Source organism: Saimiri boliviensis (genome assembly GCF_048565385.1).
Source record: "Saimiri boliviensis isolate mSaiBol1 chromosome 9 unlocalized genomic scaffold, mSaiBol1.pri SUPER_9_unloc_1, whole genome shotgun sequence".
Classification (NCBI taxonomy): Eukaryota; Metazoa; Chordata; class Mammalia; order Primates; family Cebidae; genus Saimiri; species Saimiri boliviensis.
In genome coordinates, this window is record NW_027412495.1 from 1 (window position 1) to 72,089 (window position 72,089).

The 72,089-nt window shown below is 47.0% G+C and overlaps 1 long non-coding RNA gene and 1 other non-coding gene across 2 annotated transcripts; both read right to left on the reverse strand.

Annotated features, from left to right (window-relative positions):
- Positions 1-3,685: 3,685 nt before the first annotated feature.
- LOC141583132 (uncharacterized) lies at positions 3,686-14,244 on the reverse strand. The gene is made up of 5 exons (XR_012515871.1): positions 14,137-14,244; positions 13,523-13,662; positions 8,588-8,698; positions 5,558-6,305; positions 3,686-3,906 (listed from the first exon to the last, which is right to left on the reverse strand). It is a non-coding gene; the product is annotated as an uncharacterized LOC141583132 (long non-coding RNA).
- A 16,578-nt stretch (positions 14,245-30,822) lies between these two features.
- Positions 30,823-30,896, reverse strand: TRNAN-GUU (transfer RNA asparagine (anticodon GUU)). Its single transcript has one exon. It is a non-coding gene; the product is annotated as a tRNA-Asn (tRNA).
- Between the last annotated feature and the right edge of the window lie 41,193 nt (positions 30,897-72,089).

Below are 72,089 nucleotides of genomic sequence, written 5' to 3' on the forward strand. Positions count from 1 at the left end.
TAACAACTTTTACTGAAAAAATCTGTGGAGCAAGTGAAGCGGCTCACGCCTGGAATCCCGGCACTTTAGGAGGCCCAAGCAGGCAGATCACTTGACCTCGGGATTCAAGACCAGCCTGGCCAACATGGTGGAACTCCACCTCTACTAAATATACAAAAATTAGCCATTTGCAGTGGTGCTCCCCAGGGATCACAGCTAATCGGGAGGCTGAGGCACCGGTACCAGGCTACTCCCTGCTCTTGATGGCGCCACATGCACATACCACAGCTTCTATTATGAGCAGGGTCCCCTTCGAGCACTCACAGTGGGTACTGTGTGCTATCACTGTGTTTCCCCCGTGTCCCCAGAACACAGCTTTGCCTACTGGACCTCAGCAGAAACCAGAACCTAATGGAAGTTCAGTAGCCTCAGACATTTAGACCAACAGACTGGATGCTACTTGACTGCAGGATCTTATACGGTACAGAGAGGATTCCTGGAAACATGGATTTAGCCTTTTGATGAGAAAAACAGGTGGTTGTGTGCCTGTGTCAGAAATCAATAGGTGGGATTGTAACCCCAGTCCCACCCCCACCTTACTGCAGACATGGAACAGTTGCTAAATACTTCGTCCTCTGTCTTCCATCTTTAACTAAATGTTAAAGTACCCATTTCTATTTTCTACAAGTATGGGAAGGATACAATTAATTTTGATGTACAGAGTGGTCAGTTTCTCGAGACAAGACAGGACATCATTCATCAGTTTCATGGTGGTGAACCTGTAGAACTTACTGGATGTCTGCAGCTGATAGTTCTGGAAGTAGGCCACCTGGCTCAGAAGAAGTCTATTTTTGCTGGCTCCGAAATTCAGTTTGGTCTCTTCCTGCTGGGAGTAGGAATTCTCGATGGTATCTGGAAAGTTCACCTCTGTGGTTTTCGTGGAACAAGTCCTGCCAGATGTCGCCATGCTGACATCCGGCAGGACTTGAACTCACCCCAGGTAGAGCCAGAAACTGGGGAGAAGAAAACCAAACACATGATGGGTTAAAAACTGGAAATCAAATAGGTTTCATCAGGACTGGGGGATGTCAAGAACTCAAATTCTTAACTTACCGTTGAGAAAACTTGATCCTCACAGCACTTTAGGGTCCTTAACTGCAAAAACAAGGTTCGCAATGCTTCAGCTGGGAGCTGAAGGTGCCACCTCTAGCTCAGACTCTGACAAGAGTGTGGGAGATAGTGGCCTGTGTACCAGGTAACCGTCTGCTGTTGCAATAACAGAATTAGAAGCTGGACGTGTCATGGAATCTTAGGAGCCCTTCATTCCAATTGCCCAGGGTTTGCTAAAACACAGGCCTCCTGGTCTCACCTGAGGTCACAACCGATGGGGACCGTTCCTCTATCAGTCACTCTCAGTATTTGTGTACCCTTGTTACAATGCCACAGTCCCACCTCATTCCCAATACATCTCAGCATGTGCCTCATTTTTTATCTCTTGTGTGTATAAAATTGTAAAGGCAGAAACAGTTTCCCAACATGTGATATTTTCTTAATGCTAGTCAGGAAGTCAGTCACGCCTCCTTCTCATATGTGAAAACAGAATTGAAGGCTTTTCCACAAGTTTAACACATCATCCTATTACACTGCTGTGATAGCCTCTGACTCTTCTGCAGTTTTTTCTGTATCCACTAGAAAGTGAATGAGGAATTCATTTTTTAAAAATGTTTTCTTTCCTGGCTCAATATTCTTCTTGCTGCATCCCATGGTTATGCTGATTTATATTTTCTTACTGGCAGATATCACTATACTGATATTTGTGGCAGAAGAGACTTTTCATCTCACTTAAGACCAGTTTGATGCTCCTATATCCAAAGCTTCCTCTATTTGGGATGATTTGTTTTTTAATGTGACTGAACACTACCTCTCATTCTTGTCACTTATGGATGTCAATTTAGTCCCAGAAGAGCTCTTTTCAAGGTGTCAAGTCATGAAAATCATTTTTATAGAGATGCCCTGAAGGCATATGTGACCATCTATCTTGGGAAGTCTGGTAAACCTGATATGATTTTGTTGTTTTCATTTCGTCTTTCCATATATTGAAAATAACAGGGCCATGAGCGGTCCTTATGGGACTGTTTGAGAGATGTTTTTCTGGGTTGGTCTAACGCCGTTGATGTGTGGTTGCATCCCACTAACCAAACACAGTAAGATCAAGGTGATGGTCAGGGGTGGTTGGTGGTCCTCCGGTTGCTGTGCAATAGAAGGTGGATTGGAGATGACAGGAATTAGTAGGGAAGAGTCATCCCCTGAACCACCTCCTCACTTTCTCAGCTCTCATTGCCACCCAGGTTTTGTGAGCCTGGGACTTGGGAGACTGTTCTGTAGCCCAGGTCTCCTGTGTCTGGCTGCTTCCTGGGCTTGCCTGAGTTCAGGGTGCAATGGGTGTGACCCTGGGCTGCCCGACATTCATGTGGAAGTGAAGCAAGGAGGACTGGATCAATCATTGGAAAGCGTGCTTCTCTACAGCCCCCATCATCCTCCAGCAACACTGTCAGCATACTGCTTTCAGATACATCAAAGCCTTTATGTATATACATGTTCTGGTGTCTCAGAAGCCTGACATTCTGTGGCAGAAGGAAAATGTCAGGTTTATTATAAAAATGATGAAACTGCAGGTTCACCAAGTTATGTGGCTTACTTCAGGTCACACAGGGATGAGTTTCGAGCACTGCCAATAAAAGCAATCACTAGGATCCATGTCATTCAGTAAATATTCATACAATTATTCAGTAATTACTTGTTGATCAATTTGTACCAGGCATTTTGCTCAAAACTGTGCACATATTTGGACAGCATATCTTCATCAGAATCCTCCACGTAACGCTGTTATCCTAAGAATCACGTAAGAAACCTGAACAAGAGGGATAGCAAATCATGAATTTGGCCATATTTCCATTTTTTGGTTTCTGTGATGCTGGACAAATGACCAGAATGAGTCACAGGAAGAGTATTGATTCCTGCATCATCTTCCAGGACAGAGGTGTGCCCTCCTAGCATATTGAGACCAAAATTCAGAAGTGTCTGCAACCTTGCTTTAGCAGCATGGAAAATCACCTCTATTTTCCATGGAATTAGACCTGGAATTTCCCTGGACCTTTGGAATATACAAGAGAAGTATGAGACTTGGGTCTTCCCTTGACTGTATTTAATTCTCCCTTCTATGGAATGCCAATGATTCTAAGACTTTTGCTTTTCTTTCTTTCTTTCTTTTTTATTTTGAGACAGAGTCTTGCTGTCACCAGGATGAAATGCAGTGATGCAATCTCGGTTCACTGCAACCTCTGTCTCTCGGGTTCAAGCGATTCTCCTGTCTCATCTCCCAAGTAGCGGGGACTACAGGCATGTGCCACCACGCTCGGCTAATTTTTGTGTTTTTAGTAGAGATAGGGTTTCATCATGTTGGCCAGGATGGTCTCGATATCATGATCTCGTGATCCGCACACCTCGGCCTCCCAAAGTGCTGGGACTACAGGCGTGAGCCACCATACCCGGCCGACTTTTACCTTCTTATATGCACAATACATGTTTTATGAAGAAAATTTTACTAATAGCTCTATTTAGAAAGAATAAATATGAGCTATAGTTTAGGGTTTATGCCTGGGACTTACTATTTTTATGATTTCTGTTTTGAGATTAAATTCAGGTAAATAGAAAAATACTTATTGCTTATGAAAGCAAACTAGTTACTGGTTTGAGTTTTTGACACAGAAGCACACACTTTTGACTTCATCTTTGTCTCTCCCCATCAGTGCCGCTCACCGTCTCCCAATAGGACCTGGCCACGCCCCTGCACTTACCCTCGTCCTGCTCAACCATCTCCATGCACTGTCCAATTCCATCTGTGATTCAGGCTCCTCCCAAGGCTCCCTGAAATAGGTACAGGTCTTGGGACATCAGACACACTCCAGGCACAAAAGCAGCCCATACTGTAAAGCAGGCAGCTGTGTTCCTGCTTCCCTGAAGTTGGCAGTGATGTCCTAGGACAGGAAGAAACACTTTCCCTTGTTAGGAGGTCTCTTCTTCGTGTCTCAGGGCCTCTGATCTAGTGAACACAACTGTCCTGAATGTGAACAAACTTGCTAAATTCCTGGTTTCTTGCTAGGTGGCTAGAACACATTTATAAGACTTCCTTACATACTCATGTTTGCTGAAGTCTGAATTCTTACCAGTATAATTCCTTTTCTTGTAAGGGGCAGCTTAGGGAAGATTAGCCCTATTGCCATGCAAAGAGAGATAAAGTGAATTTCTACTCAAAGCAATCTTGAATTTGAAACTAGGTCTTCCACTGTTTCAAAGCTGACCTGTAGGTCCAACTGTGGACATATGTGGACATCACATCTTCATCAGAATCCTCAGGCATGTGTCTTCAAGGGCTTGTGTGTCTGCTGTACTCAGCATAAAGTTCTCATTATGATAAGTTATAATTAACTTACCAGAATATCATTCATTATCAAGATAAAGTTATTTCTCATTATGGTAAGTTATAATTAACTTACCAGGATATCATTCATTATCAAGATAAAGTTATTTATCATTATGGCAAGGACAAATTTAGAAGACTTATTAAATTTACTTCTTTATTTCCCCAGCTGGAAACAGTCTACAGCTCCTGATATCATCACTGTCCTCTGAATACCTTGGCTGCATTAACTGCTTTGACTCAACATGGAGCTGTGGTGTTGGTCTACTGTACCTCGAGATGCTGAAATATGGCTGAAGTCCAGGGTCACTGGCCCAGGACATCCACTGCAGTCATTTCATGAGGCATGGGCCACTCGTTCCAACAAACCCACCATCACTACACTTCTCATGAATCAGCAGTCACTAGATTGAGAATTCTGTGAAAGCTGGGATCCTATTTTACTCACCTCTGTGGTCATGGTCCTTAGCTAAGGGCCCAGCACAGATGGGCCTCTCAGCAGTGTTCATCTATGATTGAATAAAATGCATTACAAACCTCCAACCCTTTCACTACATCTCTGTCCCCAATGTCTTGTAAGGGATGCTCTTTCTCTCAGAGGCTGCAAATCCCCTTCCCTAGAGAGGCACATGCCTTACACCATCCCTGCCCCAGAATCCTCTCCTGTGGGAGCTTCAAGGAAGACTAGTCTGTTCTCAAAATGTTCTCTTATGCTTCCCCATCATTAGCAGCAATGTCCTTTGACATCCTCTCCCATCCTCTGAGTTCCCACAACACCTCAGTTGGGTAGAACTACCGTATCTTGTTCAAATGACCTGTTTGTGTTCTTCCACTCACTGGCTTGAGTTTCTTTAGAGAGACATTAAACACCTGAATCCCAAGTGCTTAGCACACTATAAAGAAAATTACATGCTCAATAAATATTTATGAGAAACTTCTCTCAACTGAACGTGCAGAGGAATATTATTAGTATCATTGCTTCATAATCAAGCAAGGGACACTTACTCTGGCACCTGACCTAGGGCAGAGCAGTTTAATGTGAGAACGGACATCTCCAACCCTTCTCCAACGTGGTCATTCCCTCTAACCCACACTGACCTGAAGAGCATCCACTGCTACGGCAGCAGCGACGCTGAGGCTCCTGGGTCTGGGGAGTGTTCATCCAGGACTGAATAAAACTGACTACAAACCTCCGACCCTTTCTTGGAGTTGAAGCTGCCCCTCACTATAAACCAGCTCTGATCTAACCTGTGGCTCTCCCTGGCCAGAGGCAGGAGACTCCTGTCGAGTCAGTTTCTCTCAGTCCCCACTGCTCAGCTCGCGCTGCTCCTTGAGGGTTTAAATGATCATAGCATTGCCATTTCCCCTGAGGCTTCTGTCCTGGTTTGTCCTTATTCTCCCTTCTTTGGTTCTCATTTACCAATGGCTTGTCCTTTGTGGATTATTCTCATCCCCTAAACCTGCTGACTTTCTTTCTTCCACCTGTTCCCACAGCTCTGGGATTCCAGTGTGTAGACTCAGCTCAGGCTCCTGCAGGAGACACACAGAGTCAGGTCTCAGATGAGGGTCCCAGGCAGTATTGAAAAGCATCTCAATTCCTCAGAGGCTCAGAGAAAACAGAGTGGGAAGGGAACTCAGAGAGGTACGACGAGCCTCTATCTTACTGATGAGGAAACACTGAAGCCCAGAAAGACTGAGACTCTCCCAGGCTCCCTCCTCACCACTTGGTGGCAGCAGATCCCACACAAGCCTTGGCCTCAGCCTCCCTGTGCAGAGCAGGTAACTCGCCCTCCCAAAGCTCGCTGCTGCCGTTCAGAAAACTTTAGATGAAAAATAGCAGTTTCCACTGTGAAAACAAAAACGGTAAAAGGTCCTATCCTTGGACAAACCCTTTATACCAGTTCCATAGTCCTGGCATTTATACTTGGTCAGCTGTCATTCACTGGCTGCTATATTGGGGCAGGGATCATACAGGATTAAATAGTGTTTCACACAACCCTGCTTTCCCGGCCTGGGCTCTCAGCTCCTCCATTCTTCTTCAGAAACTTTCTTCTGCTGTAACTGCTGGAGAGTCCAGGCCCTCATGTGGGTCATTTCTCCAAGAAGATCCCCGTTATTTTCTTCCTCTCTTGGAGATAGACAGGGCAGAGATTGGTTCTGGGACTCCATAGTCTTAGGTTTTCTCCTAAGCCAGCCAGGGCAGCTGAAAGCAATCATGACTGCCAGAGGTCAGCTCAGTGAAGAGGAGCACAGACTCACAAGGACAGCCCCTCATAGAGACGGTCAGGACTGTGACACAGGCAATATCTGACCAATTCTGCTGGGATGATGCAACAAGGATTAAGTGCAGGATGCTGCCACGAGGAGAAAAGGAAAGAACCAAAAGAGTATGGGAAGAAGGAAAATAAAATGTTTTCAATAATGATGGGAAAAAAATGCAGAGCCTGGAGCCAAAGCTCCCTGTCACAGAGGGTTAGTTCCAGGCTGTGGAGCCTAATCAGGAATGAACAAGAATCACTAGCAGTGTTATTCTGTGACTGTCCCACCACTGCACACTGAAGACAGATAAGCTGTTTGTTCAGTTTCACGGGTCAACAGGAGTAAGGGAATTATATCAATGATCTGTACTTGGGCCGGGCTTGGTGGCTCATGCCTGAAATCCTAGCACCTTGGGAGGCTGAGGGAGATAACCCCTGAGGTCAGGAGTTTCAGACTAGCGGGGCCAACAGGGCAAAACCGCATCTCTACTAAAAACACAAAAAAAATTAGCTGAATGCAGTGGTGCATGTCTGTATTCCCAGCTACTCAAGAGGCTGAGTCAGGAGAATCGCTTGAACCCAGGAGGCAGAAGTCGCAAAAAGCCAAGATCGCACCAATGCACTCCAGCATGGGTGACAGACCAAGACTCACTCTCAAATAAAGAGAATCTGTACTGAACGGACACCCTCAGAAGCCTCACACTTGGTGTACATAATTTAAATGAGATTTTAAACTTTTGGTCAGATTAAAGCTACATAATATTTTTCACTTTGCACTAATGCATAATGACAGGAAACTTGGAAACCTTAGGTGAGAGGGTGAATGCCTTTTGCATCTGTGAGGGACGTGAATGTCTGGGTCCCAGAAGTTGAACTGTGATAGGTGGAATTTCTAAAATGGTCTCCCTTATCTCTGGAACCTGTTAAGCTGATGAGACATTCCTGTGATTACGTTGTTACAGGGCAGTCATATGATTTTAGAGTGATATGGTTTGGCTCTGTGTCCCCACCCAAATCTCATGTTGAATTATAATCCTGAGTGTTAGAGGTGGGGCCTGGCAGGAGGTTATTGGATCATGGGGATGGTTTCTCATAGCTTAGAACCACCCCCCAAGTGCTGTCGCATGATAGAGTTTCCATGAGATCTGCCTCTTTACAACCATACAGCACTTCCCCTTTCTCTCTCTCTCTTTCTGTCTCTCTCGCTCTCTCTTTCTCCCTCCCTCCCTCTCTCCATCCATCCCTCCCCTGCCAGCCCACAGAGCCATGACCTAATTAAATTTCTTTTCTTTATAAATCACCCAGCCTCAGGTCATTATAACATTGCAAGAACAGACTAATTCAAAGGCTAAGATTTCCTGAGTGGGCCGGATCTAATTACATCACTCCCTAAGTGTCACAGATTTCTCTAGTGGGTAGGAGATGAGAGTTGGAGAAGAATTCCATGAGCTGTTGTTGGTTGGAAGATGGGGAAAGTGAGAAAGAATGCAGATGGCCTCTGGAGTCGGGTGTCTCCTGGCTGAGAGCCAGGAGGACTGCAAAAGGATGTCAGTCTTCCGCCCACAAGAAGATGGATTCTGCCAATACATCTGTAGTGAACTTGGAAGAGTATCCTGAGCTCTAGATGAAAAACATAGGCAGCACATAACTGGATTTCAGCCTCCTAAGACCCTGATCAGAGAACCCAATCACTCCTGATTTCTGTGGTTTCAAACCACTAACTTGTTATAATGTGTTAAGAGGTAGCAACAGAAAACTAGTTACAGGTGCCTATCTGTACTCTTTATATTTTCACATACATGTATGCTAATCCCTATAAGCACAAAAAAGAAAAAAAAAGGGAAGAACTACAGTAAAATGTTATACTTACCTTTATGGGAGGACTGCAAGGGCTGTTCCAGAGCCCATGCAACTTGAAGAAGATAACGTAGGGCATTTCATGCAGGTGAAAAGTGTCTCCTCAGTGTTACCAACTCAAATTCTGAAAGAAAAAAGATGGTAAAATACTTAACTCCCAGCCAGGTGTGGTGGCTCACGCATGTAACCCAAGCACTTTAGGAGGCTAAGGTGGATGATTACCTGAGGTTGGGAGTTCAAGACCAGCCTGAGCAACATGGAGAAACCCCGTCTCTACTAAAAGTACAAAACTACCTTAGCGTGGTGGTGCATGCCTGTAATCCCAGCTACTCAGGAGGCTGAGCCAGGAGAACTGCTTGAACACAGGAGGCAGAGGTTGCAGTGAGCCAAGTTTGTGCCATTGCACTCCAGCCTGAGCAACAAGAGCAAAACTCCAGCTCAAAAAAAAAAAAAAAAAAAAAAAAAAAAAAAAAAAAAAAACCTCAGCATAACATTATCTGAAAATTCATCTTCTGCATTTCTAATAGAAGATTTTCTTTTAGGTCTTTCACTCATGCTCACCAGACAAGGTTTGATAGCAACTGTCTGGCACCGGCACAGATGAACCAATTCAAGGAGAGCAATAAACGGGACTACTACTAAGTTCCCCCAGAGAAAGTCCTTAGAATAAAATATCTCCTCTAGTTGCCACAAGAGTAAGACAACGGTCCATTGTATAAAATTCCAATCTAATAAAAGCTGAAATGTAATGTTGTCTGTTTTCCAAAAGTTTATTTTGTTCAGGCTCCGTCGTGGTGACCAGGGATTGGAAAATGACTGTAAAGAGGCTCTGGGGAATCTGGGGAGGGAAGAAATGTATTCTAAGAGGGGACTGAGGTGATGGCCGCAAAATTCTGTATATCTACTGAAATTACTCAATTGTACATTTGCAATTAGTGACTTTTATTACAAGTAACTTGTTAAATGAAATTCCTGGTTTCTACTCCAACTTGTAAGGGGCTAGGAGGTCACCACTTGTCCTCACAACAAGAAGAAAGGTGAACAAACTGAAAATTATCAACCCTGTTATCAGAGGGACTAGAGGAGAGGTCACAGGGCAAATTGCCGTGCTGAAAACAAGACACACAGGCAAATACAGGGAACAGAAGCTGCTGAAGCCAGCAACTGGGAGGAGCGCTTCAATGGTCCTCACAGATTACTAGAAGCTGAGGGTGGCCTGGCTTGAGCATTCAAAACTCCTTGGGTCTCAGATTTAGTGGGGATCTCACACTCTTCTAAGTGTTACCACCAGGAGCCCAACCAGGTTCTCATTGTAAAGATCAGAAAAATCCCCAGAGAACTGACACTGCCCACTTCAGTACTAATTATAGAGCTACAGTAACCAAACAATGTGGAAATTGGTGAAGAAAGAAAAAACAGACAAATAGGTCACTAGAAAAGCATACAGAGCTCAGGAATACACCTACACAAATACTCGACAGATCTTTGAGAAAGGCACAAAGGCAATTTAACAGGGAAAGGACAGTCTTTTCAACAAATCGTGCTAGAATGACTAGATATCCACGTGTGGAAAATGAATAAATCTAGGCAAAGATTTTACACCTTTCACAAAATGGATCTTACACCTGAATGTGAGATGCAAAACTGTAAGACTCCTGGATTATCACATAGAGGAAAATCTGGGTGACTTGGGATTGGTGATGACTTCTCAGATACAATGCCAAAAGCATAATTCAGGAAAGAAAAAATGGAGAAGTTGAACTTCATAAAAATTAAAAACTTCTGCTCTGTCAAAGACATTGTTAAGAAAATGAATAACTAAGTGATAGACTGGGAAAAAAATTGGCAAAATACAGATCTGATGAAAGACTGGTGTCCAATATATATAAAGGACTTTTAAAACTCAATAATAAAAAAGCAAAAAAAACCAATTTAGAAATGGGCAGAAGACCTGGATACTTCACCAGAAAAGATATATGGATGGCAAATAAGCATATGAAAAAGATGCTCAAAACCATGGGTCACTAGGAAACTGCATATTAAACCAATGAGACGCCACTACACTATACTATACACCTAACAGGAAGGCTCAAATCCAAACAAGTGACAATACCACAGGCTGTCAAAGACGCAGAGCAATGGGGACTCTCACTCGCTGCTAGTGGAAATGCAAAACGCTAGTCACTTTGGAAAACAGTTTGGCAGGTACTTTTTAAAATAAAAATAAAAATAAAAAGCTAAACACAGCCTTGCCACATAATCCTGAAAATAGCAGTTTTAGATACTTACCAAAGTAATGTGAAAACATGTTCACTCAAAAACTTGCATCAAAGTATGTACAACAGTTTTACTCATACTTAACAAAAACTGAAAGTAACCAAAATGTCCCTCAGTAAGTGAGGGGCTGAACGAACTGTGGTATATCTGTACAAGAGAATAGGATTCAGTGATCAATGAAATGAGCTAGCAGACCACGAGAAGACATGGAGGCACTTTAAATACAGAATGCTAAGAAGAAACTAGTCTAAAGACTCTACACACTGTATGATTCCAACACTAGGACATTCCAGGACAGTCAAAATGGTAGAGATAGTGAAATGATCAGTGATTGCCAAGTGTGCAGGAGGGATGAATTGGTTGAACACAAGGAGGTTTTCAGCAGTAAAAATCTTCTGTGTGATACTGTACTGGGGATTCATGACATGGTAATTGTCAAGCCCCATAGAACTGTAAAACTCAAAGAATGCACCCTAACGCAAACTATAAAGTTTAGTTAATAGTAATGTATCAATATTGATTAATCAATTGTAAATATATATCCCAGCAGTGCATGATACTAATGATAGAGGAAACTCTGTGCTAGGAGATAAGAGAGAATAGGGGAATTCCCTGTACTATCAGCTCAATTTATCTGTAAACCTAGAATTCTTGTAAAAAATAATGTCCACTACATTTTATTAAAGTTAGGATGCAACACCCACAAATCAAAATTGTGGTGGCATCCTTTTATGTGTGGTTCATTCTGGGTGTTGAGGTGCACCAAGCTGGAGTCAGAACAGTCGGAGACATCAACACCTGTGCCTTCAACCACTGGCTCTGTGGGTGTCCCTGGAATCCAGAGGGCAGATCAGTGAGCCTGAGACAGACTCAGTGCTCCAGATAGTGCAGGCTTCTGGTAAGGACAGGGAGAAATCATCTCAGGGCAGTAATATGGCCGAAATATATGTTATTTTTGATGTGAGTGAATCTTGAAGTCTAAAAAGTATTTAACTTAGAAGACAGAAAATCTCTGCTCATTATGTTAAGAATAAATTTAGAGGCCGGGCGCGGTGGCTCAAGCCTGTCATCCCAGCACTTTGGGAGGCCGAGGCGGGTGGATCATGAGGTCAAGAGATCGAGACCATCCTGGTCAACATGGTGAAACCCCGTCTCTACTAAAAACACAAAAAATTAGCTGGGCATGGTGGCGCGTGCTTGTAATCTCAGCTATTCAGGAGGCTGAGGCAGGAGAATTGCCTGAACCCAGGAGGCGGAGGTTGCAGTGAGCCGAGATCGCCCCATTGCACTCCAGCCTGGTTAACAAGAGCGAAACTCCGTCTCAAAAAAAAAAAAAAAAAAAAAAAAAAAAAAAAAAAAAAAAAGAATAAATTTAGAATCATTGTTACACTTACATCTTTATTTCCCTAGCTGGCCAGGACCTCATCAGTAGCTACTGATGTCACTAGTGTCCTCTGATCACCTTGGCAGTCTTCACTGTTTTGACCCAACAGGAACTGAGGTGTTGCTTGTACCTAAGATGCTGACACCCGATAGAAGTCCAGGGTCACTATCCCAAAGCAAGTCATCCAGCTGTCGATAACAACCACAAGGGGGACCAGGCCATCCACTGAGGTCATCTCCATGCAGTATGAGCCACTTGCTCTAATGAAGTCACCATCATGACACTTCTCATAACTCGCTAGTCACTAGACTGAGAGTTCTGTGAAAGCCGAGATCGGAGTCTACTCATCTCTGTGTTCATGATTCCCAGCTTAGGGTCTGGCACTAAGGAAGTTCTCAGCAGTGTTCACCGAAGATAGAATAAAACTGACTACAGATATCCAATCCAATCACTGACATTCCTCTCCAAAATGTCCACCCAGGGATGTTATAATTTCTCCCAAGATGCAGCAAGTCCCCCTCCTACACCTGTAGACCCTGCTCTACACCAGTCATGCCCCAGGATCTTCTTCTGTGGGACACTGTGGGAAAAACAGGACTGCTCTGAAGAATCCCTCTTATGGTTCCCCTTGTCCTTAGGAGCAATGTCTTCACCTACACTCCCATCCTCTGGGCTGCCATGACACCTCACTTTCGGAGAACTACCCTATTTTCTTGAAATCATGTCTCTGTGTTCTTTCTCTCATGGGCTTCAGTTCCTTGGGGAAACTTCTATCTGAACCCCAAGTGCTTAACACAGTGTAGAGAAAATTAAACACCCAGTAAACACTCTTCACACAGAGACCTTCCTCAACTCAAAGTACAGAGGAATAGTGGAAGTATCACTGCCTCGTATACTGGCAAGAATCACTTACTCTGGCACCTGACCTAGGGCAGAGCTGTTTGATGTAAGAACGGACATCTCTAACCCTTCTCCAAGCACGGTGATTCCCTCTAATCCACGCTGACCTGAAGAGCATCCACTGCTACGGGAGCCCCGAGGTCGAGGCTCCAGGGTCTGGGGCGGGGGCCCACGGTCGCATCCTCTCCGTCTTGGAGTGGTGCTGCCCCTCACTATAAACCAGCTCTGATCCACCCTTTGGCTCTCCCTGGCCAGGCTCAGGAGACTCCTGTGGAGTAGGTTTCTCTCTCGGTCCCCCCTGCACAGCGTGCGCTGCTGCTTGCGTGGCTGAATGATCACAGGCCCGCTGCCCATTTCCCTGAGGCTCCTGGCCCCGTCTGTCCTCACTCTCCCCGGCTTCGGTCCCCCCTGTTCCAGCGCTGACTCGTCCTCTGCAGGTTCTTCTCTTCTCCAAACACCTGCTGACTTTCTTTCTTCCGTCTGTCCCCTCGGTTCTGGGCTTCCAGGGTGTGGACTCAGCTCAGGCTCTGCAGGAGACACACAGGGGCCAGTCAGGAGTCAGAGCCAAAGAGGTCAGTGCAGGTTACAGGTCCAGGCAGTGTTAAAAACCATCTTAGTCCCTCAAGGGCTCAGAGAAAACAGAGCAGGAAGGGACCTCAGAAAGGTACACTAAGCCCCTACTTTACTGATGAGAAAACTGAAGCCCAGAAAGACTAAGACTCTCCCAGGCTCCCTGACCACCTGGTGGCAGCAGATACACCTCGCAAGCCTTGGCCTCAGCCTCCCTGTGCCAAGCAGGGAGGAAACTCACTGCTGCCTTTCAGAAAACTTTGGATTAAATACAGCAATTTCACCTTGCAAACAGAGTAAAGGGGCCTTTCCTTGGACAATTCTTCATCATGGTTCTAAAGGCCTATTACTTATTCTCAGTCCATTGTCATTCACTGGCATGTAGATTGGGATAGGGAGCACATGAGAATTAAATAGTGCTCAACACAAACCTGCTTTCCCAGTCTGGGTGTTCAGCTCCTCCATGCTTCCTCAGGGAGTTTCCTCTGCTGTGACTGCTGGAGAGTCCAGGCCCTCACGTGGGTCATTTCTCCATGAAGATCCCTGTGATTTTCTTCCTCTCCTGGAGATAGAGAGGGCAGAGAATGGCTCTGGGTCTCCATAGTCTTAGGTTTTCTCCTAAGCCAGCCAGGGCAGCTGAAAGCAATCATGACTGAGGTCAGGACAGTGAAGACGGTCCCAGAGGAGCACGGGCTCACAAGGACAGCCCCTCGTGGACACGGTCAGGACTGTGACATGGGCAATATCTGACCAATTCTGCTGGGGATGACGGACCGAGGATTAAGCGGAGGATGCTGCCATGAGAAAAAAGAAGAAGCAAAGGAGTGGGGGAAAAATTAAGATAGATAATAATGGTTTCAAGAAATGCAGAGCAAAGATCCCAGAGGCAAAGTCCCACAGGATGGAGGGGCAGTCCCAGGCTGTGGATCCTACTTAAGAACCTCCTGCTGGATTTTGCCCAGCTCCATTTCCAAACGACTTTGGGTCGGTGACTTCTTTCTCCCTTCCATGGTCCTTCTTTTTGAACTAGAATCACCATAGTTGTCATTCTGTGTCTGTCCCGCCATTCCACATTAGGAGCAGATAAGCAGTTTGTTCAGTTTGACAGGTCGACGGAGGTAAGGACATTATGTCCAGGATCTGTATTTAATGGACACCCTCAGAGGCCTCATCCACACCTGGTGTGGATGCTTTAGATGAGATTTTAAACTTTGGATCTATGTGACATTTTTCATGTTGAACTAATGCTTTAATGTGAAATTTGGAAACTTTAGAGGAGAGGGTGAATGTATTTTGCAGATGGGGGAATGTGAGTGTCCAACTGTGGTAGACGGAATTTCCGAAATGGTCCCCAAACATGCCATACGCTTGTCTCTGAAGCCTCTTAAGGTGATGAGACAGCATTCCTGTGATTACATTGGTATATGACAGTTACATGACTTGAAGATGGTTAGGTTACCTGCATGAACTGGATCGAATCACATCACTCCACAGTGACAGAGCTTTCCACAGCTGGCTGGAGAAGATGAAGTCAGAGAAGGGAAGTCAGAACTTGTAAAGGACTCCATGAGTGGTTATTGGTTGAAAGATGGGAAAGACAGGTAAGGAGGAAAGCAGGTGGCCTCTGAAGTCAGAGTGACTCCTGGTTGACAGCCAGCACAGAAAAAGGGCCCTCAGTCCCCCACCAACAAGAATAGAAACTCCTTCAATACATGTAATGAACTCAGAAAAATAGCCTGAGCTCTAGAGAAAACCCATAGCCAGACCATTCCCAGATTGTAGCTTCACATGACCCTGATCAGAAAACCCAGCCGCTTCATTCCAGACTTCTGTGGCTTCAAACCACCGGTTTGTGGTAATGTGATCACAGGCAGCAGGAGGAAGCTAACACAGGTGCTGTCTCTCCTCTTGAATTCTATTTCCGATACACAGATGCTAACCCCTCTCAGAGCAAAAATCAATCAATCGATCAAAGAACTACAATAAAATCTTGCCCTCACCTTTATCTGGCTGTTCCAGAGTGCTTCCCACCTGAAGAGGACAATGTGGGGCATTTCAGGCACACGAGGAGTGTGGCGTTACTATTATCAACCGTATTTCTGAAAGAAGAAAGAGATGCTTCAGGCCTGGTGTGGTGACTCATGCCTGTAATCCTAGCACTTTACGAGGCCAGGGCAGGTGGATCACCTGAGGTCAAGAGTTAGAGACCAACCTGGCCAATATGGTAAAACCTTGTCTCTACTAAAAATACAAAAATTAGCTGGGTGTGGTGGTGGACACCTATAATCCCAGCTACTCAGGAGGCTGAGGCAGGAGAATCACTTGAACCCAGGAGGCGGAGGTTGCAGTGAGCTGAGATCGTGCCATTGCACTCAGCCTGGGCACAAAGCAAAAACTCTGTGGAAAAAAAAAAGGCGGGGGAAAAAGAATAAAGATGGTTTAATATTTAACTCCACATATTACTATGTAAAAATGTATCATCTCTGTTTTAATGGCCAATTTTTGAAGATTCCTTTCCTTGTGCTCACCAGACAAGGTTTTGTAGCAAGTACCACTCACCAGCACAGATGAACCAATTCAAGGAGAACCATAAACAGGACTACTATTATGTTTCCCCAAAAACATCCCTAGAATGCAACCTCTTCTCTATTTGTCAGAAAAGGAAGACGACAGTCCACTATATAAAGTCCCAAACACATGAAGATGTAAACATAATGAAGTCCGTTATCCAAATATTTATTCTATTCAGATCTAGGCATGGGGACTAGGGATTAGGAAAGGAAATGACTACAAAGAGGCTCAAGGGAGTTTGGGGAAGCGACAAAAATGCACTGAAATAGAACTCTGCTGATGGTGGCACAATTCTATAAATCCACCTAAAATCATCAAGCTGTACACTGACAATGGGTGACTTTTATTACAAGTAACTCTAAAATGAACTTTTGGGTTTCCACTCCAACACGGAAAGAGCTAGGGAGTCATCACTTATCCTCACAGCCACAGAAAAGCTGAACAAACTGAAAGTCAGCTCTTCTAGGCTGGACCAGAGAAGTGAGGTCACAGGGAAAACTGCCACCCTAAAACTGAGCGAGACAGGCTAACACACAAGGAGTCTCAGCTCACCAGGAAGAGAAGCTACTGGGCCAGCCACTGGGAGGAGCATTTCAATGATATTCACAGATTACTAGCAGCTGAGGGTGACCTGCCTTGAGCATTAAAAACCCCTTGAAGACCAAACTAAGGGGGAATCTCACACATTTCCAAGTTTGACTACAACAATCTCAATCAGGTTGTCATGATGAAGTTAAGAAATAAAACCCTAAAGTTGGTACTACCGACTTCAGGACTTACTAGAAAGCTACAGAAACCAAAACAGCTTGAAGTTGGTGAAAAGAGGAAAAACACACAAATAGGATCTATGGAAAAGAATACAGAGCCCAGAAACAGGCCTACATACAGTCCACTGATCTTTCATAAAGGTTCAAAGACAATTTAAAGCAGCAAGGATAGCCTTTCCAAATAATGGTGCTAGAACAGCTAGACAACCAAACACAAAATCAATCAATCAATCAATGAATCTAGGTGTGCATGTTATGCCCTTTAGCAAATGAATCTTACACCTAAAGGTAAGGTGCAAAACCATGAGAATCCCAGGAGATCACATAGGAACAGAGCTCGGGAACGTGGGTTCCATGATGACTTCTTAGATACACACCCAAAAGCGCAATCCATGAATGAAAAAAATAAAGTTGAGCCTCGTGAAAATGAAAAACTTCTGCTCTATGAAAGACACTTTGAAGATAATGAAAAAAGCAAGTCAAAGACTGGCAGAAAATATATACAAAATAATCTGATAAAACACTGCTCTCCCAAATACATGAAGAATTCTGAGAACTAAGCAACACAAGGCAAAAAAAATAATAACAATAGGTGAGAGATCTGAGCACATCACCAATAAAATATACAGATGGTGCATAAGCATATACAAAGTGCTCAAAATCGTTGGTCACTAGGGAACTGCACATTAAAACAATGAGCTATCACTGGAAACCTATTAGAATGGCTAAAATGCAAAAAGGTAAACACACCAAATGCTGTCAAAGATGAGGAGCAGCCAGAACTCTCCGTAGCTAGTGAAAATCACAATGGTACAATCACTTGGGAAAACTGAAGTTCACTCAAAATCCTGCACATAAGTACTTACAGCAATTTTATTCATCAGTGTCAAAACTTGGAAGAACCAAGATGTCTTTCACAACGTGAATGAATAAACAAACTGTGTTGTAGCCATACAATGAAATCTAATTCAGTGATTTTTAAAATGAGCCATCAAGCCACAAAAAGACATGGAGGAAGTTTAAGCCCATCACTTAAGCAAGAAGCCAGTTGGGAAACCTATCTACTTTATGATTCCAACTGAAGGACGTTCTTGAAAAGTCTAAAAGAGAGAAACAGTGAAATGACGAGTGGTTGTCAGGGGTGGAGGAGAGAAGGCAGGAAATGGTGAAGTGCAGGGAATCTTCAGCACTGAAACTATTTTATATGATGCTGTATTGGGGGTTTACAACATTATGTAATTGCCAAAACTCGATCTATGAAAACTGGAAGAATGAACACTACTGTCAACTATGAACTTTAGTTACTAATGATGTATCAATATTGGTTGATCAATTGTTAACAGATGGACCACACTAATACAACGCACTAATAGGAAAATTGTGTACTGGACGTCAGGGGAGCCTAGGAGAACTCTCTGTACTATCTACTCAATTTATCTGTAAACGTAGAACTGCTCTAAAAAATAAATTAGGAGGCAGCAGACCCAAATCAGGTTTTGGTGGCATCAGATTCTTGTGTGCTTAGTACTTGGCATGGAAGTGCACCAACCTAGAGTCAGAGCAGCTGGAGATTTCAATGCCTGTGCCTTTTGCCTCTATTGCTGGGGTGCCCTCAGAATACAGACAGCAGATCAGTTAGGGGGAAGCAGCTTCAGTGATCTAGACAGCGCAGGCTTCTGGTAGGGACAGGGGCAAATCATCCAGGTGGGCAGAACTTGATGAAGACTAGAAACCCCTGAGACTCAGCAGCTGCCCCAGGGGCACCCATAAATCAAAAGAGAAGGAGGCTGGGAGGAACTGAGGGGTACAGGATGACATTCCTGCCTGAAAGACAGAAGCAGCTCCAGAGATTTTGGTAAATAATGTGGGTTTCAGTACAGTGTGGTCTATTCAAAAAAGTTTAAAAGAAAGAAAGAAAGTGAGAGAGAGAGAGAGAAAGAAAAAGAAAAGAGAATGATGGAAGGCAGGGACGGAGGGAGGGAGGAAGGGAGGGAGGGAGGAAGGAAGGAAGAAAGGAGGGGAGGAAGGAAGAAGGGGAGGGAGGAAAGACAGGAGGGAGGGGGGAACAAATGAACTTACACAATGATGAGAAGATCCAGGGGAACTTACAAACCCAATATTTTCCATTAACAGGAACACGCTAACTAGTTATTAGAGAGAGACGCACTACTGTAAACCCATATTCTGTTTCCACGATGTACGGTTCCTTCCTCCGTTTCTGAAACATCCTGTCTCTGGCCTGCTGTTTCCAGAGACACCGAGTCCTCCCTTTGGACAAATTCTGGCACCCACAGGAATGAGATGGGACAGTGGACCCCAGAACACCAGGCCACGACCTTCCCTGCTGCTCCTTGTCCACTCCAGAAGCTGCCTGGCTGCAGGACGGTGTCTCAGCCCCTGGGTCTGACATCGTGCCTTTGCCTTGCTCACTGGGCTTCTCTCCTTGCACTGGCTCCCACTCCCCCAGGACCTGGCAGGTGACCACGTAAGAAGGACACAAACAGGCCACATCGCTTTCTTTCTCCCCCTCTCGATGCCCCTGCAGTGGTGGGTTCCATGGGGTAGTGACCTGATATTTACTCATTATGGTGCCCCTAGCCCAGAGCAGAGCCTGGCACCTAATAGCCACCCTGTGAATGCTCAGTGAAAGAAGGTGTCCACCACAAGGTCCTGAGGAACCAAGAATTCCACTGTGGCCCATCAGTTTTAAGTCCTACACGATTCTAGAATGGAAGCTGTGAAAGGCCTTCAAAAGTGGCCACTCTCTGAAACCATTATACTGGCAGCTGAGCCATGTTTCCCCATCCTGGACACATCTAGAGAGCACCGCCTAAATCCACACACATCTCCCCACCCAGCACAGTGCAGGGGCCTTAGCCTGGGAAATGCAGGTGGATGGGAGAACCATGAAAGCTGAAGAGGAGAAAGCAGGTGAAAGGGAACAGCAAGGTGGAAACAGACAGAGAAATGGGGATGGAGACTGGGGGTGAGAGGGGAAGAGAGAGGAGAGGGACGCACATCCAGCCACTGAGGAAAAGGCCCGAAGAGAACACTGTCCTCTCCTGAAGTCAAATAACTTCCACCTGACCACGCGCTGCAGGTCGTGGTGGCACACGCTGGTCATGCTGCGATGTTTAGGGTCCATGGCATCTTCCCTTCGCATCTGAGTCTAAATAGAGACAGGACTCCCTGACCTCAGGATTGTTACCTGTTAGATCTGGCAGCTCTTCATGTCAGCCCACACCGTGTGAGGCTGCTCTTGGTGCACCGAATGGGGAAGATTCTACATCAGTGCCTTGGAGAGTCCACTGGAAGCCCTGGACAGCGGGAGTCGGTGGTGCCCCAGCATGGAGGCCGAGAGCACACAGCACTGAAGCTCCAGACACCCTCAGGAGGACAGTAAAGGACAACGTGCCGGTGAGAGCCTGGGTCAGCAGGAACCTTGGCCTGGGTCTGAACATGATTTGCCTTCATATTGGCTGTGACATAAAAGAGAGAAATCAAGGTTAGCATCGAGATTCAGCGCTTGGGCAACTTGAAGGATGGAACTGCCACTTATTGAGACTGGGAAGACGGAGAAAGGAGCAGATTGAAAGGGGGGAACTAGAGTTGGTTGGTTTCTGTCACATGCAATCAACTCCTGACCAGCCTGGGCAACACAGCGAGACCCTGTCACAAGAAAAAAAATTTTTTTAAAGGAAAAAGAAACAATTTAATCAATGTAGTCCTGAAACTATTATGTAGAATACTATTGTCTACATCATATCACATCAGCCCTTTAAACGGCTTAACACTTATTTAGGTATAATCCCTAAAGTTTTCCTGGTAAATTAAGGACACTTAGAACAATTAAGTAGAAAATAGTTAGTGCCTTGACAGGAAGATTGTAAACATTTTAAAAAGACAAATAAATAAAAGTGTCAAAACTGTAGCTCTATAAGGACCAAATAACATCTAATTCAAGTCACAATGAACATCTAGCAATCATTCTGAACACCATATAATTCACTTAATACATTTTGCCTGAACGCCCAACAGATCTGACTTACCAACACCTGAATGTAGCCAAGAAATTGACAATCATTTATAAATTACACCTATGACTCCATCTGTTCTACCCACTTTTAAAAAATCATTTATTTTACTTTATTTTGTAGAGACGGGATCTCACTGTGTTGCCCAGATTGGTCCAGAAACAGACCCACAGTAATTTCATAAATCAGATGACCATATAGCCATCCAATTTATGGAAAAAAAGTGCCCAACAGTACAGAAGGGCAAGGACGGTCTTGTCAATACATGGTGCTGGATCAAGCAGTCACTCCGTGTAGTAAAAAGTGAATCATGGCCAGGTGGGGTGGCTCACACCTGTAATCTCAGCACTCTGGGAGGCTGAAACAGGCACACTATTTGAGCCCAAGAGTTTGAGACCAACCTGGGAAACATGTTGAATCCTCGTCTCCACAGAAAATACAAAAATTAGCCAGACAATGGTGGCACATGCCTGTAGTCACAGCTACTCAGTAGGCTGAGGTGAGAGGATCACTTGAGCCAGGAGGTGGAGGCTGCAGTGAGCTGAGATCATGCCACCACACTCCAGGCTGGGCAGTAGAGTGAGACCCTGTCTGAAAAATAAATGCATAAACTAAAATAAAATTGCTGTAAGTCTAACACAGAAAAATGTGTTTGTATTCTTAGGTTAGGCATTGATGTCTTAAACAGGACACAAAAAGCAGTCACCATAAAGGAAAAGATTGATCAAGTATAATTTTATTAAAATTAAGAAACTCAGCCTGGGTGCAGTGGCTCACGCCTATAATCCCAATACTTTGGGAAGCCAAGGCAGGTGTATCACTTAAGCTGAGGAATTCCAGACCAGCCTGTGCAACGTGGCAAAACCTCATCTCTACTAAAAACACGAAAAAAGAGTTGAGCATAATGGTGCTCCCCTGTAGATCCCAGCTACTTGGGGGCTCGGGCAGGAGGATCACCTGAGCCTTGGGAGGTCCAGGTTGCACTGAACTGTGATTCTGCCACTGCACTCAGCCTGGACAACAGAGTGAGATCCTGTCTCAAAAAGAAAAAAAAAATTAGAGAATCTCCATTCATGTAAAAACACCATTAAAAGAGTCAAAAGGCAAGCTACAGTTTGAAAAAAGAGAAACGCAATACATATATATTCTAGAAACCACACATACCCAGAATAAAGTATTACAAATCAACAGAAAAACAAGCATATCAATGAAAACAGGATACAAAGACTGAACAGACACTTCACAAAAGGGGACATATAAATGACAATAAAAAAATACTCAATCTCAATACCAGGAAAATGCAAATTGAAACCACGCTGATATACTGCTGCACCTCTACTCGAATGGCAAAATAATTTTGAACTGACAAGCATCAGCAACAATGTAGGGTAACCGGAATATTCCCTGCTAAATGGTCCAACCACTTTGGGAAAATGTTCAACAATATCTCATACTAAAGTTTTATCATTCATATACCTCTAAAAACAACAATGCCACCCCTACATATATACACCAATCTAGTAATGTTCTATTTCTCGGTCTGTGGTGGTTCACTTAGTAAAAATTCATTACCTGTACTTTTTTTTTTTTTTTTTTTTTCTAAGAGACAGGGTTTCACCATGTTGGCCAGGCTGTTCTCAAACTTCCGACCTCAGGTGATCCACCTGCCTGGGCCTCCCAAAATGCTGGGATTACAGGCATGAGCCACCATGCCCAGCCTCTGCCATCCAGGCCGGAGTGCAATGGCATGATCGCGGCTCACTGCAATCTCAACCTCTTGGGCTCTGGTGATCCTCCCACTCCAGCCTCCCGGGTAGCTAGGCCTACAGGCACACACCACCACACACAGTTAAGTTTTGTATTTTTAGTAGAGATGGGGTTTTGCCACATTGCCAGGCTGGTCTGGAACTGCTGGGCTCAAGTGGTCTGACCATCTTGACCTCCCGAAGTGCTGGGGTTACAGGTGTGATCCACTGCTCCCAGACCACCTACACTTTTACAATTGTGAACTTCTTGTGTATACTTCATAACTTTTCGAAGATTTCTTTGACACAAAGTTCTCAGATATCTTAAAGCTAGCATTTTAGAACACAAAATAAAAGAGCTTCAGGTTCACGGGTGAAATTTTACCAGTAAAATTTAAAAACAGAAAGAAAGCAACTAATGCTAACAGCTCAGATCAGAGATTTAAAAACTACCAGCAGATCACTTTAACTTCGTCAAGCCCTGGGAGTCATTCCTTCCGCAAGGAAAGGATGGACAGCACTGTAACCCCAAGAAAAGACAGCACCGCAGGAGAAGACTTCCTGTCGGAAGCCGCTTTACCAGCAAAAGACAGGAGGAAAGAGAGGAAACCATTCCAAATGTCCTGCTTAACTCTTGGGTGAGAGGATGCCAAATGAGATCATCTAAGAAGCCACACAGAGAGAGAGAGAGAGAGAGAGAGAGAGAGAGAGACAGACAGACAGACAGACAGACAGACAGACAGACAGACAGACACGGAAATCACAGCAAGTCTTTGGAGCGCACACAGCAGCACCACAATCCAACCTGCTGGAAACCCTGCGGTGAATCTGAGGCTTGCCCCGCTAGTCCTGAGGGGATTCAGTGACGGTGGCAAATGCTCCTCTCGTGCGTCCTGGACCTGGCACACCTGGCTTGCCCGCCACCAGCCTGGAGACAGCGCCAGGCGCCGAATCCCGGACGCCAAGAAAGATCCAACTTCGCACGTCAGGGACCAGAGCGCTCTCGCCCCGCAGGTCCCCAGAGGGAACCGATTTCCGGCCTGGAAGGTGGGGCGCAGGGCCCGCGTCCCCACAGGATTTACGAGGACCTGCCCCCGAGGCTGCTCCGTCCCTGCACCCCCTGGGAGGCCACGGGAAGACACCCCGCGAGTTTCTTGCCCCGCGCCCACGAGAGGGCGGCGGGCGCCAGCGGCGGGCGAGAAATGGAGCGCAGGGAAGGGGCCCCGGCGCCCGCCCCGCTCGCGCAGCAACACTTGCTGGGCCCCCGGACGCGCCGCGACCCTGCGGTGCCCCCACGCGGCCCGGACTCACCGGGGTCCGGCTTGGCGCCCTCAGCTGGAACCACCGGAGACGTCAACTTCCCGTGGAGACGGCCGCCGCCCGGCCGCGCCCCCGCTCCTGGCTCTGCAGGTCGCGCTTCTGGCGTTTACAAATGCCTGGCGCTCACTCAGAAGCTCCAGCGCCTGGGGACCGTGACCTCCGACTCGCGGCACCGGCGTCTCAACCGCCGCCCAGCCCCGCCGGCAGCCCGCGGGCTCCTCCAGGACGCGCTGCCGGGAGTGCACAGCGCAGGCGCTGGCCTTAAAGGGCCCTCGGCCTCCAGGGCGCAACCTCGTTAGGGCCGGCGGGGGATGGACCAGTGAGGCAAGAACCGGGAAATCCCTGTCTCCCCTCCGCCTCTCTTTCAAAGCACCAGCCCGGAATCCTGAAAAACGCTGATTTCCTGGCAACTGGAACCGCCCCTAGCAGGTTAAAGAGGCAGGAAACACACCCCCAAGGAGCCCGGGCGAACCCGCTCTTAGGACTGCAGGTGTTGCGCTGCCCCCAGGCAGGGCACCCAGTGCAGACGCGCAGGCTTCGCGAGACAGTCCCCAGATCCCCCGAGGCGGCCTTAGGTCACTCTCAAAAACAATAATGAGGATGTCGAGGACACGTAGTTATTTTCTAATTTAAATTTAGAACAGATTTTGCAGATGGACTTCCACAGAAATAAGCCTCTCAGAGGAGAAAAACTTTTCTTTAACAACATTAAGAGATACCAAGAGATAGGAAGTCAAGCCATGCTGTCCACCCAGCTAAAAACTTTAAAATCTTGACATTTTATCTAAGGCAAATGTTTGCATAACTTTAGGTCGTGCCATTATTTAAAGTCAATTTCAATTAACAATGTCATTGCAATTGAATCCATCTTGTATAAGAAAACTAAGATATAGCCCTAATAATCTACCTCTCCCCTCCTGTATTCCATCCATCAGCAAATCCTACTGGTTTTCACCTTGCAAATTTTTCTTGAGTCTGTCCTCCTCTATCTCCTCCATCACCACACTAGTCTAGCCAAACGCGCTAACCCATTGCGCCACAGAGACCGTGACTACCGATTCTACAGGATGCTGTAGGCAGGGCGCACTCACCGAACTGCCCCCAGCCCTTCTGTCCTCAAGATGACTGAGGAGGCCTTGGAAAACCGGAGACATTAGAGACCGGCGAGTCGCTCTGGTCACGTTGAACACCGGCGAGTTGGGAGATTCTGAGGCCAGGACAGTCGAATGGCCTTCACCCACCCTACCCCTGGCCTGCTTCAGAAGTCCCCGGAAACGCCCCCATCCGAAACCTGCCCGAGCCGCCTGGTGGCCCAGGCCAAGCTGAACGCGCGGCGGGCTCCCGGGATGGCTCTTCCCGTTCTTTGCTCCGCCTTCACCTAGTGAGGGAGCCTGTGCCCAGGCTGCTCAGTGGCTTTCGGGGCGCTGCGGAGCTGCCGCTGCTGTCTTCGGATCCTGTGCCCCGATCGCGGGCTCCACCAGGGCAGGGATGGGGTGAGGGTCGCTGGTGGGTCTTCTCGGGAGGAGCAGGATCTGGCACTCACCAGGGCCCACGGCGAGGACTTATCGAATGAATCCGTCGTCGCCTTTTGCTTTCAGCCCTTTGAAGAACCCTGAAAATAGAAATCACGCACTGTTTTTCCACGGGGAAGTTTTATTTTGTTTTGTTTGTTGACAGATCTCACTCGGTCGCCCAGGCTGGAGTGCAGTGGTGCAAACTCGGCTCACTGCAGCCTCCACCAGCCTCCGCTTCCCGGGGCCAAGCGATCTCCTTGCCTCAGCCCCCAGATAGCTGGGACAACAGGCGTGCCACCATGCCGGCTAACTTTGTATTTTTTGTACAGACAGGATTTCGCCCAGACTGGTCGCGAAGGGGAAGTAGGTTCTTTCTGAAAAGAAAGATTCCGATCGATTTCTCCGCACCCCCAGAAGAGGGCAAGGGGTGAGGCCCGCTAGGGGCCAGCGGCAAGAAAAGGATTCTGCCCCTCTCTTACCACTTGGCGAGGTGGAGCTGAGGGGCTCAGCCGCTCTGATTTGGGGTGAGTGCCTGGGGCAGGAGGCTGGGAGCTGGGCAGGGGGTGGGTCCCACAAGGAATTGCCAGGAGGAGGGCCGGTAGTCGGCAGAGTCGGGACCCGGGAGTCAAAACTTCGCAGTCGCTTTGTGCAGCGGTGAGGACTGCACCGGGAGAGATGAGAAGTGTTTTGGTTTTTGTTTGTTTGTTTGTTGTTTGCTTATCGTAGCAGAGTGGGGAAAAATGAAGAGACACCAAGAAAAAACGAAACCTATGCGGACCCTTTGATCTCCAAAACGGAAGCAGCCCTACATTCAGTTTAAAGAGAGTCGGGCCGCGTCCGCTCCTGGGGCTCGCCCTGCTCGCATCGTGGTTGCTACTCGGTGCTGTGGCCGCAGCAAACTCGGCTCAAATCGGAGTCACTGCAGTGTGCCTTCTAGGGTGTAGGGCGCTTCTTTCCCGTTAGCCTCTAAGCTCAGCCTGGGCTGCGCGATTTACCTGTGACCAGAGAGGTCACAACTTTCCTGTGGCTTCAGAGCTCTCTGTAGCGGCAGAAACAGAAAAAACCCGTAACCTGCATGACAGGTCCGTCATCCTGAAAGGCTAGACTTTTGCCCCCTCTCTGATTATCTGATTAAGCGCAATATCCAAAAGCTGAGGAACTCCCTCTCAGTCAGCCTTATTGGAATCTTTTGCTGATGACATGATGTGGCCATGCCTGTTTCTTTTTTTCTTCTTCTTCTTTTTTTTTTTTTTTTTTTTTTGAGACGGAGTTCGCTCTTGTTACCAAGGCTGGAGTGCAATGGTGCGATCTCGGCTCACCACAACCTCCGCCTCCTGGGTTCAGGCAATTCTCCTGCCTCAGCCTCCTGAGTAGCTGGGATTATAGGCACGCGCCACCATGCCCAGCTAATTTTTTGTATTTTTAGTAGAGACGGGGTTTCACCATGTTGACCAGGTTGGTCTCGATCTCTTGACCTTGTGATCCACCCGCCTCGGCCTCCCAAAGTGCTGGGATTACAGGCTTGAGCCACCGCGCCCGGCCTATGCCTGTTTCTTTAGCTCAGATATTTCAAACATCCTTAGGGTCTTTTTAGGCCGAAACAGAAATGAACAAGAGAAGACGAGGGTTCAATTCCAACGGGGTATTTTAAGTGAAACCTAAAGAATATAATAAAATTGAAACTTAATGACATTCCCCAACCCCAATTTTTAATTTTGCTTTTATTTCTTTATTTGCTATCAGTAAATGACTGAGGTATAATCCACACAGACCAAAGTGTGCTAATCCTAACTTCGAGGCCCAGTGTATTTTGACAAAAGAAACTGTCACCTAGATCAAGGTATGGGACATTGTCACCAGCCCAAAAAGTCATTAGAGCCCCTTCCAGTCAATCCTCACCCCATCCCCACTTAGGCAGTCACCCTTCTGATTTCTATCTCTGTGATTTACTTTTGCTTCTTTTTGAAATCATGTAAAGAAATATACTGATTTTGCCTGTTTGGTTTTTGTTGTTGTTGTTGTTGTTGTTGTTGTTTTAATGCAACAATGGTTATGAGATGCTTCCATTATATGGCATGAATCTCAGGTTTTTGGTGTTATTGATGAGTGCATTCTAACCTGTGAATACACTACCAATGATGGACAATTGGATTATTTCTACTCTTGGCAATTGTGAAAAAGGTGTTTACAAATATTCCACAATGGTCCTTTTTATGGACCTGTGCCTTCATTTCTGTTGAGTATAAGCCTTGTAATGGAATGGCTGGGTCAGGAAGTAGGTGCGTTTTTCACTGTATTGGAAACTATCAGGCAGTATTTTAGAATGATTACACTATTGTACTCTCTTTTTCTCTCTCTTTTGAGACAGAGTCTCACTCTGTCGACCAGGCTGAAATGCAATGGCTCCAACTCAGCTCACTCAACCTCTGCCTCCCGGGTTCAAGCCATTCTTCTACCTCAGCCTCCCAAGTAGCTGGGATTAAAGCCTTCTTCCTCAGCAATACCCAGTGTCTCAATGATTGACTTTCTGTGTGCTGAGCAGCGGGAAATGGAACAAGAGCCAGTAGCGCTAAGGATCCAGGTCTGTAACAGGGGCCTGTCAGGTGCAGGATTCTGTTGGCTCCAATGATGTTTCTCAGATGAGCTGATTTTTATGGACTTAGGCTCTGAAAGAAATCAGTCAGGGAATAACTCAGAGACACTTACCTGCGTGTTAATTCTTCATTAATACAGAAGAGAGAGCTGGCATTAGATTGTTTTCAGCAAATAAAAGTCAAATCAAAATTTAGAAAGAAAAGAGGAATTGAAAGGAGAAAAAAATGTGTGAGACCATTGTGATTTTGCTCCTTTGCATAAATGACTTGGCGGAAGACTATCAAAGAGGTCACTGTGACCTGTCTTCTCTGGATCCATGTGACTTGGTCACCACAGGAAACAATTACAAGCTGGGCACAGTGAGTCACAACTGTAATACCAGCACTTTGAGAGCCTGAGGCAGGTGGATTTCTTGAGCTCAGTTGGAGAGCAGCCCGGGCAACATGGTGAAACCCCATCTCTACAAAAAGATACGAAAATTAGCCAGCCAGCATTGGTGTATGCTGGTAGTCCCAGCTAAACAGGAGGCTGAGGTGGGAGGATCACCTGAGCCCGGGGAGGTTGAGGCTGCAGTGAGCCGTGATCATGCTCCACTATGACCATGCCACTGCACGGCAGCCTTGGCAACAGCACGAGACCTTGTCTCAAAAATCAAATGAAATGTCTTAGAAGTTTACCTGTCCATCCTGTGCCACAGAATATCTGTGTGTAATGTCCTCCATGTCCTTCTGTTGTATCATCCCCTTAGTTAAACCACGAAGCCACCTAGCCCCTTATTAGAATATCCTGGGCACATGGCCAAGGGTGGTGGCTCACACCTGAAATCCCAGCCGTTTGGGAGACCAAGGCAGATGGATCTGTTGAGCCCAGGAGTTAGAGACCAACATGGGCAACAAAGAGAGACCCTATCTCTACAAAAACAAAAACAAAAATAAAAACAAAACAAACAAACTAACAAAAAAACTGAAGGTGCTCGCACATGCCAGTAGATCCAGCTACTGTGGAGGCTGAGGTGTGAGGATAGCTGGAGCCCAGGGGGTGGAGGTTGCAGTGAACTGAGATCACACCACTGCACTCCACACTGGGTGACAGAGTGACACCTACTCTAAAAAAAAGATGGGGAGGGAGAAGAAAGTTTGTTGTGTCAGCAAGTAAATGAAGAAAGGGACAGGATCAGAGTTGAGAAATAAATTGGAATATGATTTGTTACCTCTCCCGCAGAAGATAAATTTGCTAAATTTGCTGAAGTTGCAGGCGTTATACAAGGCCCGATGCAGTGGCTCATGCCAGTAAATCCTGGCACTTTGTGAGGCCTCAGAGCTGCTTGAGCCCAGTATAACCCACACAGACCAAAGTGTGCTCATCTTAACTTCGATTAAGATTAGGAGACCATCCTGTGCCACATGGTGAAATCCCTTCTCTACAAAACATACAAAAATCAGCAGAGCATGATGGCCCACGACTGTAGTCCCAGCTACTGGGAAGGCTGAGCAATGGAAGGATCGCTTGAGCCTGGGAAGTCGAGGCTGCAGTGACATGTGATGGGGCCACTGCACTCCAGCCTGAGAGACAGAATGAGACCCTGCCACAAAAACTAAAAATTAAAATTAAAAAGCCTGTAGGCTGGGCACGGTGGCCCAAGCCTGTAATCCCAGCACTTTGGGAGGCCGAGGCGGGTGGATCACGAGGTCGAGAGATCGAGACCATGCTGGTCAACATGGTGAAACCCCGTCTCTACTAAAAATACAAAAAACTAGCTGGACGTGGTGGCGCGTGCCTGTAATCCCAGCTACTCAGGAGGCTGAGGCAGGAGAATTGCCTGAGCACGGGAGGCGGAGGTTGCAGTGAGCCGAGATCGCGCCATTGCACTCCAGCCTGGGTAACAAGAGCGAAACTCCGTCTCAAAAAAAAAAAAAAAAAGCCTATAATATGGCAGTGGCACATCCAGTTCTCTACACTATAGGAATATTAGTAGTCAAAGAGATGTGTGCAAGAATGATCACTGCAGGACTCTTGGAAATCCTAAAACCACGAGGCCAACCTCATTTCCAACACATTTTGAAAAGGGTTAAATAAATCATGCACAAACTGAGGGGGGAATTGCTGTTTTCAAAAATTGATGGAGAGGATTATGATGATGATGAATGATTCTACTGGTCACATTACGTAAATCCAGGCACATCCTGGGGATAGGACACCTCTCTGAGCTTCCTGCTAAAAATGAAAAACATTGAGGCTGGTCCCTGTTAACCCATCCAAGCCTATGAGGGGCAGCACGAGGATTTTATCGCACCAGAGGGACTCATTTTGTCTCTGTTTCTTGTACACAGGCACAAGACAACCTGACATTTCAGGAGATGCTCTGTCAGAATTGGATCTGTCAGGGGGGTGGCCCTTGACAGGGATCCCTGTTAACTGTGACTAGAATCCTGAGAAGAGAAAACCCTCCCTGAAATGGGCATATCCCTGGCTGGCCTGGAACCATCAACCTTTCGGAGTTAGGACTATGGGAAGAAATGGGAGAGTCTCCAGTGATTGATAATACATGAACGCTTTAAAAGTTAGAGGAGGCGTTCCTGGGTGGGCTCGAACCACCAACCTTTCGGTTAACAGCCGAACGCGCTAACCAATTGCGCCACAGAGACAGGTGCTGCCGGCTCCCCCGAGTGCGATGGGTAGGGCCACTCACCAAAGGTCCCACATCCCTTCCACACTAAGCGCTGCCTGGGCAGGATGGCTAGCGAGGCTCGGAGAGATCGGAGCAGCGAGTCCGCTGCTCCCTTAGGACACGCACGCGTTGGGAGATTCTGAAGTCAGAGGACAGCGGAATGGCCTTCGCCGGTCCTGCCCCGCCGCTGCTTCACAAGCCCCCGGAAACGCCCCGTCCGCGACCCGGGCGGAGGCACCTGGGGGTGGAAGGGACGCTGAGCGCCCGGCCGGCTCCCGGGATGGCTCTTCCCGTTCTCTGCGCCGACTTCACCCAGTAAGGGACCCTCTGCCCACCCTGCGCAGTCGCTTCCGCTGCCGTCTCCCGATCCTGTGTCCCGCACGGGGCCCCGCCAGGGCAGGGATGGGGTGAGGGTCGCTCGTGGGTCCCCTGGCGGGGCGCAGGGTCCTGCACTCAGCAGGGCGCACGACTAGGACTTGCCCAATGACTCCATCGTCGCCTTTAGCTTTTAGTCCTTTGAAGAGCCTTGAGAATAGCAATCATGAGAGATTTTTCCATGGAAATTCTGTTTACAAAGCGTTTATTCAGGTTGATTTCTCGGCTCTCCGCGGGGTGAGCAAAGGGCAGGGCCTCCAGGGCGCCTTCTGCGCGGTGGAGCCGAGGGCGCAGCTGGGCTGGGGTCGGGTCTGGGGACCGGACAAGCGGGGAAAGGGAAAAGCAGGGAAAGAAGCCGGAAAGCGGTGGACCAGACATCCAGACCGCCTAAAGGGCTCGTGCAGAGGCGCTGGCGGTGAGGTTTAATTTTTTTATTGCAGCAGAATGGGGAGGAACTGAGGGGAAAACGGAGATAGAACCTGGAAGAGCCCAAATGCGAGAACCTGTAGCTCCCCAAGAATAAGATCTTCCGGAAGAACTAGCCTGAAAAGCAGGCATCTGGAAACCCTGAAATCCATGCAGGAGTAGCGTCTCCTGACCCTCTGCGTTCTTTTAGGAAAAGGACTTCCTTCCACTGTTTGTTCGATTGTCCGTGTTTGTTAAATAAAGTGTTTTCCATTATGTTTGAAATTGCGTTAGTTCTATTACTTTAGGATTACAAACGATGCTGCTGTCATCAATCTTGTTCACTTGTCACTGGCCACCGGTGTGTTTCTATAGGGAGAGGCCCGGAGAGCAGTGGTTCCAGCAGAGTGATCACATGGCTTTTATATCAGTCCATTGTCTTTCCTTTTTTGGCTTATTAGCTGTAATTCTTTCTTTTGTTGTGTCAGTGATGGCTTTCGGGTTTCTAGACTACATCTTGATCAGGCTGCCATCAGGTGACATTGTACGTCCCCTTCTGGCCTTTGTGCTAGTGTCATGTAATTTGATTTTAGACATGTTATAAACCCCGACATGGAAGTACCCACATAGAGGTTTTCAGTCATCTGTATTTCTTTGTGGAGGTCCAGCTTTCTGTCTGGTATCCTTATCTGAGGCCTAGACGACTCCTTTAACATTTCTTGTAGTGTGGGTCAGTGAATGCTTTCATATATTTGTATGTCTTTATTTTTATTTACTTTTTTTTTCACTTAAGAGCAGAAGTTCATCAGATGAAAGAAAGAGAAAAGCTCCCTCGTGCAGAAGAAGGGTCCCAAATGGGTTTCCCTATTTGTGTGGGTTTTTTTTAGATGGAGTTTTGCTCCATCATCCAGGCTGAAGTGCAGTGGCATGACCTCAGCTCGCTGCAACCTCCATCTCCTGGGTTCAAGTGATTCTCGTGCTTAAGCCTTCTGAGTAGCTGGGATTATAGGTACGTGTCACCATACCTGGCTAATTTTTGTATTTTTAATAGAGGCAAGGTTTTGCCATGTTGGCCAGCTGGTCTCTGACTCCCTGATCTCAAGTGATCCCCCTGCTTCCCAACGTGCTGGGATTACAGGACTGAGTCACCGCGCCTGGCCTCATTTTTTGTATGTCTTTGAATGTCTTTACTTGAGTCATGATTTTGAAAGAGTTTTCACTGTGGCATAGAATCCACAATAACTTTCTTTCTCTTTCACTACTTTAGGATGTTGCCACTTTGACATCTTGTCATCGATATGCCGTCATTTCTGTTTTTGTAAAACTGGCATAAAGGAGGCTTCCTAAACTTGTTATGTAATTTGTGGAATGTGTATTTAAATTTAAAACTTTTTTCTTTATTATACTTTGAGTTCTGGGATACACGTGCAGAACATGCAGGTTTATTACATGAACCTATACATGTGCTATGGTGGTTTGCTGCACCCATCAACCCATCATCTACATTAGGTGTTTGTCCTAATGCTATCTCTCCCCTTGCCCCCCAGCTGCCAGCAGGCCCTAGTGTGTGATGTTCCCCTCCCTGTGTTTACGTGTCCTCATTTTTCAACTTGCACTTATGACTGAGAACATGCAGTGTTTGGTTTTCTGTTCCTGTGTTAATTTGCTGAGAATGATAGTTTCCACCTTCATCCATTCCCCACAAAGTTCATGAACTCATCCTTTTTTATGGCTGCATAGTATTCCATGGTGTATATGTGCCACATTTTCTTTATCCATTCTATCATTGATGGGCATTTGGGTTGGTTCCAAGTCTTTGCTATTGAAGAGTGCTGCAATAAACACATGTGTGCATGTGTCTTTATACTAGAATGATGTATGATCCTTAGGGCATATACCCAGTAATGGGATTGCTGGGTGAAATGGTATTTCTGGTTCTAGATCCTTGAGAAATTACCACACTGTCTTCCACAATTGTTGAACTAAATATAAAATATTAAAATGGACTGGGTGAGGTGGCTCACATTTGTAATCTGGACACTTTGGCAGGGGGAGACCGGAGGATTGATTGAGGCCCAGAGTTGGAGACCAGCCAGGACAAGACAGCAAGACACTCTCTGTCTCTCTCCATCTCTCTCTCTCTCTCTCTCTCTCTCTATATATATATATATATATATATATATATATATATATATATGTGTGTGTGTATATATATATATATGTGTGTGTGTACACACACACATAGATACATCCATCATGAAAGTCCTGGATTCATCTTAAATTCCACCCAAAGTGCACTTAACATAAAATGTGCCCACCTTGAAGGTAAAATCTACCTGCTGATGTGTAATTTGTGTTTGTGAGACATTCTCAGTAGTGTCTGCTTTCCCTAGCATAGTGCTTTTCATGTTTTCCTCACACCCGAATGTCTCAGTGTAAAACCTGTCCGAATTCATTTCTTTTGTGGTTTTTCTTAGAGAACTCACCAGGTTTTTGTTTTATTTTATACCTTTAAAAAGCATAGAGACAAAGACTGTCAACTGGCATATATTACTATATTAGTCTGAGTTCTCCAGAGAAAGAAAATGAGCAGGACACACACACACACACACACACACACACACACACACACAGAGAGAGAGAGAGAGAGAGAGAGCGAGAGAGAGAGAGAGAGACAGAGACAGAGAGACAGAGAAAGAGAGAGAGAGAGAGAGAGAGAGAGAGAGAGAGATTTACATTGGCTCATGTGATCATGGAAGCAGAGAAGTCCAGGTCTACACTGAGTAAGCTGTAGACCCCGGACAGTTGAATATAGTTCCCCACCAAGTCCAAGGCCCACGGCAGAAGACTGATGTCCCAGCTCAAAGACAGTGAAATGCAAAGACTTCTTTCTTAGCCTTTCATTCTATTGAAGCCTTCTGTGGGTTGGATGAGGCCCACGCACAATGGGGAAGGCAATCTGCTTTACTCAGTTTACCGATTCAAATGTCAATTGCATCCAGAAACACCCTCAGAGACATATGGAGAAATAATGTTTAACCAAATACCTGGGCACCCCCTGGCCCAGTCAAATTATCCCAGAATTAACCTTCACAGACAGTTTCAGTAAAAGTGACAGATAAACACAGCATCATGTCCTGCCAAGAAAGACATTTTGGTCTTTTCTGTATTGTTGATTTTTCACACATCACCCGGTAATGACAAGATTGCCAGGAGGAAAAGGTGATCCCAACTGACAAACATATTCCAGAAACTGGATTAATAAACACAAATAGCTTCCAGGTACATAAGGCCAAGTTTAGGAAATTGCACTGAGCCTGGGCTGTGTTTTGGGAGGGAGGGGATTCTAAACAACAAGGAAAATCAACACTAAATGTACATATGAGAGAAAAGAATTGGGAAGACTAAACGTGGGATATTTATGAAACTATCATACCGATATGCGTATTGCATATATATACATTTTATTAAATATACATGCCAAATATATATAATGTATATGACAAATGACATAAATGCATATATTTATATATAAAAATATATTGAAACAAAAAATCATGTAGGTATGTGGAAGAGATTGAATTAACTTTATAATCACTAGCATTGTAATCTGGGCCATTGAAATTTTTAAAAATTGTAGAAAAATAGACGAATGATAGAGAGAAGGTGTGGTAGGGAACAAATGCCCTATTAGACAGCAGGGAGAAGTCACCAGGTGAAGGAGAATGAAACAAAAGCCGTGCCCTCTGTCCTGTTGCCTGGAGCCTGGTCCATGCTCTGGATTCCTGGGAAAGCCAGCAGGTGAGAGTGTTGGAGTCAGCAGGGGTGAGTCCTGACTGGGGGTGTGGGAATCCATGGGAAAGCAAAGAGACGCAAGTGAAGAAATCAGTTTCAATACTGGAAGTTATCAAGGCACGTGTCCGGGACTGTGCATCCCCCGACACTCACCAGGCGCCTCCCCTGTGTCCTCTCCACAGACCCAGGTGGTGCTCCTTATCTCACATGACCTCCCGCCTCTTGAGAACAGGGCTCCCCTCATTCCTCAGCTGAGGGCACCGCCTGACAGATGAGCACCGGGCAGCCCCAGGGGCTCCAGGAGGAGACATGGAGCGGGAAGGAGAGTAAGGACGAACATGACCAGGGTTTTAAGGAAATCCGAGTGGAAGTGGATCCCTGTGAGAAGGAAACTGAGGCCACGGCCGTGGACATGGGTGGAGATGATGGACTAAATGGAGTTTCGTAAAGAGACAGATTTGTACACTTTCTGTGAGAAAAGTTACAAAATGAGGGGGGGAAACAGCAAGAAGCTGGGTATGTCAGGAGACGGCCTTGTGGGCCCAGGATTTGCACTTTTACTGAATGTGCCTAATAGGTTGTTACTGAAGGTGCTTGATAGGGGAAAATGAACTTAAAAAGGGATGTTGACGGAGATGAAGAAAACTGGCAAAAGGGACTTTCTAAGAAAACAGGAAGAGGGTCCCTAGAAAGCAGAGATCCTAACAGTTGCTCTTTTTCACATGAAACAACGCATGTGACGTCACTTCCTAAGTGCTAATTTACCAGAAAGAGGACAGAATTAGGTAACATCTATTCATATATTTATTGTGCAAGTTTTATTGACTTAGCCCTTTGGAAAGTATAATAATTAATGTTATCAACAAAGACTGAACGTGGATGTGATTTTTCAGGTCTCCCAGATGATGGAACTGAGATGAAAATACCAGAACTGCAAATGACTTGGCCAAGGTTAATAATGAGTACGGCTTAAACCTAGAAACTGAGAGCTCTGTGTTTAAAACGCAGTCTTATCTCATATGGCAGTATATGGCTGGAAACATCTATTTCTAGACTCTCCAAAGAAAGGATTTCTGAAATGTTTCATACACACATCAGTTTAACTCTGTAAGTTGAATGCACACTTTGACAACCAATCTGCTAGATAGCTCCTTTTTTGTTTTAGAGCCAGATATTTCTCATTACAGCCTATAGACCAATTCACTCGGAAATATCCAAATGCAGCTTTTGGAAGAAACGTGTGACTAACTCACTGAATCTAAACATGGATGCAGCTTCCTAAGGTGAACGAACTCACAGCAGAGCAATTTGAGAGAAACGTTTCCTCTGTGTTTAAAACGGAGTCTTACTGCTAATTCTCATATGGCAGTATACGGCTGGAAACATCTATTTCTACACTCTCCAAAGAAAGGGTTTCTGAAACACTTCATACACACATAAGTTTATCTCTCTAAGTTGAATGTACACTTTGACAACCAATCTTTTAGACAGCTCCGTTTTTGTTTTAGAGTCAGATATTTCTCATTACAGCCTACAGTCCCATTCACTCTGGAATATCCAAACGCAGCTTTTAGAAGAAACGTGTGACTAGCTCACTGAATCTAAACATAGATGCAGCTTCCTAAGGTGAACGAACTCACAGCAGGGCAATTTGAGAGAAACGTTTCCTCTGTGTTTAAAACGCAGTCTTATTGCTAATTCTCATATGGCAGTATACGGCTGGAAACATCTATTTCTAGACTCTCCGAAGAAAGGGTTTCTGAAACACTTCATACACACATCAGTTTAAATTTGTAAGGTTAATATACACTTTGAAAACCAATCTGCTAGATAGCTCCGTTTTTGTTTTAGAGCCAGATATTTCTCATTACATCCTATAGTCCCATTCACTCTGGAATATCCAAACGCAGCTTTTGGAAGAAATGTGTGACTAACTCACTGAATCTAAACATAGATGCAGCTTCCTAAGGTGAACGAACTCACAGCAGGGCAATTTGAGAGAAAAGTTTCCTCTGTGTTTAAAACGCAGTCTTATCTCATATGGCAGTGTACAGCTGGAAACATCTATTTCTAGACTCTCCAAAGAAAGGGTTTCTGAAACGCTTCATACACACATCAGTTTATCTCTCAGTTGAGTGTACACTTTGGCAACCATTCCGCTAGGTAGCTCAGTTTTTGTTTTAGAGCCAAGTATTTCTCATTACAGCCTGTAATCCCATCCACTCTGGAATGTCCAAACGCAGCTTTTAGAAGAAACGTGTTTCTAACTCGCTGAATCTAAAGATAGATGCAACTTCCTAAAAAGAAGCAACACACAGCATATCAGTATGTCAGAAGCGGGTTTTCTGTGTTTTAAACGCAGTCTTACTGCTTAATCTTATATGCCAGTATAAATCTTGAAATGACTGTTTCTAAATTCTACAAAGAAAGGGTTTCTGAACTGTTGCAAACACACATCAGTTTAACTCTTGAAGTTGAATGCACACATTGACAACGATTCTGCTAGATAGCTCCATTTTTATTTTAGAGACAGATATTTTTCTTCACATCCTGTAGTCCCATCCACTCTGAAATGTCCAAACGCAGCTTTTAGAAGAAACGTGTTTCAAACTGGCTGAATCTAAACGTAGATACAACCATCTAAAAGTAAGCAACACACAGCAGATCAGTTTGTAAGAAGCGGGTCTTCTGTGTTTTAAACGCATTCTTACTGCTAACTCTTATATGCCACTATAGGGCTGGAAATGACTTTTTCTACATTCTCCAAAGAAAGGGTTTCTGAACTGCTGCAAACACTCATCAGTTTAACTCTGGAAGTTGAATGCACACATTGACAACCATTCTGCTAGATAGCTCCATTTTTGTTTTGGAGCCAGATATTTCTCATTACACCCTGTACTCCCATCCACTCTGGAATGTCCAAACGCCGCTTTTAGAAGAAACATGTTTCTAACTCGCCGAATCTAAACATAGATGCAACTTCCAAAAAGGAACCAACACTCAGCAGATTAGTTTGTGAGAAGCGGGTCTTCTGTGTTTTAAATGCATTCTTATTGTTAATTCTTATATCCCACTATAGGGTTTTAAATGACTGTTTCTACATTAGCCAATGAAAGGGTTTCTGAATTGCTGCAAACACACATCAGTTTAACTCTGGAAGTTGAAAGCACACATTGACAACCATTCTGCTAGATAGCTCCGTTTTTGTTTTAGAGCCAGATATTTCTCATTACACCCTGTATTCCCATCCACTCTGGAATGTCCAAACGCAGCTTTTAGAGGAAACGTGTTTCTAACTCGCTGAATCAAAACATAGATGCAACTTCCTACAAGGAAAAAACACACAGCAGATCAGTTTGTAAGAAGCGGGTCTTCTGTGTTTTAAATGCATTCTTACTGCTAACTCTTATATGCCACTATAGGGCTGGAAATGACTCTTTCTACATTCTCCAAAGAAAGGGTTTCTGAACTGCTGCAAACACTCATCAGTTTAACTCTGGTAGTTGAATGCACACATTGACAACCATTCTGCTAGATAGCTCCATTTTTGTTTTAGAGCCAGATATTTCTCATGAAAGCCTGTACTACCATCCACTCTGGAATGTTCAAATGTAGCTTTTAGAAGAGTCATATTTCTAACTCACTGAATCTAAACATAGATGCAACTTCCTACAAGGAACCAACACACAGCGGATCAGTTTGTAAGAAGTGGGTCTTCTGTGTTTTAAATGCTTTCTTACTGCTACCTCTTATATGCCACTATACGTCTGGAAATGACTGTTTCTACATTCTCCAAAGAAAGGGATTCTGAACTGCCTCAAGCACACATCAGTTTAACTCTGGAAGTTGAATGCACACATTGACAACCATTCTGCTATATAGCTCCGTTTTTGTTTTGGAGCCAGATATTCCTCATTACAGCCTGTACTCCCATCCACTCTGGAATGTCCAAACGCAGCTTTTAGAAGAAAGGTGTTTCTAACTCGCTGAATCAAAACATAGATGCAACTTCCTTCAAGGAACCAACACACAGCAGATCAGTTTGTGAGAAGTGGGTCTTCTGTGTTTTAAACGCATTCTTGCTGCTAACTCTTATATGCCACTATAGGGCTGGAAATGACTGTTTCTACATTCTCCAAAGAAAGGGTTTCTAAACTGCTGCAATTACACATCAGTTTAACTCTGGAAGTTGAATGCACACTTTGTCAACCATTCTGCTAGATAGCTCCGTTTTTGTTTTAGAGTCAGATATTTCTCTTTACATCCTATACTCCCATCCACTCTGGAATGTCCAAACGCAGCTTTTAGGAGAAACGTGTTTCAAACTTGCTGAATCTAAACTTAGATGAAAGTATCTAAAAGTAACCAACACACAGCAGATCAGTTTGAAAGAAGCGGGTATTCTGTGTTTAAAACACATTCTTACTGCAAACTCTTGTATGCATCTCTATGGCTGGAAATGACTGTTTCTACATTCTCCAAAGAAAGGGTGTCTGAACTGCTGCAAGCACACATCAGTTTAACTCTGGAAGTTGAATGCACACATTGAGAACCATTCTGCTAGATATCTCCAATTTTGTTTTAGAGACAGATATCTCTCATTGCAGCCTGAACTCCAATCCACTCTGGAATGTCCAAACGCAGCTTTTAGAAGAAACGTGTTTCTAACTCGCTGAATCTAAATATAGATGCATCTTCCTACAAGGAACCAACACACAGCAGATCAGTTTGTAAGAAGAAGGTCTTCTGTGTTTTAAACGCATTCTTACTGCTAACTCTTATATGCCACATTGGGCTGGAAATGACTGTTTCTACATTCTCCAAAGAAAGGATTTCTGAACTGCTGCAAATACACATCAGTTCAACTCCGTAAGTTGAATGCACACACTGACAACCATTCTGCTGGATAGCCCTGTTTTTGTTTTAGAGCCAGATATTTCTCATTACAGCCTGTACTCCCTTCCACTCTGGAATGTCCAAACGCAGATTTTGGAAGAATCCTGTTTCTAACTCGCTGAATCTAAACATAGATGCAACTTCCTAAAAAGAATCAACACACAGCATATCCGTTTCTAAGAAAGTGGTCTTCTGTGTTTTAAACGCATTCTTACTGCGACCTCTTATATGCCACTATAGGGCTGGAAGTGACTGTTTCCACATTCTCCAGAGAAAGGGTTTCTCAACTGCTGGAAACACACATCAGTTTAACTCTGGAAGTTGAATGCACACATTCACAACCATTCTGCTAGATAGCTCCGTTTTTGTTTTAGAGACAGATATTTCTCATTACAGCCTCTACTCTCATCCACTCCAGAATGTCCAAACGCAGCTTTTAGAAGAAACGTGTTTCTAACTCGCTGAATCTAAACATAGATGCAACTTTCTACAAGGAACCAACACACAGCAGATCAGTTTGTAAGAAGCGGGTCTTCCTTGTTTTAAACGAATTGTTTCTCCTAACTCTTATGTGCCAGTATAGGGCTGGAAATGACTATTTCTACATTATCCAAAGAAAGGGTTACATACTGCTGCAAACACACATCAGTTTATCTCTGCATGTTGAATGCACACATTGACAACTATTCTGCTAGATAGCTCCGTTTTTGTTTTAGAGCCAGATATTTCTCATTACAGCCTGTACTCCCATTCACTCTGGAATGTCCAAACGCAGCTTTTACTAGAAACGTGTTTCTGACTCGCTGAATCTAAACATAGATGCATCTTCCTAAAAGGAACCAACACACAGCAGATCAGTTTGTAAGAATCGAGTCTTCTGTGTTTTAAACGCATTCTTACTGCTAAGTGTTATATGCCACTACAGGGCGGGAAATGACTGTTTCTACATTGTCGAACGAAAGAGTTTCTGAACTGCTGCAAACACACATCAGTTTATCTCTGTAAGTTGAATGCACACATTGACAACCATTCTGCTAGATAGCTCTGTTTTTGTTTTAGAGCCAGATATTTCTCATTACATCATATAGTCTCACTCACTCTGGAATATCCAAACGCAACTTTTAGAAGAAAGGTGTAACTTACTCACTGAATATAAACATAGATGCAGCTTCCTGAGGTTAATGAACTCACAGCAGAGCAATTTGAGAGAAACGATTCCTCTGTGTTTAAAACTCAGGCTTACTGCTAATTCTCGTATGGCAGTATACGGCTGGAAACATCTATTTCTAGACTCTCCGAAGAAAGGGTTTTTGAATCACTTCATACACACATCAGTTTAACTCTCTACGTTGAATGTATACTTTGACAACCAATCTGCTAGATACCACTGTTTTTGTTTTGGAGCCAGATATTTCTCATTACAGCCTATAGTGCCTTTCACTCTGGAATATCCAAACGCAGCTTTTAGAAGAAACGTGTGACTAACTCACTGAATCTAAACATAGATGCAGCTCCCTAAGGTGAACGAACTCACAGCAGTGCAATTTGAGAGAAACGTTTCCTCCGTGTTGAAAACGCAGTCTTACTGCTCATTCTCATTCAGCAGTATACGGCTGGAAACACCTATTTCTAGACTCTCCAAAGAAAGGGTTTCTGAAATGCTTCATACAAGCATCAGTTTAACTCTGTAAGTTGAATGTACGCTTTGACAACCAATCTGCTAGATAGCTCCGTTTTTGTTTTGGAGCCAGATATTTCTCATTACAGCCTATAGTCCCATTCACTCTGGAATATCCAAACGCAGCTTTTAGTAGACACGTGTGGAAGATGGCCGCCTAAGAACAGCTCAGGACTTCAGCTCCCACTGAATGTGCAGAGGGTGTGTGGATGCCACATTTCCAGACTAATTTTTATTGCCCACAAACCAGTAGATACCCAAGCAGAGGGGTTGCTAGCACCACTGTTCCAGCAGGTTCAGCTGTTTTAGCCCCTTTGGGGCTGATTTGCCCCGTGCTGCTGCTTTGATCACGCCCTGTTGCAGCGGTTCTTCATACAAAATCCACTGCTCTGGGAGCCCTCTTAGCTGGCGATCATAGCCCTCAAACGGCAGAGTTGCCCATTCATCTGATATAGCGAGCCAGGCCAGAAGATTCCTAGGCAAAAAGTCTGCCAGGAGCCGGCCCCACTGTTTGAGCTGACTCAGTGAGTGGCGGCACAGGAGATCCCGGCACATTTTCAACAAGCAACCGGAATGCTGTGTTGTTCAACTTAAAAAATAAAAGAAAAGACTCTGAGTCAGGGAGTCAGGTGATCATGCTCGGTTGATCCCACCACCCCAACATCAACAACAACAAAAACAAAAACAGTAATTGAAACCCCTCTGGGTTGAGCCCTTCACAGCAAGCACAGCTGAACACGGGATGGTCCGGCTTGGTGGGGGAAGGGCGTCTGCCATTACTGAGACTCTCCACCACTAAGGAGGCAGGCTGCCCTTGCTGAGGCAACCCGCCGTTGCCGAGGCAACCTGCCACAACAGAGAGAGTCCGCCATAACAGAGGCGGGGCCACCATTGCTGAGGCATCTAACTATGCCCATATAAACAGGACTGCAGGGAAGAGCACAAGGCAGCTGGGCGGAGCCCACAGCAGATCGGCAAAGCCTCTGCAGGCAGACAGTCGCCAGGTGGGCTGCTAGCTGAGCGGAGCAGCCCTGAAAGAAAAAACAAGTGCAGTAAAGCAACGGAAACTCATAAAGCCCTAACTTCCCAGGACAGAGCACCTGGGAACAAAAAGTGGTTTATGACTTCACCTGCAGCAGACCTAAACGTACCTGCCCAGCAGCTCTGAATGAACAACAGAGCTCACAGCTCAGGAATTAAGCCCCAATAAAAGATAGACTGTCTCCTGAAGTAGCTCCCTGACCCCCATAGATCTAAAGACTCACCTCATAAAGGAGAGAATGGACTGACAGTAGGCAAGCATCCTTCTGGGACAAAGATAGTGGAAGAGGAAACTGGTCGCAACCCTTACTCTTCTGCAGCTGCTGCAGGTTATCCCCAGGCAAGCAGGGCCCGGAGAGGACCTCAGCAGTCCTACAGCAGAGGGGCCAGACTGTTAGAAGGAAAGCTTATAAAAAAAAAAAGAAGAAGAAGAAGTAACTTCAGCATCCATGAACTAGAAGCTCACTCAGAGACACAATCTGAAAGACAGTAACTACAAAGACAACTACAAAGACAATTTCCACAAAAATTGGAAATAAACCAGTGCAAAAAGGATGAAAACTCCCGAAACCAGAACATCCCTCCTCCTAAAAGGGATCACAGCTCCTCACCAGCAAGGGACCAGACCAGATGGAGAAGGAGGGTGATGAAATGACAGAATCAGACTTCAGAAAGTGGGTAGTAAGAAACTACAGTGAGCTAAAAGAACATGTTCTAACCAAACACAAAGAAACTAAGAACCCTGAAAAAAGATTGGACGAAATGCTAACGAGAATGGACAGCATAGAGAGGAATATAAGTGAATTGATGGAGCTGAAAAACACAACGTGAGAACTTCGTGAAGCATGCACAAGTTTCAACAGCCGAATTGACCAAGCAGAAGAAAGGATATCAGAGGTCGAAGATCAACTCAATGAAATAAAAAGAGAAGGCAAGAACAGAGAAAAAAGCACAAAAAGGAATGAACAAAATCTTCAAGAAACGTAGGACTATGTGAAAAGACCTAATCTACATTTGATAGGTGTACCTGAATGTGACGAAGAGAATGAATCCAAGCTGGAAAATACTCTTCAGGATATTTTCCAGGAAAACTTCCCCAACCTAGCAAGGCAGGCCAATATTCAAGTCCAGGAAATACAGAGAACAGCACAAAGATATTCCTCAAGAAGAGCAACCCCAAGGCACATAATCGTCAGATTCACCAGGGTTGAAATGAAAGAGAAAATGCTAAGGGCAGCCAGAGAGAAAGGTCGGATTACCCACAAAGGGAAGCCCATCGGACTCACAACAGATCTCTCGGCAGAAAGGCTACAAGCCAGAAGAGAGTGAGGGCCAATATTCAACATCCTTAAAGAAAAGATCTTTCGCCGGGCGCGGTGGCTCAAGCCTGTAATCCCAGCACTTTGGGAGGCCGAGGCGGGTGGATCACGAGGTCGAGAGATCAAGACCATCCTGGTCAACATGGTGAAACCCCGTCTCTACCAAAAAAAATACAAAAAACTAGCTGGGCGTGGTGGCGCGTGCCTGTAATCCCAGCTACTCAGGAGGCTGAGGCAGGAGAATTGCCTGAACCCAGGAGGCGGAGGTTGCGGTGAGCCGAGATCGTGCCATTGCACTCCAGCCTGGGTAACAAGAGCGAAACTCTGTCTCAAAAAAAAAAAAAAAAAAAAAAAAAAAGAAAAGATCTTTCAACCCAGCCAAACTAAAATTTGTATGTGAAGGAAAAATAAAATCATTTGTGAACAAGCAAGTACTCAGAGATTTCATCACCACCAAACATGCTCTACAAGAACTCCTAAAAGAGGCTCTACAAATATAAAGGAACAACCAGTACCAGCCACTCCAAAAACATACCATATGGTAATGAGCATCAACACAATCAAGAATCTGCATCAACTAACCAACAAAACAGCCAGGTGGCATCAAAATGACAGCATCAAATTCACACATAATAACACTATCCCTAAATGTAAATGGACTAAATGCCCCAATCAAAAGACACGGACTGGCAAATTGGATAAAAAGCCAAAACCCATCAGTGTGCTGTATCCAGGAAACCCATCTTACATGCAAGGATACACAAAGGCTCAAACTAAAGGGATGGAGGAAGATCTATCAAGCAAATGGAGAGCAAAAAAAAGCAGGAGTTGCACTTCTCATCTCTGATAAAAGAGACTTTAAAGCAACAAAGATCAACAGAGACAAAGAAGGACATTACATAATGGTAAAAGGATCACTGCAACAAGAAGAGCTAATGATCCTAAATATATATGCACCCAATACAGGAGCACTCAGATACATAAGGCAAGTTCTTAATGACTTACAAAGAGACTTAGACTCCCACACAGTAATAGTGGGAGACTTTAACACCCCGTTGTCAATATTAGACAGATCAACCAGAAAGAAAATTAACAAGAATATCCAGGACCTGAACTCAGACCTGGAACAAGCAAACCTAATAAACATTTACAAAACTCTCCACCCCAAACCCACAGAATATCTTCTCAGCACCACATCACACCTACTCTAAAACTGACCACATAATTGGCAATAAATCACTCCTCAGCAAATGCAAAAGAACGGAAATCATAACAAATAGTCTCTCAGACCACAGTGCAATGCAGTTAGAACTGAGAATGCAGAAACCAACTCAGAACTGCACAGCTTCATGGAAACTGAGCAACTTGCTCTTGAACATTGACTGGATAATCAATGAAATGAAGGCAGAAATAAAGATGTTCTTTGAAACCAACGAGAATGAAGTCAAACCATACCAGAATCTCTGGGACACGTTTAAAGCGGTCTCTAGAGGAAAATATATAGCAATGAGTGCCCACATGAGAAGAAAGGAGAGATCTAAAATTGACACCCTATCATGAAAATTGAAAAAGCTAGAGGAGCAAGTACAAAAAATCCTCAAAACCTAGCAGAAGACAGGAAATAACTAAGATCAGAGCAGAACTGAAGGAAAGAGAGACACAAGAAACTCTTCAAAAAAATCAGTACATCCCGGAGCTGGTTTTTCGAAACAGTAAACAAAATAGACCACTAGCCAGATTAATAAAAAAGAAAAGAGAGAATAACCAAATTGATGCAATAATAAACGATAAAGGGGATATCACCACAGATTCCACAGAAATCCAAACCATCATCAGAGATTATTACAAACAACTCTATGCACATAAACTAGTAAATCAGAAAGAAATGGATAAATACCTGGACACCCGCATCCTCCCAAACCTAAACCAGGAAGAAGTCGAAACTCTGAATGGACCAATAACAAGATCTGAGGTTGAGACAGAAATTAAGAGCCTAACACCCAAAAAAAGCCCAGGTCCAGATGGGTTAACAGCCGAATTCTACCAGACATACAAAGAGGAGCTGGTACCATTCCTTCGGAAACTATTACAGATAATCCAAAAAGAAAGAAAACTTCCCAAATCATTTTATGAGACAAACATCATCCTGATACCAAAACCCGGCAGAGACTCAACAAGAAAAGAAAACCTAAGGCCAATATCAATGAAGAACCTAGATGCAAAAATCTTCAATAAAATACTGGTAAGCCAATTGCAACAGCACATCAAAAAGCTTATCCACCATGATCAAGTAGGCTCCATCCCAGGGATGCAAGGATGGTTAAACATACGCAAGTCCATAAACGTAATTCACCACATAAACATAACCAAAGACAAAAACCACGATTATCTCAATTGATGCAGAGAAGGCTTTTGACAAAATTCAACAGCACTTTATGCTAAAAACCCTCAATAAACTAGGTATTGACGGAACGTATCTCAAAACAATAAAAGCTATTTATGACAAATCAGCAGCCAATATCATACTGAATGGGCAAAAACTGGAAGCATTCCCTTTGAAATCTGGCACTAGACAAGGATGCCCTCTCTCACCACTCCTATTCAATATAGTACTGGAAGTTCTAGCCAGAGCAATCAGGCAAGAAAAAGAAATGAAGGGTATTCAAATAGGAAAGGAGGAAATCAAATTGTCTCTATTTGCAGATGACATGATGGTGTAGATGACAGGATTGTATATCTAGAAGACCCCATCGTCTCAGCCCAAAATCTCCTGAAACTGACAAACAACTTCAGCAAAGTCTCAGGATACAAAATCAACGTGCAAAAATTACAAGCATTCCTATACACCAGTAACAGTCTTAAAGAGAGCCAAATCAAGAACGAACTGCCATTCACAATTGCTACAAAGAGAATAAAATACCTAGGAATACAACTAACAAGGAACGTAAAGGACCTCTTCAAGGAGAACTACAAGCCACTGCTCAGCAAAATAAGAGAGGACACAAACAGATGGCGAAACATTCCATGTTCATGGTTAGGAAGAATCAATATCATGAAAATGACCATACTGCCCAAAGTAATTTACAGATTCAATGCTATTCTTGTCAAGCTACCAATGACCTTCTTCACAGAAATGGAAAAAAAAACCCTTAAACTTCATATAGAACCAAAAGAGAGCCCGCATAGCCAAGCCAATCCTAAGCAAAGAGAACAAAGCAGGAGGCATCACACTACCGGACTTCAAACTATACTACAAGGCTGCAGTAATCAAAACAGCATGGTACTGGTACCAAAACAGAGATACAGACCAATGGAACAGAACAGAGGCCTCAGAGGAAACACAGTATATCTACAACCATCTGATCTTTTACAAACCTGAAAAAAACGAGCAATGGGGAAAGGATTCCCTGTTTAATAAATGGTGTTGGGAAAACTGGCTTGCCATGTGCAGAAAGCAGAAACAGGACCCCTTCCTGACACCTTATGCTAAAATTAACTCCAGATGGATTAAAGACTTAAACATAAGACCTAACGCCATAAAAATCCTAGAAGAAAATCTAGACGGAACCATTCAGGACATAGGCGTAGGTAAGGACTTCATGACCAAAACACCGAGGGCATTGGCAACAAAAGCCAAAATAGACAAATGGGACCTAATCAAACTCCACAGCTTCTGCACGGCAAAGGAAAGTCATTAGAGTGAATCAGCAACCAACAGAATGGGAAAAAAATTTTGCAGTTTCCCCATCTGACAAAGGGCTGATATCCAGAATTTACAAAGAACTAAACAGATCTACAAGAAAAAATTAAAAAATAAATAAATAAATAAAGCAAGCCCATTCAAAAGTGGGCAAAGGATATGAACACACACTTTACAAAAGAAGCCATACATGAGGCCAACAAACATATGAAAAATGCTCATCATCACTGGTCATTAGAGAAATGCAAATCAAAACTACATTGAGGTACTGTCTCATGTCAGTTCGAATGGTGATCATTAAAAATCTGGAGACAACAGATGCTGGAGAGGATGTCGAGAAATAGGAACACTTTTACACTGTTGGTGGGAGTGTAATTTAGTTCAACCATTACGGAAGACAGTGTGGTGATTCCTTAAGGAACTAAAAATAAAATTTCCTTTGACCCAGCAATCTCATTACTGGGTATATATTCAAAGGATTATAAATCGTTCTACTATAAGGACACAGGCACCCGAATGTTCATTGCAGTGCTGTTTACAATAGCAAAGACCTGGAACCAACCCAAATGCCCATTGATGATAGACTGGACAGAGAAAATGTGGTACATATACACCATGGAATATTATGCAGCCATCAAAAATGATGACAGGCATCAAAAAGGATGATTTCATTTCCTTTGTAGGGACATGGATGAACCTGGAAACCATCATTCTCAGCAAACTGACACAAGAACAGAAAATCAAACACTGCATGTTCTCACTCATAGGTGGGTGTTGAACAACGAGAACACATGGACACAGGGAGGGGAGAACTGCACACTGGGGTCTGTTGGGGGGAAATAGGGGAGGAATGGGTGTGGGGAGGTGGGGAGAGATAGCATGGGGAGAAATGCCAGATATAGGTGAAGGGGAAGAAGGCAGCAAATCACACTGCCATGTGTGTACCTATGCAACAATCTTGCATGTTCTTCACATGTACCCCCAAACCTAAAATGCAATTTAAAAAAAAAAGGACTCCATCTCAAAAAAAGACTCCAGCCTGTTGCCCAGGCTGGAGTGCAGTGGCATGGTCTTGGCTCACTGCAGCCTCTGCCTCCTGAGTTCAAGTGATTCTCCTGCCTCCGCCTCCCGAGTAACTGGGATCACAGGCACACACAAACATGCCTGGCTAATTTTACTTTTATTTTTTAATTTTTCTTTTTAATTTTTTTTTTTTTTTTTGTAAAGGCTGGGGTTTACCATGTTGGCTAGGCTGGTCTTGAAATCCTGACCTCAGATGATCCAACCACCTCAGCTTCACAAAGTGCTGGGATTATATGCATAATCCGCTGTACCCAGCCCTGTATAATAGTTTCTCTGTGTCCTGCAGCACTGGTTTGAGCCGTCTCTTTGTAGCATCACCTGGGGTGCCAGTGCATACGTTTCTTCAGGGAATATACCTGGGAGTGCATGACCCAGGGCAGAGGGTAGGGTAGCTTCACATTTAGTGGACGCTGCCACCCAGCCTCCCAAGGTGGTCGTATCTGTGTGTGCTCCTAGCAGTGCTGACTGAAAGATCTCAGTTGCTCCACCTCCTTGCCAACATTTGGTACTGTCAGACTTTTTAGTTGACTTTGGAACATTTTTTTTCCTCTGCAAAAGTAACCCCACTGGTTATCATCGGGCTAAGCCCATTGTGTTATTTTCTCCTCCCCATGCTCCTGTCCATTCCTGTTCTCATCCATTCTGTGAACAGGAGTCAAGTGGGTATTCTTTTTTTGTTTTGTTTTGTTTTTGAGATCGAGTCTTGCTCTGTCACCAAGGCTGGAGTGCAGTGGTGCAATCTTGGCTCACCACAACCTCCACCTCCCTGATTCAAGGGACTCTCTTCTCTCAACCCCTCAAGTAGCTAGGATTGCAGGCATGTGCCACCATGCCCAGCTAATTTTGTAGTTTTAGTAGAGATGAGGTTTTACTATGTTGACCAGGCTGGTTTCAAACTCCTGACCTCAAGTGATCTGCCTGTCTCAGCCTCCTAAAGTGCTGGATTACAGGCGTGACCCACCATAGCCAGCCTAAGTACATATTGTTTGACCAACCTTGTGCTAGGGCCCAGTGACCCAAGGGTGAACCCAAACAACAGGCAGCCCTCCCTGTGCTCAGCTGGGCAAGGAACACAGACCCCGACCAAAGAGCAACAGAGAGACAGCTGGACTGGAGGCTCCCAGCCCCTGTCATCCCTCAGTAACCCCATTTTGGGAACAGGTACCTCCATCCCTCATCTTGTTTCAGGAACAGACTTCTCCGAGTCTGGCATCACCCTGACTCCTTTCTTGTCCCCTTCACATCCAAGTGTCCAGAAAGCCTGTGGCTCCCCTTGAGAACATAGCCTGGCACTTCCCACTCTTCTTCCTCATTACCCTCCTTCCTCATCATTCCCTAGTTCAAGCCACCCTCTTCTTCCTCCAGACCATTGAGGCAGCCTCCCTGCTCTCTCCTCCACCACTGTCCCCATACAGCCAGAGGGAGGCGGGCACAGCTGATCAGGACAGGAACCATTCCCTGGCTGCGCATCTCCCAAGAGAGAAGTCTGCCAGGACCCAGGCAAACCGGTCACTTTCCTGCCTGCCCCCTTCCTTCCTCTCCTGCCACCATTCCTGGAACATTCCTGGTGGGTCCTACCTAGGGTCCTTTGTCCTTGCTGCCCCCTGGGGACACTACCCTCCCTCCCTCCATCCAGGTAACCTCTGCTGATAGTGGTCTCCCTTGGGGAGACCTTTCTTCCCTGCCGCAGGTCATCAGGAGCAGCCCCTGTCACCCTCTCTCTAGCACCCCCCATGATGGTTACTTACATTATGAGTATGGGTCTGTTGTTTTATTTCATCTCCTGGTATAACTTAGCCTCAGGGTGCTGGGATAGGGGTAGAACAGCAGGGCCTTGCCCTGCATCTTGCTGCATTCTCAGGGATTGTGGTGTTGAGGTCTCTGGGTAAATGTTGATTGACTGGCTGGCTGACTGACTGAACTGTCATAAGCCAGGCTGCCAGAGTGTCCAATGGGGACGCGCCCTGGGTAGGTTTTTTTCCTGAGGAGGAAATGCCACTTGAAGGAGAAACTTGGCCTCGGCTAAGGGAAGAGGAGGAGGAGGCAGTTGGCAGAGCAGAGGTCTCTGGGCAGGGGAGTGCAGGGGGCCTTTGAGGAATTGAAGATGGATAGGTCGGTTCTTGGGTTGGTCTGGATTCCAATCTTGAGCTGCTTGAGCCTCTCTGTGCCTTAGTATCTTCCTCTCTAGAAGGGGCTGCTTGAGGTGTTCTGGACATCCCTGAAGTTCTGCTCCTAACACACTTATCCTGGTTTCTGACACATCAATATAAATGTGATTGTTTATTTTTTTCCAACAAATTCGGTGGAGTGCTGGCCCACAATGGTGGGTAAGCAGACTCAGTTGCTACCCATTTAGAACCTGGCCTATGGAGCCATCTGGGCACTACTGCTCGGAGGCAGGGGAAGGCCTGGTGTGACCTTGGGTCTGGGGAGTCCTTATTCTGGATTCGGAAGATGATTCTGGATCATCTTCAGGGTGATTCCTAGGGAAGATGAATGGAGGGTTTGTGCATGCTGGCACTGTGTCCCAGCCAGTGTTCCCAAACTGCTGCCTGGGCTTCCCTGAAATACCAGGAGGTGGTCGCACCCGTGTGACCCATTTCACAGATTAGGAGGTGAGGGTGGCACCAATGGTACGTCCTTGGCCCATTTTGCAAACTAGAGCAGATCTGGTGGTATTTCCTCCATGGTCTGATCTGCACGTTTCTGGTAGTCAGTCAGGTGGGGAGCTTTCATTTGTTCATCAGGACTCCTGTGAAGGAAGGACCACTTCAGGGCACTTTCCCTTTTTTTTCTTTTTTTTTTTTTTTTTTTTTTTTTTTTTTTTTTTTCTTTTTGAGACAGAATCTCACTCTGTCACCCAGGCTGGAGTGCCGTGGCAAGATCTTGGCTCACTGCAACCTCCACCTCCGGGGTTTAAGCAATTCTCCTGCTCAGCCTCCTGAGTAGCTGGACTACAGGCACATGCCACCACACCTGGTTAACTTTTTGCATTTTAGTAGAGACAGCGTTTCATCATGTTGGCCATCCTGCTCTCAGTTGCTTTTTTTTTTTTTTTTTCTGTAGAGATGGGATTTCATCACGTCACACAGGCTGATCTTGACCTCCTGAGCTCAAGCCAGCCTCCCAAAGTGCTAGGATTACAGATATTAGCCACTGCACCCAGCCCATGCTTGACTTTTTGTAATTCCCTTTGTATATTAGACAAGCATCTTGTCAGTGTATATACATGTGTGCTTGTGCACACACCCAACACTGAGTCTCTCAATCCATGAACATGGTATGTCTCACCATTTGTTTATGTCTTCTCATTCATACTTTTCCAGCCAAGGCCTTGCCTGCCTCTTGTGGGGTTTGTCCAAGGGTAGTTCGTGATGTGGGAGAGGTTCTATGCCCCCCACTCCCATGAAATGCCTTGCACCATAGGTTTGGCCTTGCTGGGGGAGGACCTCATGGTTGTGGCAGGAGGCTATGTCCCCCGTTCTCTGCTTCTTCCCTGGCACCACCCCTGTACCCTGACAGAGGATGGGCAGAGCTCCAGAAAAGAGTCTATAATTTTCCTGAACGATTTCAAGGGCTAATTAAAGGTTTGCCTTGACAAATCAGCTTATGGTTTAATTATCAGGGAACAGGCTCTAGGATGCGGGAAGCAGCTCAGCTGGGGTCACCCCACAGCAAGGTAGGAAGAAGCCAGGGCCCCTCCCTACACTGTGGGGGGTGCAGGATACCCCAGCACCCTCCAATGGGTCAGTGGGAGCTTCTCCATCCCCCTTCGCACTGTGACAGATGGAGGACAGCAGGTGCAATGGAGATGATAGCCAATTCCTCCCCTTATTCTCATCATTTCCCAGAGCCCCCTGCCAGGGAGGGGCTGGCCCCATCCCTCCAGCAGCTATGGCAGGGCCTGCCCCTCCCCACTTGCCTGCAGAACCCCAGCCTCGCTGGCCTTTGTGGAGTGCTCTGACTACATTTATTCTGTGGTTCTTGTCTTAAAGGTCAACACCTCTGGGAAGCCTCTTCAGGTCTCCCTCGTGCCATAGCTGGAGATCAGTCTCAAGGCTCCTTGCCAGCTCTGGGGGTCATGGTTGTTCATCCAGTGGTTGTTCATCCACGGTTGCTCCTCCTGCAGATGCTGAGAAGTACACTGAGGGGGATGCCTGAGTTGGGCCAGTGTCAGGGTACCCAGCGGGACAAAGGGTTTGGGACCAGAGCTCCGAGGAGGGGGCTAGAAGGGGGTGTTCAGGCCAAGAGGACTGAGTGATGGCTTGGAAGCGGCTGGACCAGCAATGGCTCCTGGGAGTTTGTGAAGGGGGAGGGGACCCCAGAGATGGCCCTGCCAGGCCTGGCTTCATTGCTTGCATTCCTCAGCAGGCCCCAGACTCCTGATGGCCCTAGGTGGGGAAGGGTGAGCCAGAGAGGGCGTTCTGGTCACTGCTCCCCCATCACTTTGTCTCAGTCTCACTTTACACCCTCCCCTGCCCAGGCCTCAGGGCTGGATCTGCCCTCCTGCCCACTCCCCAATCTCCTCCTCACACTTTGGCTGTTCTGGGTGCTTTTCTAGGCTTCTGACACAGAGGGGTTAAGTCATGGCATGCCACGGGGATGTGTGACTGTGATTCCTGTGTTCCAGACGAGGCAACTAAGGCCCAGCAAAGAACTCTGAGTGAGGCATTACAGCCTCTGTCGCTATCTTAACTTCCCATTTCTGGTCTCTCAGATGTCTGTCTGGGCCTTCTCCAATTCACTCTTGTTTCCCTCCCTGCTTCTCTGCCTCTTATCTCCCTCCCCCACCCCCTGCCTTCCCACTTCTCTCCTCCCCTTCTTATTTATTATTTATTTATTTATTTACTTATTTATTTATGTATTTTTTATTATTTTGTTGCATTTTAGGTTTGGGGGTACATGTGAAGAACATGCAAGATTGTTGCATAGGTACACACATGGCAGTGTGGTTTGCTGCCTTCCTTCCCCTCACCTGTATCTGTCATTTCTCCCCATGCTACCTCTTCCCACCTCCTCACCTCCCCGTCCCTCCCCCATTTCCCCCCAACGGACCCCAGCATGTAGTGCTCCCCTCCCTGTGTCCATGTGTTCTCATTGTTCAACACCCGCCTATGAGTGAGAACATGCGGTGTTTGAGTTTCTGCTCTTCTGTCAATTTGCTGAGAATGATGCTTTCCAGGTTCACCCATGTCCCTACAAAGGACGTGAACTCATCGTTTTTGATGGCTGCATAATATTCCATGGTGTATATGTACCACATTTTCCCTATCCAGTCTATCATCGATGGGAATTTGGGTTGGTTCCAGGTCTTTGCTATTGTAAACAGTGCTGCAATGAACATTCGTGTGCATGTGTCCTTATAGAGAATGATTTATAATCGTTTGGATATACACCCAGTAATGGGATTGCTGGGTCAAATGGGATTTCTATTTTTAGGTCATTGAGAAATCGCCACACTGTCTTCCACAATGGTTGAATTAATTTACACTCCCACCAACAGTGTAAAAGTGGTCCTATTTCTCCACATCCTCTCCAGTATCTGTTGTCTCCAGATTTTTTAATGATCGCCATTCTAACTGGTGTGAGATGGTATCTCAATGTGGTTTTGATTTGCATTTCTCTAATGACCAGTGATGATGAGCATTTTTTCATATGTTTGTTGGCCTCCTGTATGTCTTCTTTTGTAAAGTGTCTTTTCATATCCTTCACCCATTTTTGAATGTGCTTGTTTGTTTTTTTCTTGTAGATCTGTTTTAGTTCTTTGTAAATTCTGGATATCAGCCCCTTGTCGGATGGGTAGACTGCAAAAAAACTTTTCCCATTCTGTTGGTTGTCAAATCACTCTAATGAACGTTTCTTTTGCCGTGCAGAAGCTGTGGAGTTTGATTAGGTCCCATTTGTCTATTTTGGCTTTTGTTGCCAATGCTTTTGGCGTTTTGGTCATGAAATATTTGCCTATGCCTATGTCCTGACTGATTTTGCCTAGATTTTCTTCCAGGGTTTTTATGGTGTTAGGACTGATGCTTAAGTCTTTAATCATCTGGAGTTAATTTTAGTCTATGGTGTCAGGAAGGGGTCCTGTTTCTGCTTTCTGCACATGGCTAGCCAGTTTTCCCAACACCATTTATTAAACAGGGAATCCTTTCCCCATTGCTTGTTTTTGTCAGGTTTGTCGAAGATATGTTGAAGATATGTTGTATTTCCTCTGAGGCCTCTGTTGTGTTCCATTGTTCTATATCTCTGTTTTGGTACCAGTACCATGCTGTTTTGATTCCTGTAGCCTTGTAGTATAGTTTGAAGTCCGATAGTGTGATGCCTCCTACTTTGTTCTTTTTGCTTAGAATTGACTTGGCTAAGGCCGGGCGCGGTGGCTCAAGCCTGTAATCCCAGCACTTTGGGAGGCCGAGGCGGGTGGATCACGAGGTCAAGAGATCGAGACCATCTTGGTCAACATGATGAAACCCCGTCTCTACTAAAAACACAAAAAATTAGCTGGGCGTGGTGGCGCGTGCCTGTAATCCCAGCTACTGAGGAGGCTGAGGCAGGAGAATTGCCTGAACCCAGGAGGCGGAGGTTTGCGGTGAGCCGAGATCGCGCCATTGCACTCCAGCCTGGGTAACAAGAGCGAAACTCTGTCTCAAAAAAAAAAAAAAAAAGAATTGACTTGGCTATGCGGGCTCTCTTTTAGTTCCATATGAAGTTTAAGGTGGATTTTCCAGTTCTGTGAAGAAGGTCATTGGTAGCTTGATGGGAATAGCATTGAATTTGTAAATTACTTTGGGCAGTATGGCCATTTTCATGATGTTGATCCTTCCTAATCATGAATATGGAACGTTTCTCCATCTGTTTGTATCCTCTCTTATTTTGTCAAGCAGTGGCTTGTAGTTCTCTCTGAAGAGGTCCTTTACATTCCTTGTTAGTTGTATACCTAGGTATTTCATTCTCTTTGTGGCAATTGCAAATGGCAGTTCGTTCTTGATTTGGCTCTCTTGAAGTCTATTACTGGTGTATAGGAATGCTTGTGATTTTTGCACTTTGATTTTGTATCCTGAAACTTTGCTGAAGTTGTTTGTCAGTTTCAGGAGATTTTGGGCTGAGACGATGGGGTCTTCTAGATATACAATCGGCCAGGCGTGGTGGCTCAAGCCTGTAATCCCAGCACTTTGGGAGGCCGAGGTGGGTGGATCATGAGGTCGAGAGATCAAGACCATCCTGGTCAACATGGTGAAACCCCGTCTCTACTAAAAATACAAAAAAAAATTAGCTGGGCGTGGTGGCACGTGCCTGTAATCCCAGCTACTCAGGAGGCTGAGGCAGGATAATTGCCTGAACCCAGGAGGCGGAGGTTGCGGTGAGCCGAGATTGCGCCATTGCACTCCAGCCTGGGTAACAAGAGTGAAACTCCGTCTCAAAAAAAATAAATAAATAAATAAAAATAAAAAATAGATATACAATCATGACATCTGCAAATAGAGACAATTTTATTTACTCCTTTCCAATTTAAATAACCTTTATTTCCTTTTCTTGCCTTATTGCTCTGGCTAGAACTTCCAGTACTATATTGAATAGGAGTGGTGAGAGAGGGCATCCTTGTCTAGTGCCAGATTTCAAAGGGAATGCTTGCAGTTTTTGCCCGTTCAGTATGATATTGGCTGTTGGTTTGTCGTAAATAGCTTTTATTGTTTTGAGATACGTTCCGTCAATACCTAGTTTATTGAGGGTTTTTAGCATAAATGGCTGTTGAATTTTGTCAAAGGCCTTCTCTGCATCAATTGAGATAATCATGTGGTTTTTGTCTTTGGTTCTGTTTATGTGGTGAATTATGTTTATGGACTTGCGTATGTTGAACCAGCCTTGCATCCCTGGGATGAATTCTACTTGATCATGGTGGATGAGGTTTTTGATATGCTGTTGCAATCAGCTTGCCAGTATTTTATTGAAGATTTTTGCATCTATGTTCATCATGGATATTGGCCTGAAGTTTTCTTTTCTTGTTGAGTCTCTGCCAGGTTTTGGTATCAGGACGATGTTTGACTCATAAAATGATTTGGGAACGATTCCCTCTTTTTGGATTGTCTGGAATAGTTTCAGAAGGAATGGTAGCAGCTCCTCTTTGTATGTCTGGTAGAATTCGGTTGTTAACCCATCTGGCCTGGGCTTTTTTTAGGTGGTAGGCTCTTAATTGCTGCCTCGACTTCAGACCTTGTTATTGGTTACTTATTTATTTATTTTTTGAGACAGCAGCTCACTCTGTTGCTCAGGCTAGAGTGCAGTGCCGCGATCTTGGCTCACTGCAACCTCCGCCTCCCAGGTTCAAGTGTTTCTCCTGCCTAAACCTCCCAAGTAGCTGGGATTAGAGGTAATTGTCACCATGCCCAAGTGATTTTGTATATTTAGTAGAGACAGGGTTTCTCCATGTTGGTCAGGCTGGTCTCAAATTCCCAACTTCAGGTGATCTGCCCACCTTGGCTGCCCAAAATGCTGGGATTACATGCATAAGCTACTGCACCCAGCTCAAGTTAACTTTCAAAATAAAAGTTAAATCTTTTTTTAAAAAGTAAGTGGATTGAAGAAAACACTCTGAAGTCACACCTAGATCCAGCAGAAGTAGGGCAGGAGGAACTGAGGGACCGATGCTCGGTATCCCTTCCCTGTCCCAGGACCTGGGAGCAAAGGATAGGTGTCCGGCTTCCAGTAAACCAGTGGTGTGAACATGTGGTCCTCAGGCTCCTGCTTTTCTAGGGCTACAGACCCCCAGCTGAGAGCTGCCACCCCATCCAACCCCCACCCCACAACCTCTTCTGCATTGCCTTCTGGTTACACCTTAAGGACAAGAGTGGTCTCCCACACAAGCTCTGCCCTTGGCTGCCTGTGTCACCCTGGGTGGCTTTCTCAGCCTCTCCACCTGCTTCCTTCTTGACAGCATGATGGTGGCCGTAAGTCTGTTGGGCTGGTACATCCCAATGACTGGTTCTCTGGGAGCTGCACTTCCACTTCTGCATTTTAATATAAACCTCCTTGACTTCAGCTGCTCCATTCCCCACTCCCTTCCAGCCACTCGGCTTCCAGTCCTAGGGGCTCCGCATTGACCATGCCCTCCACCCTCTGTGCTATTCCTGGATTCTCTGCATGGCTTCCTCACCTGCATCCTGTCTTTGCTCAGATGCCACCCACTTAGAGACCTCCCTGACTGTGCCCTCTGAAAGAGCACCTTGTCACTCTGTCTCTTCTCCCACTGGTTTACTTGTATATTGTCTAGTGTCCCCACTAGAATGTCAGCTCCAGGAGGGCAGGGACTCTTGTCTTATTCACTACTGTGTCCCCAATGCCTAGAACAGTGCCTGACGCCTGCTAAGTACGTGTTAAGGAGTTGTTGCTCATTGGGTAGAAGCATTAAAAAAAAATGACTGGACACGGTGGCTCAGGCCTGTTTTCCTAGCACATTGGGAGGCTGAGGCTGAGGGATCACCTAAGGTCAGGAGTTCGAGACCAGCCTGGCCAACATGGCAAAACCCGTCTCTACTAAAAATACAAAAATTAACTGGGTGTAGTGGCATGCACCTGTAATTCCAGCTACTCGGGAGGCTGAGGCAGGAGAATCACTGGAACCAGGGAGGCGGAGGTTGCAGTGAGCCAAGATAGCACCCTTGCATGCCATCCTGGTTGACAGAGCAAGACTGTGTCTTAAAAAAGAATTTTTGAGTGCATGAGTGAATGAAAGAAGGAGTGTGACTGGGCACAGTGGCCCACATCCCAGCACTCTGGGAGGCTGAGAGGCTGAGGTGGGCAGGCCATGTGAGACGAGGAGTCTGAGAGCAGCCTAGGCTTTAGTGAGTCCTCTCTACAAAACGATTTTAAAATGATTGTTTCTAAATAATTTTAACATTATTTAAAATTTCAAAGGGCATAGTGGCATGTACCTGTGGTCCCAGCTACTCAGGATACTGAGGTGGGAGGATTGCCTGAGCCCAGGAGTTGGAGGCTGTAGTGATCTATGATTGCACCACTGCTCTACAGCCTGGGTGACAGAGCAAGACCCTTTCTCAAAATGGAGGAATGGATGGATGGATGGATTGATAGAGATAGATAGATAAGATAGAGCAAGAAAGCAAGACTCTGTCTCAAGATAGATAGGTAGGTAAGTAGATAAAGAGAGAGATAGGTAGGTAAGTAGAGATAGATGATAGATAGATACATAGATACATAGATAGAGAACAAGACCCTGCCTCAAGATAGATAGATAGATAGATAGAGAGAGAGAGAGAGAGAGAGAGAGAGGAGAGAGATAGAAATGAGACAGAGACATAGGTAGGTAGGTAGGTAGGTAGGTAGGTAGATAGATAGATAAGATAGATAGATAGATAGATAGATAGATAGATAGATAGAGCACAAGACCCTGCCTCAAGATAGATAGATACATAGATAGACACATAGAGATAGAGAGGAGAGAGAGATAGAGATGAGAGAGAGACATAGATAGACAGATAGTAAGAATAGGAAAATGGATGTGGTTAAGTGAGTGGACTTTGGCCCAGGTGAGACCTGCCATGGCATACTGTTTCTGATCCACTTGCTGTATGACTGAGGGCTGGTATATCTTCTCTCTGTGCTTCACTCTCCTCCTCTGCAAAATAGGGTGTGAACAGCACCCTCCTCACCACCTTGTTTTGCACCAGAATGGAGCCTGCACGTAACACTTTTTAGTCGTCTCGCTGCTGTCCTGTGTCTCCAGCACAAGGCACAGATGAGCCAGAAGTGGTCCCTGCCACAGAGAAGTTTAACTCAATTTTTTTTTTTTTTTGAGACAGAGTCTTGATCCATTGCCAGGAGCCAGGCTGGAATGCAATGAAGAGACCTTGGCTCACTGCACCCTCTACCTCCTAGGTTCAAGTGATTCTCATGCCTCAGCCTCCCAAAGAGCTGGGACTACTGGCATGTGCCATGACACCTAGCTAATTTTCATACATTTATTAGAGATGGGGTTTCGCCATGTTGGCCAGACTGGTCTTGAACTCCTGACATCAGGTGACTCACCTGCCGAGGCCTCCCAAAGTGCTGAGATTACAGGCATGAGCCACCGTGGCCAGCCATGAACATGCAGTTTGAAGGAAGAGAAAGGGATAATAAAGTGAAGGATGGCTGGGCACGGTGGCTCACACCTGTAATCCCAGCACTTTGGGAGGCCGAAGCGGGTGGATCATGAGGTCAGGAGCTCAAAACTAGCCTGGCCAACATGGTGAAACCCTGCCTTTACTAAAGCTACAAAAATTATCTGGGCATGGTGGCAGGTGCCTATAAACTCAGCCACTCAGGAGGCTGAGGCAGGAGAATTGCTTGAACCCAGGCGGCAAAGGTTGCAGTGAGCCGAGATCACTGCACTGTACTCCAGCCTGGGCAAAAATGAGACTCCATCTCAAGGAAAAAATGACAGAGGTTGTGGTTGGGTGTTGGGTGGCAGCACTTCAGGACCCAGACCAAGGACACAGTCCGGGCAGAACCTGAGAGCCTGGTGGCAGGGATGGCACTCTACCTGGTGGAATGAAGGAGGGTGGAGCTGCTCCCTCCACCAAGGCTCTGCTTCTGCTTCAGAAGGCCAGGGTGTTCCCCAGATCTGTCTCTTTATAAGCTTATCTGTTGTGGGGACTCATGGATTTCCAGAGGCACCCGCCATGTGATTTGACTCTCGCCAAGATACACTGCCACTTCTTTTGATTCCCAGCCTAGGTCACATGGCTGACTGGGCCCCTGCAGTGGGGACGGCCTGGGCACTCACAGTGTGGGGACCTTTTTTGGTGTTGGGACACACACCAGGTTACTTGTGAAACAGCCAGATTCAGTCTCTGAAGACCCACTTTCCCCCCAGGGTTTGTCAAGCCAGGCAGTGAGTGAACGACTTGTGTCTGCCTTGATCCCATCCCCCTGCGCTGCACCTCTTCAGGGACCAGGCTCATGACTTTGGTCATGGCATCACTCATTTGTTCCACAGATATGTCCTGAGCACGTACTGTGTGCCAGCCACTGTTCTAGATGCCAGCAAGAACTAGACAGACATCCCTGCCTTCAGGGTGCTGATATTCCGCTGGGGGCAGGTGGAAACAACTGCCAGTCAATAGGTGTATGATGGCCGGGCGCAGTGGCTCAAGCCTGTAATCCCAGCACTTTGGGAAGCCGAGGTCAAGAGATTAGACCATCCTGGTCAAAATGGTGAAACCCCGTCTCTACTAAAAATACAAAAAATTAGCTGGGAATGGTGGTGCGTGCCTGTAATCCCAGCTACTCAGGAGGCTGAGGCAGAAGAATTGCCTAAACCCTGGAGGCAGAGGTTGCAGTGAGCCGAGATCGCGTCATTGCACTCCAGCCTGGGTAACAGAGTGAAACTCCGTCTCAAAAAAAAAAAAAAAAAAAAAAAAAAGATGTATGACGCCAGGGGATGATAAGTGCCATTGAGACATAAAAAGCAAGGCAGAGATTTTGCTAAGGGATCAGGACAGCCTCTCGGAGGAGGCTTTATTTGCACTAAGACCTGAATAGCAAGAAAGGCTGAGCAGTGGAGTTCTAGCAGAGGGAAGAATACGTGCAAAGGCCCAGAGGCTGGAACAGCTGTGATGTGTCCAAGACATACATGGAGGAGGCGAGCACAGCTGGAGAAAGCAAGGGGAGGAGATTAGGTTTTTGAGGTTGGCGGGGCCCTCCCAGTCAGGGCCATGTTGAATCAGTGTTTAAGCCAAAGTGGGAAGCCATGTAGAATTGTGTGTGTGCATTTGTTTAACGTTTCTTGGCCAGGCAAGTTGGTTCACACATGTAATCCCAGCACTTTGGGAGGCTGAGGCGGGTGGATCACGAGGTCACGAGTTCAAGACCAGCCTGACCAACATGGTGAAATCTCATCTTTACTAAAAAATACAAAACTTAGCTGGGCATGGTGGTACATGCCTGTAATCCCAGCTGCTCGAGAGGCTGAAGAGTGGCTTGAACCAGGGAGGCAGAGGTTGCAGTGAGCCAAGATCATGCCACTGCACTCCAGCCTGGGAAACAGACTGAGTTTCTGTCTCAAAAGAAAAAAAAAAAAAGACATTTCTTCAGATTCCCTTCTAACCAAGGTGGCTTTTCTGGTCTTGGTCTGGTCATTGTCAGGGACATTGTCCCTCTCTGTTTTGTCCCATAACCCTCGAGGGTCCTTTCTCTACAGTGGAGGCCTTGGCTGGAGCCAGGGCCACTGGGGAAGATGAGGCTGGGGAATGTCGAGTTGCCTTCTCTCTGGGACAGAGTGGCCACTTTGGTGACCTAGCAGTGGGTGGCCCTGGGCAGTGACTTCCCATCTTCGGGCCTCAGTTTCCCAGTTTGGGGAACAGGAAGGAAGAGGGCTCCCCACCCACCACCCAGAGCTGTCTAAAGGGCTCCATGTGGCCTGGTCTGCATGCATGGCATGGGCCTGATGAGTCCACAGATATGAAGGGGGCCTCACTGAGGCCATGTCTGGCTCTAGGCACTGGGATGCAGCTGTCGGAAAGGAAAATGTGGTCCCTGCCTGTGAGAGCCCCTGAGTTAGCAAGGAAGACAGCAACAGACAGGCAAACACCGTACCATGTGAGGTGATGCTGAGGGACCTGCAGGGAGTGGAGCCAGGTTGGCATGTGCCAAGCTCCTGCTGTGCCACATGGAGCAAGACCAGGCCGAGCCTCTGCCCGTGAGCTCACACTGCAGCCCTCAGCCAGTCCTGTCACCTCCACCTTTACCTCTTGCTCGGAACCTGCTCATGCTGCACCTTCTGTAGCTCCCACATGGTCCTGTCCCCTTGATTTCTACTGGACTGTCACAGCCACCTCCACCCTGGTCCCCCTTTCTGTTCTGACCCAAAAAACTGTTTCCAGCCAGTGGGAGCCTGTGAACTCCGGAGTCAGGCAGTGGCCATCCTGGGCTCGGGGCCTCCCACAACTCCATTTCATTCGAGAAAGGACCAGGTCCCTCCCTGTGGCCCCCAAAGCCTGATCTGCCCCATGACCTTGGCCTGTCCTTCCACTCACCCCCTCGCCTACCCTGCTCCAGCCCCATGGCCTCCTCGATGCCCCTTGACCACATCAAGCACATTCCCACTGCAGAGGGTCCACCCTGGCTGTTCCTTCCTCCTGGGCTGCCTTTCCTCCAGAGCCCTACATGGCTCCCTTATCCCTCCTCATGCAAGTCCCTGCTCAGGTGGTCCCTTCTCAGCAAGGTCTGCCTGTTTGCTTTATTATTATTATTATTATTATTATTATTATTATTTTATTATTTTGAGACAGAGTCTCATTCTGTCGCCCAGGCTGGAGTGCAGTGGCACAATATTGGCTCCCTGCAACTTCCACTTCCCAGGTCCTAGTGATTCTCCTGCCTCAGCCTCCCGAGTAGCTGGGATTATAGGCACTTCCCACCACGCCAGGCTGACTTTTTGCATTTTTATTAGAGACCGGGTTTCACTATGTTGGCCAGTCTGGTCTTGAACTTCTGACCTCAAGTGATCCACCGGCCTTGGCCTCCAAAAGTGCTGGGATTACAGGTGTAAGCCAGTGCATCCAGCCTATTGTTCTTATGTTTGAGACAAGGTCTCTCTCTGTCACCTAGGCTGGAATTCAGTGGCTTGATCACTGGCTGCAGCCTCAATCTCCCAGGCTCAGGTGATGCTCTCGCCTCAGCCTCCTCAGCAGCGGGGACCACAGGAACACACCACCACACCTGGCTAATTTTCAATTTTGGGGGGTAGAGACAGGGTCTCACTAGGTTGCCCAACCTGGTTTTGAACTTCTGGGCTCAAGCGATACTCCCCCTTTGCCTCTCAAAGTGCTGGGATTACAGGAATGAGCCACTGTGCCCGGCCTTGACCACCTTATTGGAAATTCCAACCTCCCCTACCCTCAGCTTTCTTTTGATCACTGTTACTTTCCATCTCAGCATTTCTCACCCAACTTAGTAGATATTTTTTTGGTTTATCTCACACATTGAATGCCTCCTTCCTTCTAGAATGTGAGTGCTGCAAGGACAGGGATATTTCTGAGTGTTGGGTGCATTGGCAAGGGCCCCAAGCCCAGCAGAGAGTCAGTCCCTGGTACATATTGACTCATGCATGGTTCGATGCCTGGGTGGGTGGGTGATGGGGTCACTTGTGGGTGAAGTAGATGTTTGCTTAAGAGGACCCTGAGGATGTGTCAGTCCCAAAGCCTGAGGACTCCTTGGAGGAACGAAGCTCAGTGTGGGAGGCCGGAAGAGAGATGTGGATAGAGGAGGGTCAGGGGTTGTGCAACATGGGGTAAGAAAGAGCTGAGCCACGGTTTGAGGCAGGACTGGCTTGGGGGACTCGAGACACTGAGGAGCCTGCTGTGCCAGGATGGGAGGCCAGACTCCCGGTGCCTCCACCATCAGAGCACATCCTCAGAAGGTAGGGGGTAAACTGAAACAGGGAGGGGCCCTCCCAGATCTGGTAGGTGACGATCGTGGCAGAGTGGAGTGGGGACCAATGGTGGAAGCCTGAGTGCAGGCTGGAGACAGTTAGCGATCTGGGTCCCCTTCCTGATTCGGGTTTCATTTTGGTGATGATGAAATGATGCCTGTAGGCCTGGCCCTCTCCCCTGCTCTGCCCTGGGCCCGTGCATTCCGGCTAAGGCAGCCTCATCCCTTCCAGGGACTGCAGCTGTGATCAGAGCCTGGAGGGGGCGGGGCAGGAGGTGAGGGGTTCTGCAGGTGAGTCTGCTCACACCGACAGCTTTGTCACACAGTGGATCTTGTTTTTCCATTTGGGTCGATTATCTTGTGGGGGAGAAAGGGGGCGGTAGTACCCTCTTCCTCCCGTAAAAGGTCAGAGGACGCAGCGGTGGCTGAAAAATCTGAAGTGTCTGCTAGGCCAGATTGACGCTGCCTGTCCCACAAGTTAAACAATTCAAAAGATTTTTAAAAATGTAAAATACGCCAGGCGCGGTGGCTCACGCCTGTAATCCCAGCACTTTGGGAGGCCGAGGCGGGTGGATCACGAGGTCAAGAGATCAAGACCATCCAGATCAACATGGTGAAACCCCGTCTCTACTAAAAATACAAAACATTAGCCGGGCATGGTGGCACATGCCTGTAATCCCAGCTACTCAGGAGGCTGAGGCAGGAGAATTGCCTGAACCCAGGAGGTGGAGGTTGCGGTGAGCCAAGATCGCGTCATTGCACTCCAGCCTGGGTAACAAGAGTGAAACTCCGTCTCAAAAAAAAAAAAAAAAGTAAAATAAACATTTAAGAGTAAGATACAAAATGTGCCTGAATTTTGGGGATTCAATACTGGACTTCACAGGCATCTGGGCCCTGGCTGGGGCAGAAGGCGGCATCTTCCCGCCACTCTGGGGTTCCTGTCCCCAGGTCCAAACTGCTTATCTGAAAGATTCCCGGGTGCCTCTGAGCAGGGGTGCAGTGCAGCGGGCAGGGACCACCATCTCACCAAGTCCCTGCTGTGGGCTGCACTGGGCTGTGAGGGGGCAAGACAAAGGACAGTCCCTGTCTTACAGAGCTGACACATTCTAGGGGGCAGGCAGATGCTAAATTACACACACAGCCTGACATGGTGGCTCCTGCCTGTAATCCCAGGACTGTGGGGGACCGAAGCAGGTAGATCATGAGGTCAGGAGATCGAGACCATCATGGCCAACATGGTGAAACCCCATCTCTACTAAAAATACAAATTAGCCTGGTGTGGTGGTGGACACCTGTAGTCCCACCTATTTGGGAGGCTGAGGCAGGAGAATTGCTTGAACCTGGGAGGCAGAGGTTGCAGTGAGCTGAGATTGCACCATTACACTCAACAACAGGAGCGAAACTGTCTCAGAGAAAAAATTTTATACACACACACACACACACACACACACACACGGGCGCTTTATATACATGATACGAGCTCTGAGGGAAGATAAGGCAGAGACAGGCAAGAGGGCAACAGGACAGGAGCAGAGCCTGTGAGCACAGGTGAGCCGGAGAAGTCAGGGGAGGAGAGATCCCCCTAGGGACCAGTGAGAGGAGAGTTCAGGTGGGGCACTCACCCATGCAAAGGCCCTGAGGTGGAATTATGTCTCGGATTTGAGAAGCAGCAGGACGGCCCATATGGCTGGGGCACAGAGAGCCCAGGGGTGCCTGGGAGGAGAGGAGGGCAGCCTGGTGTGTCCTGTGGGGGCTCTCAGGCCACGAGGAGGCATCATGGGGATCAGGAAAGGGTTTCAGGCTGTGGACTCGAGTGGGAAGGACAGGCTTTTGGGCCCAACTCTTCTTGGTGAACTTAGAGATTTTACGTCTGTGAGCCCGCATTTCCACATCTGCAAAATGGGGCTCAGAATGGACACTCTACTGAGGTTGAGGGCGCTGGTGAGCTCAATGTCAGCATCTGCTCTGGGCCATAGGTCCCTTGTGGTGGCAGCCATGGTGGTGGGGGTACCAAGCTGAGCCTCAGGCCACATTTGGTGGTGGGGATTGCTCTGAAGCATCTTTTCTGCTGCAGAGGACTGTGGGAAAGTGTGGTGAACAGCCATGGGTGAGGTGGCAGCCCAGGAGCCCACTTGGTCCTCCTTCTCATTACTCGTGGGGTCCAGGACAGGTCAGACAGGAGGGCGGGACCCTCACTCAGCAGAGAATAGGCCAGGAGAGGAAAGGCAAGGTCTGGGGGTGGACAGAAAGAATGAGGAGGGATGGAGGGAGAGGGGAGCCAAGACCAGCCTTGGGAGGATAATAATAGTAATAAATAGTAATAGGCAAACCCAGCAGCATCACTCCAGCCCTCCAGAGCAGCAGGACAAGCAGGTAAGAGCTCAGCCTTCAGTGCCTTCCACGCACAACCATCCAGGTTCAAATCCTCGCTGCTTCTCACTGTCTGGGTCTCAGTTTCCCCACTTGTGAGTTGGGATGAGGATGCTTGTGAGGATGGAACAGGATGAGATGTGCAGCAGGGCCGGGACCCGCGCATCTCAGCAGACAGCCCCTGGAGTCTGGCATCCACCCTGTCACTCTAGCTGGGTCACCTTGGTTAATAAGGCCCCTCTCTGTGCCTTGTTTTCCACATCTGTAATCCGGGGCTCATAATGGCCCCTCCCTCCAGGGTCAGTTGTGGGACTCCGGGTAAAGTGCCTGGAAGAGGGCTGGTACACAGTAGGTGCACAGTAAGTGCCAGCTGCTATTGTAATGGTGACCACAGTTACTGAGCACTTGCTGTGTGTGCTTTGCCTGGGCTCTAATCCCAGCTGCAGTCTCAGGCCCAGGCCTTCCATGCCCTGTGTTCTCCCTAATTCCTTAAAAAACACCAGAAAGGCCGGGCGCGGTGGCTCAAGCCTGTAATCCCAGCACTTTGGGAGGCTGAGGCGGGTGGATCACGAGGTCGAGAGATTGAGACCATCCTGGTCAACATGGTGAAACCCCGTCTCTACTAAAAATACAAAAAAAAACTAGCTGGGCATGGTGGCGCATGTCTGTAATCCCAGCTACTCAGGAGGCTGAGGCAGGAGAAATGTCTGAGCCCAGGAGGCGGAGGTTGCGGTGAGCCGAGATCGCGCCATTGCACTCCAGCCTGGGTAACAAGAGCGAAACTCCGTCTCAAAAAAAAAAAAAAAAAAAAAAAAAAAAAAAAAAAAAAAAACACCAGAAAGCAGCTACTGTCATCACCATCACTGAACAGAGGAGGAACTGAGGCACGGTGTGACTGAGTTGCTCACGCAGGGCCACACATTGAGGTCCCAGATTGGGTTAGATCCTCATTTCACAAACACAGAAAGTGAGGTCACACAGGACAGGGCATAAGAGCCCTGCTGAGGTTTGGAGCCCTGGGCGGCCTGACTGCCAAGTTTGGAGCTGGCCTAGAAGCCCAGCACCTACCCTTCCCTTCCTGCCACTTGGGCAGGCCCAGCCTTTCTGCTCAGCTCTTCTCCCTCCTCCCAGGCCCAGCACTGCCTCTGTGGGCCCCCATGAGGTCAAGAGCTTATGGTAGGTAGGGAGTGCCTGCTAGGGGAGCTATCAGTTCTTGGAGCTGCCGAGGAGAGGCCAGGGTGGGGCCCCTGCCTGGTCGTTATAAACAGAGTCAGTTCCTGTTTGTCCTCCCCTCTGTGCAGTGCCCAGGGAGAAGGGGTGGCCCCAGGCAAACATCCGGAGGTGTGTCCCTGGCCCCCTTTCCTTGGGGATTTATGGGTGGGAGGGCAGGAGCCCAAGCTTCGGAGGACATCGCCAGCACCTGTGCTGCTAGCTGGGTCGGCCGCCCATCCTCCAGGCTACTCCCAGCAGTACCAGGCATCCCGGACCTCAGGATCTGCCCTACTCTCCACCCTCTGGGCTTATCAAAGAGTCACAAGGCTGATCCTGTTCCTGTGGCTATGGGATCTGCCTAGTGCCCCAAAGTGGGGAGGGAGTGGGATGGGCAGGGACACAAGTTCATGATGAAGGGCATAGGGCCAAAGGGGGTGGGGGGACCTATGGGAGGACAGAGAGGCCGGAGGACATAGGATGCAGATCTGGAGTGACAGTAGGCAGCGTGGAGAGATGGGGACAGTCGGGATGTGTGGATGACCCTAGGAGCTGGGCCTGGAAAACAGTAAGAGAATAGGTTAGGGTCACCAGGGGGTGGGCACACCTAGAAGGCTGTGACGGAGGGGTGGGCAACATTCTGGGCACTGGCATTGGGCTCAGAGAAGAGGCTGGACAGAGACAAAAGAGCCCCTCTCCCCTGCCCGCCCTCCATCCCAGGCCCCAGGGGAAGCAGGGAAACTGGGGCAACCCCGGGGGCCATGGTCAGGCCTGGCTCTGACCACCCACTGGCCTCTTGGGACCAATTGAGACAGGTTGGCTGTTGGGTCCCCACCTGCCTTCACTGGGGCTCCCGCTGCCAAACCAGTTCCCCTGGCTGGCTCCCACCGATGGTCCTACCTCAGGGCCTCACCTTCCCAGCTGCTCCCAGGAAAGCAGCCTGAGCCTGGAGAAGGAGCAGGTGTGGAGGGGCCACATGGATCTGCACATCCTCCATCCTCTCACTAGAGGCATAGGGCTAGGTGCTATGCCAGGTGCGGGGTAGCCAGCTGAGAACAACACAGAAACTACACCTGCGTATGCCCTCATCCATTGCCATCCACGCTTCCCCTCATCCAGGAAGCCTCCCTGCTGCCCACCCTGACATCCCTCCAGGGTCCCGTGCTCCCACCACTCAGCCCTGACCACTCTGGGCTGCTGCTGCATGGGGACAGGTCTGTGCCCCACGAGAACTTCCCATGAGGTCAAAGGCTGGCTGGGTGACTACAGTGGCCACAGAGGAAGCCCATTGCTAAGTGATTACTGAATGAATGAATGAATGAGTGAATAGACGCATTCTTCCCATTTTACAGATAAGTAACCACCTGACACCCTCAGAGAAGAGGTCACCTGCCTGAGGGCACTTCTTTTTTTTTTTTTTTTTTTTTTTTTTTTGAGACAGAGTTTCGCTCTTGTTACCCAGGCTGGAGTGCAATGGCACGATCTCGGCTCACCGCAACCTCCTCCTGGGTTCAGGCAATTCTCCTGCCTCAGCCTCCTAAGTAGCTGGGATTACAGGCATGCGCCACCACGCCCAGCTAGTTTTTTGTATTTTTAGTAGAGACGGGGTTTCACTATGTTGACCAGGATGGTCTCGATCTCTTGACCTCGTGATCCACCCGCCTCAGCCTCCCAAAGTGCTGGGATGACAGGCTTGAGCCACCGCGCCCAGCTGGGCACTTCTATCTCACCAGCATCAGACCAGGTATGTGCAACCCCAGAGCCCAGGCCTGGAACAGCTGGGATGGGGGCTTCCAGGAGAGCAGGACCTGGGCCCCTCCTCCACAGGCACTGCGAGGACCGCCCCAGCCATCACAGTGGCCCCCACAGACAGACCCTCCACATATGCCCAGCTTCACCCCAAGCTCTTTACTCCCAGTCACGCACTACCCCTCACAGCAGCCCTGTGGTGGTTCATCCACAGCACAGAGAGGTGGGTACTTGCCCAAGGTCACAGCAGCGTGTTTGGAGAGTGAAACTCTGGCTGCCTGGCTCCCCGTCCCATCTTTCTCCCGGCTCTCTGTGTGACGCCTCGACCAGCATATCTCCCCTTTGCCGTTTTGTGTTTTGTTTTTTGTTTTGAGACAGAGTCTCGCTATGTCGCCCAGGCTGGAGTGTGCAGTGGCTCAATCTCAGCTCACTGCAACCTCCAATTCCCCGGTTCAAGCAATTCCCCTGCCTCAGCCTCCCAGATAGCTGGGATCACAGGTGCATCCCATCATGCCCCGCTAATTCTTATATTTTTAGTAGAGATAGGGTTTCACCATGCTGGCCACGCTGGGCTCGAAGTTGGGGTGGTAAGGAAAGGAGTCCTTGCTGCTCTGAGACCTGAAGGAGGGGAGGGGCAGGCCTGTGCAGACACTAGAAAGTGAGCTCCAGGCAGAGGGAACAGTCCCTGCAAAGGCCCTGAGGCCTCCAGGGGAGGAGAACAGAGAGGCGACGGGGCCTTGTGGGCCGGTAAGACACAGGCAGGAAGGTTCTGAGCAAGGGGACATGGCCCCTCTGGCTGCGTCTGCCATCAAAACTGCCCTCTGGCTACATCTGCCATGCAGATGGGATAGGGGGTGAGCAGGGAGACGGGAAGGAGGCTGCTGTCTCCTGTGGGTCCTGGTGGAAGATGAGGGTGGAAGGGACAGGTTGGGGCAGAGGAGGAAGATGTGGGCAGGCTCACTGCTGCCACTCAGCCACCATGATTCCCTCGCGCAATCCGCACTGAGACCCCGGAACCATGTTTCGGAAGAGGAAGAAGCAGGTGGCAATCTGTGCACCATCCAACTTTGAGCACTGCGTGCACAAGGGCTTCAACCAGCATGAGCAGAAGCTCACTGGGCTGCGCACCAGTGGCAGAGGTTGATGGAGGAGTCGGCTCGCCAGCCCAAGCCCCTCATCGACCCTGCCTGCATCACCTCCATCCAGCCCAGGGCCTCAAAGATATGCAGCACCCACCACCACCTCCCTCAGCCCGCCACCACCCCGAATGGCCTGGCCCTCACCCCACACTCGACCCTATAACCAACACCTTCTCAATTACACGGAAAAAGAGATGCAGTCTCAGCTTCCACCCTGATCCTGGGTCCAAGGCTGGCCCTTCACCGACCCTCCACCCACTGCCTCCAAGTTCTGAGAACCCCATGCCACTCAACCTGAGGCTTCCATGACCCATCTGACAGTCCCCACACCAGCCTCCAACCTGAGCCTCATACCCTGGGCAGTATGCTCCTGTCCCTGGACCACACCCATCCCACCCTTGAGCCTTTCCAGAGCTCCTGGCAGTGGGGGACAGACCCATTCCCACAGGGTGACAGTCCCCAGTGCTGAGGACTTGGATTGGGGAGCCAGGAGGAGGTAACTGACCCAGACCAGGGGTCCAGGCAAGCTTCTGGGAGGAGGGGACACCATGGCTGAAGAGGAGGAGGAGGAGGAGGAGGAGGAGGAGGAGGAGGAGGAGGAGGAGGAATGGCCGCAGATTCAGGGGACGCTGAGCTTTCACGTAGGAAACCACCCCTGCGGAACACTGCGGACTTTTTGGTTGTGGGTTTTATTTTCCTGCCATCTAGAGCAAAATGGCAAGGTTGGGATTTGAACCAACGTCTGTTTCCAAGCCCCATGCTCTTAATCCCTCTCCTGCCTCCACGTGAAACTATAAGAGTTGCAGAGCTGGTGTCTGGGTGTGGCCGGCATGAGGCTGGCCTGGCAGGAAACTGTGCTGGACCTCGGGAAGCCAGCCTCAGAGCCTGGACTCTCTCCCGTGGTCGGTGGGAACCGGGAAGGGTTGCAGGCCAGGGGGAGCTTGCCAGGTTTGTTTCCAGGGGGTGTAGATGGGTGTGCCTGGACTCA